This window comes from Vigna umbellata, chromosome 5, assembly GCF_029865625.1.
Source record: "Vigna umbellata cultivar VRB3 chromosome 5, Vumbellata_1.0, whole genome shotgun sequence".
NCBI classification, from domain to species: domain Eukaryota; kingdom Viridiplantae; phylum Streptophyta; class Magnoliopsida; order Fabales; family Fabaceae; genus Vigna; species Vigna umbellata.
The window spans coordinates 52441980-52512672 of record NC_142169.1 but is presented as its reverse complement, the minus strand read 5'-3'; the positions used below and the strand labels follow the sequence as shown (position 1 = coordinate 52512672).

Sequence of the window (70693 nt, the reverse complement as noted above, 5' to 3'; positions counted from 1 at the left end):
TGAATTTTGTGATGTCGAAGCTACAGTTGCATTTGTTAACTTTTTCATTGTTCTGAGAATGTTTCTGGAGAATGATTTTGTTACCATTTATGTATCAGAGGATTCGTGATGATGCTGATATTTTGAGGTTTATGTCTATTGTTGTGAAGGGTGTTCACAACTAAATAATTTATACAATTACGGAAGATTAATGTAATAAGAATCGACGGATTAAACTTGGTGTTTTCTAGAAAAATTCTCATTTTATTGTGACTGATACATTGTTTAGGTTTATTTTTTTATTTATTTTTTTTTTAAATTTTCTTTTTGAAAGTGTTATTGCCATGAATTATTATTTTCATTCCTTTTGTATATAAAATAAAATAGCATCCTTTCCGTTATATTCACGTAAATGCAGTTTACGAATCTGAATTTTTTCTTTTCTCTACTCTACATTTTTTATTTTTCTTTTTTCTACTCTACATTTTTTATAATGTTTTAGCCTTTTCTCTCTCTTCTTTCTCACATCAAATTCAACACAAAACCCAAACGAGAGAGAAACATGAAACCCAAAAACAACGTGCTAATGCGCTTACTAAGATAGACTCCGAGGCTAGCGGCCACTCCCAGTCAACACAAAACCCAAACGAGAGAAACATGAAACCCAAGAACAACGTGCTAATGCTCTTACTAAGATAGACTCCGAGGCTAGCGGCCATTCCCAGTCCTCACTGCTCCCGCTCTCCCGGCCCATTACTAATGGAAAATATATTTTTTATACTTCTTAAAATTCATCAGCTATAAAAAAAAATGATACAGTAACAATTTTGTAAATAAAAAGACTTTTCTACATCGATATTTATACCGGTTACACGAGAATAGATATAAAAAATCCTTTATTTGATGCCTAAAAAGTGATGTAGTAGCAAAATTATTTATACCGGTTACACCGAGAATAGATATAAAAAATCCTTTATTTGATGTATAAAAAGTGATGTAGTAGCAAAATTATTTATACCGGTTATTTTACACCTATTTATCTGAATAGAGGTATAAATTATTTATCTACACACCGGTTAAATATTACAAGAGGTATGGAATTTTGCATCTTCTTTATATCCTTCGTTTTAAGAAATAACTTAGTTTGCCATAATCTTCAGATCTGTAACTTCACAACCCTTGATTGTTTAATCTGAAAATGATTTTTTAGACCAAATTAATGCTAATCAAATGGCCTTAGGTCTTGGTTATGTACCAAGAGTAATAGCGCTTCCTTCTATGTTCTAAGCTCAATTATTTCATTAGCAACATGCAATTCTTTGTTCTACTCTTGTTTTCTCCCTTACTTCAACTTCCTCATCTTCTTATCTAATCTTGTGCTTGTCAAAGCTGAAATTGCTCAACGATTATTCTTTGGGGAAACATGAAAAACATTAGATTATTTTTTACAATTTAAACACTATATGATGCCAAACAATTGTAAGAACATTTTCTATCAGCATTGTATCTTCGTCTTTATTCACTTCCTATAGAAACAAAATTAAACAAAGACGTTACATAACCATAAGAAGAACAGTTAGCCTCGTATATTCTTCTTTTTGCTGTAGATTTGAATTAGTCTTCAATGCAAAGATTTAGTACAGAAGTGAAACTAACACATAAAACTGTATCTATATATGTGTTTAGACAAGAGAGAAAAAGAGAAATATATTAGATAGACAGTTACAAGAAGGGTGGTGAAGGAGAGAAAGAGTTGAAGAGGAGAGTAAGAAAAGAGAAAACGGTGTAAGAAGAGAGGAAGAGGAAGAAGTAGAAGTTTTGGTGGAAAATGATGAAGTAGGCGATGAAAGAGACGGAGGAAAGGATGAGTTTATGATCCTAATTTGGTGCAAGGAGAGATAAAGAACCATGCCACGCGAATGCAGCATGCACGACACTTGTTCCTCTGTTAGCTTATCACTGTCCATTGATCTCCACCTGTTACATTCTAGTTATAGCTATTGCCCGACAAAATTCTTCTTTCCCTTTTCTTCCTTCCTTCTTATCCTTTCTGTTTTCTTCTTAAGAATCTATTTTTTTCCTAGAATAAATTCACATGTCCCGTAGGACAAAATGTTTCTACTATTTTTTACGTGCGTTATGAATATAATAAATGTTTGGTTTTTATGTTTTTATACCAGAAATAGTTTTTTATTTGTTTGATTGTGTTATTATTAGATAAACATTTTTCCTTCTTATCCTTTCTGTTTTCTTCTTAAGAATCTATTTTTTTCTATCAGAAATAGTTTTTTATTGTGTTTGATCGTGTCTTTGTGATAATCAATGAAGTTCAACTTTGTGAAAAATACTGATACTTTGTATCTTGCTAAGCTATCTCACTTTATCTACATACTGGAGGGCCTCTTTAACTCAATTGCTTATGCTCTCAACTCTTTTATACGGATTATTCCTATGTAATTTATATATGAATAATGGCTTATGTTCTCAACTCTTTTATACGGATTATTCCTATGTAACTTATATATGAGTAATTCCTATGTAACTTATACACAGATTATATAAATAATCTGTATATAATTTATAAACAGATAATTTGTGTATAATTTATATACGGATTATTCCTTATTTTTATATAACTTATATATCGATTATTCATATATAATATTGTTTATATCTTATTTATATATGGATTTTTGGACGTATATAACTCGTATATAAAATCATTTTTATATAGATTTTAGAGGTTATATAGGGATTTCAATCATTGTGATTTTTCTTATAATGATTCTTGCAAAATATTAAAAGTGTTACGACAGTCTAAAACCAAAATCAGGAATCCCGTTTTTTTCTCACCTCTCTTCTTTCAATGAGCCACAATATTTTTTTTCATAAAAGCTTTACAAGTCTACGGCTAATAAGACGTAAAACACTAATCGTAATACAAACTACAAGGGCAACAATACTTTTCTAAGGCTAGAGATTATCCAGCGATAATAACAATAACTTTTAATTGTAATACTTAAACAAATTATTGGGTTAAACATTTTGGAAAATGTCTTGCATCATAGCTTTTACCCAAGTCCACAACGCCAGAATCTTGTGGAGCCTTTGCTTTCTTGCATAAAAACTGGAAACAATTTTACTTTTCAGAGGTACTAGACAAGGACTAGTGTGAAAAGGTATCCAAAATAGATAAAAGGATAAAAGTAGAGTTTTAAAAAAAAAAGTTAAAAAAGATAAAGGATAAAAATAAAAATGGTATTTTTGGAATTAAAAAAATTTGAAGAGGTGTAGAGAGAAGTGTATGGAGGTGGAGGGAGTAACTCTCTTTAGAATATATTACTGGAAAAGATATTTTGGAATGAAACATTAAGAATAGGTTTATTTGAAATCACTCCGAAATTATTAATCTGAAATACGAGATATATATATTGTGGCATGTGAAATACGAGATATATATATTGTGGCATGTGAAAGTGTGCTGGAAGTTTTATATCGACAATAAATAAGGCCTATTTAGAGTTTATAAGTGTAAATATCATCTTACAAACCAATTTTGTAGGGTTGAATTAAACTTAAAAACTACTTCTTAACCTAATATCAAGGACCAAAGAAAATCTTAGACAAAATTAAAACATTTCTATTGTTACATAGCCATAAGAGATTATAACACATACTGTAGTATATTTCTTTTTAATAAATATATTTTTATTTAAAAAAAATTAAATTTTTACAGTGAACATATTACATGTTGACAATTAAATGATAAATTATATTAATTATCTCAGCCTTGTAGTAACTACAATTGATAAATGCTATCAATTCATCAAATGTGAATAGATGGAATAATATCTTTAATATAGTTTCAACTTAGCATGAGACGGACTTCAAGAAATTATATTAGAGGTGGATTCGACTTATTGGATCCAACTCAATTATTGGTGGACTCGATTTGACTAGCAAGAGGTAGATCTAAAATGATATCGTTGGAGGTCAGTTTGACATGACCCGGCTAAAGGTGGGTCCAACATGACTTGGCCTTAAGTGGTCTCGACTTGACTTAGCAATAGATAAACCTGACTCAACTCACCTCAGCCTGAGTTGAGCTTGATGAGTCGATGATCAAGGCTATACCCGAATCAAATTAATGAGCAATTAAATGCAGTATAAGGTAGGAGAATGACCCCTAGGTCGTCTCTCAAGGACCAAATGTGGTTCAAGAATTAGATCAAACACATGGTTGGGGGGAGGGGGGGTTGAATGTGGTTTTGTGAAATGAAGTGGACTGATTGACACACAAAATGAACACAAAATTAAAGACAAGTTGGTGTTAGCTGGATTGCGCTTGTTTCCAATCACAGATTTAAAACATATATCTAATCTTATGACCTTTAATCCAACACAAACTAGACAACTAAGCGAAGTCTAAAACGGTCTTCATAAAATGAAAATTAAGCAAACACACTCACACAGATTCATCAATTCTGCACAAACACACTAATCAACTAAGCGAAGATTATCATGCTCAAATTAGACCACTAAGCGAGGACCAATTGTACAAAACAAATTTCATATGTGTAGGATACACAAAATTGAATCCCAATTTGGCTTCAATAATCTTAAGGAAACCTGTGCAAACTCACTAATCACCAACCCAAATAATTTACCTATTCATGAAAACGAGTTTTAAACTATTAAAATAGAATTGAAACATAAAACGAACCCAATGTAGAAATGAAAATCCAATGCACCAAAAACGCAACCCAAGCAACAAAAACGAATTCCAATAAAAAAACGCAACCTAATCAACAAAAATGCAAACCCAAATGTAAAACGCAAACAAACCAAATCTAAACGCAATGGAAATGAACTCAAAACGAATTTAGAAAAACCGAAAACGAAAGTGCAATGCATGGAATTTAAAATGCAGAATTGAAATTGCAGCTCAAGAGAGAAAACAAAATTGTAGAATTGAATTGTTAAGAGAAGAAAACGAAATTGCATTACTAGAATCGAAAGTGCATCAAAATGTAAATGAAAAAAAAACCTAAAACCCCAAATTAGAGGAGCTCTCCCTTCTGTCCAAAGCTTAGAAAACGTAAAATTAGAGAGTGAGAGAGTGTTTTGGGGTCTGCCCCCTTTTGTTCACAAAACTAGGTCAAGGCACTAATGGACCTCTCCAAAAATGACCCAAAACGACCCAAAAAGTCAAATCTGTCCAAAAACTCCTAAAAAATGAATTTACAATATGAAAAAGCTGATGTGGCAAGTGAAGAATGACGTGGTAACTCTCATGATGTCTCAAAATAATATTCTAAATAATTCCCTGCAATTAATAATTGAAATAATTAGCCTTAGATAATTCAAATTAATTAAAATAATAATTATAGGTCAAATTAAGCCCAAATATCAAAACTGAGGAAATATTGGATAATTAAACTCAATTCCTTAATCAAATGTAGTACAAAAAGCTAAATGAATAGTATAAAAATATTTATTCATCAATTGACTTAAGCTAAAAGTCAGATCGAGTTAGCCTAGACCAAAGATCAAGTCGAGCTTGCCTAAGCCAAAAGATTGTGTCAAGCCTGCTAGAGATGAAAAATAAAGTCGTGTCATCTTAGATAGAAGGTCATGTTGGATTGACCTAAGTCAAAGATTGTGTCGCGTTGGCCTAGGATAAAGTTCAAGACAGGTCAGCCTAAGCTAAACTTAAGTTAACCCTGGGTTGAAGATTAGGACAATTCATTCCAGGTTAAAGGTTAAGCCAAATTGACTTGGATTGAAGGTCGAGACATGTTGTCCTTAGTTAAAGGTTAGACCTACTCATGTAGAGTCAAGGGTTGGGTCTTGTTATGTAAGGTTAAAGGTTAAGTGAAGTCAGACTGGACCAAAATCGAGATGAGTCGGTCTAAGCCAAAGGTTGTGCTAAATTGGCCTGGACCAAAAGTCGAATCGAACATGGCTGAGTTGGCTTAGGTTGAAGGTTAGTCATGTCACCTTAGGTTGAAGGTCGTGTTAAAGGTTGTCTCTTGTTGACACAGGCTAAAGGTTGTGTTATACCAACTCGGGTCAAAGGTCAAGCTGAATTAACTTTGGTCAAAGGTTATGTCAAATAAACTTAGGTCAAAGTTCGAGCTGAGCTGACTTAACTCAAAGGTTAGGATTAGTCAATTTGAAGCAAAAGTCAAATTGAGTTAGTTTCAGAGGTTTAATCAAATTGGTTCAGGTTGATTGTTAGATTAAGTCATGTTGAACCTATAATTGAGACTAATATGTTTAGATTCAATGTCATCAAATTGAAAGTTAAATTGAACTTGTCTAAACTGAAAAGTAATGCGGATCCAGTTCGACGAGCTCTATCCACTGTTTATTTTAATCCGATACTAACTTATGGAAAAATTGACAAGTCTTATAATGAATCATACCATTAACACATATTCACAAATGTTATAATGAATCATACCATTAACACATATTCACAAATGTATGTTTATGTCAACACTTTATCAAAGACAAATATACTAAACAACATCCATCGTTTTTATTATATTTATTTTGTGTACGTAAGAGATTGCTTCGTTACTCCCTTAATAAATCCTAATTAATATTTTCCTTCTCGAAACCATAATCGAAATGAGCCACGAAATTATACATAACAAATAAGAATAGGAAATCTATTAATTGACAGTGACTCAAACAAAATATATATTATGTGCCAAAGAGACAAATATATAGATGAAAACCACCGATCAAATTATAAGAATTTAGTCGAGAAAAATGAACCCATAGAATACAACAATTTGAAACAATAATATATTTACGTTTTTATCCATCTTTACAAGCTAAGATAAGTATGTCCTTTTTTATACACAATCACACAAGAAATCTAAGTCAAACTTTCTTGCTGCTATCACAGATTATTATATATGGTGTGTGCATTAGTTTTTGTATAGTTTATAACTCCAATTATTTATATTGTATCCTAAGTCTTCTTCAATACACAGATCAACCAATATATAATATCACTCATTATTTCCATTAGTTTCACAAAACTCATTGCCTATTCAAGGGAGAAAGAAGATGAAGATGGGAGGTGAAATTGAAAGGTTCATGAAAGTATGGATTTCAACCATCATATCTCTAAGTTATTGCTATTACATAGTTTCTAGAATACCAAAAGGTTTCTTGAGGCTTCTCTCCCTCCTTCCAATTCTCTGTCTCTTCTTCATGCTTCCATTATACCTCTCTTCACCTACCTTAGTTGGAACAATTTCCTTCTTCCTTTGGCTTGCCACATTCAAGCTTCTTCTTTTCTCCTTCAACCAAGGCCCTCTTGCAATATCACCCCAAAACATTTTCCTCTTCATCTCCATAGCTTCCTTACCCATCATCCCAAAACAACACCCTCCAACCAAGCAAAACCACACCACCAACAAACCCAAATGGCTTTTTCCTCTGAAACTGCTTCTTTTTGCAATGATAATTCGTGCTTATGACTACAAACAAAATCTTCACCCTAATCTCTTATTGCCCATTTATTGCTGCCACGTTTACCTTTCCCTAGAACTTCTCTTAATCTTCATTGGAGCCATGATTCGAACTGTTCTTGGCTTTGAGATAGAATCACAGTTCAACGAACCCTACCTTTCCACTTCACTTCAAGACTTCTGGGGTCACAGATGGAACCTCATGGTGTCTCATCTTCTACGTCCTACTGTATACAATCCTACACGCAGTATGCTTTCAAGTTTTGTGAACATCTCTTGTGCCACTTCGGCTGCCATGTTAGTCACTTTTCTTGTATCAGGACTCATGCATGAGTTAATTTATTATTATCTTACTCGTGTGACTCCAACGTGGGAAGTGACATGTTTTTTTGTCCTTCATGGTGTGTGCATGGTGGTGGAGGTGGTTGCGAAAAAGGTGGCTAGCCACCGTGAGTGGCAGTTGCATGGTGCGGTGTCAGGGCCCCTTGTGATTTCATTTTTAGCCATCACTGCAAATTGGTTGTTCTTTCCTCAATTGCTGAGAAATGGTATGGATACAAAGACTACTGAAGAGTATGCTCTTTTGATTAAGTTTTTTAAGTCGAATTTATCATTACAAGTTTTATGATTCAATAAAGAGTTAGACATTTATCTTTTCTAAGCTCAACATAATGATTCAGTTTCTTCATAAGTAATTGATTAAACTATGTTTTTGTCTTTATTGTTATTTTGTAGACTTGGTAATTTTGAAAGACAATGAGTCAGATAGTAGTACACATAATGTATCTTATGTTGTTTATTTGAATTTGTGATTGTATAATAACATATTCATGTAGTTTAAGGTCCTTTCATTCATGTTAAAAATAAAAATAAAAATAACATTTTAGACAGATTTGTTAAATAATATCACTTTTTCTACATGCAGAATAATTAATTAAAAGAAGCATAAAAATATGACATTTTATTTAAAAAGTTCTATAAGACTAAATATAAAAATAAGAAATTTATATTCTTCATATTATTTGAAGGAAAATACTTTTTATATAAGATGTATACCATTTATGTATAAAATATGTATTTAGCCTTTAAAGTTAAGAATTCAATTCAATTTTAATAATCCTTAAATTTAATAGAATTGTATGATTTTATTGGTTTCTCAAATTAACAAATCAGAGGGTGTAGTTAAAATGAAGAACAAAATAAAACAAAATGGTTATTAAAGGGTATAATTAGATGTATTTTCCTTAGTAACTATAAATGTTCTTATCCGTATCTTAAACATATTTGAATAACTAATTTGATTTTTTTTTATGCAACAAAGACTTTTAACGCTCAACTCAATAAGAGAGATTATGATCTATAAATAAGAGTGAGAGTAATTATGAACTATAAATAAGAGTAAGAGTAATTATGAAGTGAATATCCCTTGTGGAATACTAGTTGTATTTATAGATCAACATTGTCGTGAACCTATGTTCCTCTTTGAATAATACTTATCTAGAAAATATAATAACAATAAATAAATAGTAACATAATGGTAAATAATAACTAACATACCAAACTACCGAGATTTAGTTATAATATGTAAATATAGCCCAAATAAGTGTAGGTCTGGCTACTCAATAATTAAGAGACTTAAAAGGCTTTATCAGACCACACTATTTAATATGCTTATTGGATCGAGTAGGAAAATAAGCCTAGCTAGTCTCAAAAGTTTGGTTTCGTATATGCGGTCACATTAGATCTTTGTATAATTCAAAGATGGTTTGACCATTTGGTTGAGGTTGTAATGTAGTATGCACCATTTGGTCGTGTCTTACAAGTGGATTAGCCACAAGGTCGTTTTGTAATGTAATTAGGTCAGTCGGTCGTGCTTTGCAAGTGGATTTCCCTTGAGACCAAGCACTTTTAAGTGACAAATCCAATCGAGCTTAAAGTAATATGCCCTTGAGGATGAGCTCTTTAATGGCTAATCCAGCCAAGCTGAAAGTGATATCGAGGCCGAGCTTTTCAATGGCTAATCCAGTCAAGCTTAAAGTGATATGGCCTTGGGGCCAAGCTTAAAGTGATATGGTCTTGGGGTTGAGCTCTTCAATGACTAATCTAACCAAGCTTAAAGTGATATGACCTTGGGGTCGAGCTCTTCAAGGACTAATCCAGTCGAGCTTAAAGTGATATGGCCTCGAGGCCAAGTTCTCCGATGACTAATGTAGTCGAGCTTAAAGTAATATGGCCTCGGGGCCAAGGTCTTCAATGGTTAATCCAGCTGAGCTTAAAGTGATATGACCTCGGGGCCAAGGCCATTTCAGTTTAAGCTCGATTGTATTAGCCATTGAAGAGTTCGACCCCGATGCCATATCACTTTAAGCTCGACTGCATTAGCCATTGAAGAACTCAACTCAAAGTCAATGTCACTTTAAGCTTGGTTGGATTAGTCACTTAAAAGAGCTCAACCTCAAGGCCAATTCACCTGTAAAGCATGGCGAAATGGCCCAGCTACATTACAAACCCCAACCTTGAGGCCAATCCACTTGCAAAACACGACCAAATGGCTTATATTGTATTATGGCCTTGGCCAAATGGCCGATCCATCTCTGAATTACACAGATCCGATGTGACCACATATACCAAACCAAAATTCCAAGATTGGGCGCTGATGTTCCTACCTTGTCCAATAGACATATTAAATAACGTGGTCCAATAAGGTCCTAAGTCTCTTAATTATGGAACAACCAAAACCTACACTTATTTGGGTCATATTTATATATTGTAATTAAATTTCGGGTTACGTAAGTTATTATTTACTATATTGTTACCTTTTATTATGTTATACTCTCTAGGTAAGTATTATTCTAATAGGAACATAAGTATATAGCTCATGTTGATTGTATAAATACAAATGGTATTCTCCAAATAATACTTACTTCATAATCACTCTCATCCTTACTTATAGATCTTAACTCTCTTAGTGACTTTAGCGTCAAAAAGTTTTTATAGATGAATTTTCTTGCTCTCAAGAACAAGAAGACTTTTTCCATATAAAAAGAACAATCAAACTATCGTTAAGATCTCACAATATCACAACCTATTCAAAAGTCCACACTCAAAATTATAAGAACATTTAGTTTTTTATATGGAATAATAAGAATAATATTTAAAGTTTATATATATATTTTCGTTCAAGTTAATATTATTTTTAAAAATTAACTTCAGATGAAATTTAAAATATTAATTATCAACTCATAATGGATTTACAAATAAAATTACTATGCAAACGTTTTACTTTTTCAAACAATTCAATTGTGTCTCTTCCCAACAATAACATTTTTTTTCACAAAATTCTTTCCTTTTAAAAACTTTTCCATATAATAACACTTCTGAATTATCTAAAACAACTACAATATAATACTTTCTATTGAAATTATTATTCATTAAAAAAATTAATTTAATATCAAATACAGTTTTAGAAAACAATTATAAACTCAAACTGAAATATTAAAAAAAACCATTTTAGTAGCCAATGATATTTCTAATTTTGCCGAACATTTTAAGACAGTATTTTAGTTTTTTTTTTTTTTTACACAAACTTTCAAGAAATTAGAGAATCAAAAGTTAGTGGTTGATTTCCTAAATTTTAAATAATTTTCCTAAACTGCATCGACATATATTGGAAGATAAGTAAGAGAAAAGAGACATTGTTGAATTTCATATACCATAAGTGATTAATTATACTTAAAAATATGGTCAATAAATTTTTTATGTACCGACTTAACTTGTGAACTAGAAAGTAATGTTTGGCATAGTTGAGTCTTTCAATTAATCTTTTATTATAGTTTATTATTATATATTAAAATACTCTATTTTCAATATATCAAGTTTCATTTTTATAAATGCATGGCGTTGCTTTAAGTAAAGTACAAAGATGTAATCATCAACTACAAGATGTAAGTTCCATTTTTATAAGAGATGCTTAATTAGTTACCCACTTTTTTTTCTTCCTTTTTGCAATGATTTTTCAAGGTTTGATCCCAACACTTTGTATATTTCAAGGTTTTTATAAAGTGATTACTCCAATAATAGTGAGTTATAATTAATTTTTCTTTTACTAGAAGACATTTTATTTGTAATTTAGGCTTCTGTATCTTCAACTTTTCTAAGCTCAAAGTCTCCTTCATTTGAGAAGTGCTTCCAACTTTTTCCAGTTTTTCTTTTCAAATAAAGGACTCTAAGGTTATACCATTAGATTGTTTTTATTTTCAATTGCTGATAAAAAAATGTTTTTTCTCTTCGGAAATTACAGTGATAAATAGTATCCTTTTATTGGTAATTTTTACGTCGAGGAAGATTACTAGTTTTTTTTTTTTATTCTGTTAGTCTTGTCATCTCTAGTTTTAAAGCTAAATTTTCCTCCCATCGAAACTAATTGTTAGACTTTTTTTTAATCTGATATCAAATAAACAACGCCAACTCAGAAGACAAGGGAAAAACATATTTTAATAAGTTATTGTGTCACATTTAAGAAATCATATTTTAATAATGTGAATGATTGAACCAAATTTCGATATACTATATGTCTATTGTCTATAACTTTTATAACATCCATAAATTATTTACATAAAATTAATATTATTTGAGTCTTTCAAATCTTCAATATCACATGCTCTTCAAAAGAAAATGTGTATGAGAGACCTATCATTGTAGATCTATAACATTGTTTATCATTTTCATTGACATTTCACATTTTTATCATTTTCATTGACATTAGAGGAAAAAAAATTGATGTTATTATCATACTCAATAGTCTCCTATCATTTAAAATTTAAAATTTAAGATAAAATACAATTTAAATATTTTTTTCTTTTATATTCACATAAATACTTTTAAAAATTAAAATCATAATGAAGTTTCATCACACTTAAAAGATACAATACTTATAATAAATAATAACATTAAATTTGATTTTCTTGGGAGAATATGGGAAGAGAAAAGAAGAAGCACGTGCTACATTTTGCTTTCTGCAGACAATTATAAGAAAGTCAATAAATTTGTCTCTGGCGACAATGACAGATTGAAAAGAACACATGATTTAGTAAAAACATGAATGATAGAACCACTCGTTTACTTTCGAATATAAAATATTCTTGAGCATCACGTTTTATATTTTATTTTACACCAACATGATAAATTATTTTCTTCCACATGTTTTTGATTAAGAAAATGTTTGAATGAATAATGATCCTCCCATCAATAATATTAGTCAACATTTTCTTAGAATTCCAGAAACTCACTAGAAAAGGGAAACAACAGCGGTTATTTTTGTCTTTCCGCAACGGTTCTGCAATTGAGGTATATACAGACGGTAAAAAGTGGTAAGCTTTTTTGCCTCGGTTGTGAATTGAGACAAAAAAATGTATGTTTTTGCCTCGATTCACATCCAATCGAGACAGTAGAGAGTGTTTTTTTTTTGTTTTTTTTCGTCAAACTTTTGGCCTCGGTTGTTGGTCAACCGAGGCAATAGGTGGTTTTTTTTTTTTCAATGATACTTTGTTACTTCCGGCCAGTCCTGTGAGGCTACAACCTGAATAGCAGTAATCAGAGGACCAAATATAAGGCATCCAAAAGTACTGTGTTCTTTCTTCCAACTAAAAGTATATGTAAGATTAAGTGAAAAATGTAAAAAAGAAAGGTGGGCGAGGATCTTTTGATCTCTGAAGGGCCCTCCTAGATTTCACTTGATCCTCCATTGGATCCTTCATTGAACTTGCCAAATAGTTCGAAAGAAAATAAGGAAAGAAGCTTCACTTACGTAAGTCTGAAAGTGGAGATGGAGGAGCAAGAGGTGAGAGATTCCAACAAGGGATAAACTAAAAGGTTTATGGCAAAGCAAGTTCCACTTTTTTACTGAGAACCATAATTATATGCACTTGTCTTGAAGGAAGACAAGAGTTAAAGAAAGTACAAGAGTGGGAAAGGCATGAAGAGGCCTTGTAACAACTGAAAGCTGAAAAGAAGGGAAAATAAAAAAAAAGAAAGGTATGGCATGGCATCAAATCTCGGCAGTGTTTCATCTTCCCCTAAGCGTTGTACATTCTCTGAAACTGAAAGTGAAAGGTCATATTCCTCCATTCCTCCAAGAAGACTCAATTCCTCAAAGAAGCAGGAAAGTAAAGACATGAACCGATTAACCAAAACAGAAGAACCAAGCAAGATCAAAAATTTTGGAAAGGCTTTCATCTTCTCTTCTTTTTCATCTTAGCACGCAAAGGCTTTCGTCACGCAAAGTGAAAACAGCATAAATTTTGGAAGCCTTTCTTTCTTCATGAAGAAAAACCCTATACGCGACACCGTTTCAGGCAGTGATAGGAGTGTGTGGACCATCCAGAGACTCGAGCTTGGATTTCAAAAGTTTGGAGCAGCGAAGCTGAGCAAGAGTCCCCGGCCTCAGGTACTTGTTCTCGGAGCTCCGTGACTGCCTCCTTGGCTTAACCCTCCGAGTCTTCTCCTTCCCATTCTCTCGTTCCCACACTCAACCCAGCTTGAAAAAAAAAAGAAAATAAAATTGAAAAATAAAAATCAAAAAGAAGAAGAAGAGAGGAAGAGAAAGGTAGGTACATGGTGGTGAGGTGGAAGGTGAAAATAGAAGGCGGAACAGAGAGGGAAAGAAAGGAATGGGGCCGCCAAGGTTTTCGCCGCTAGGGTCCTTGGCTTCCGCTTCTCCCGCCTGGTATTCTTCTTCCTGTTCTCCACCAGCCTCTACACTGTTGAACAGGACGATGGCAGTGAGCACTGTGATCCGCGTGGTGGTCGGGCGGCACGAGATCCCAATCCGGTCGTGGCGGCACCCGATCCCGTGGAGGTGATAAAGGCGCAACCAAACCAACTAGCCTCCTCTCTCCACTTCGCTTAGTTTGCAACCCCCAATTCTTTTCTCTCACTTGTTATCGCTCAAAGACCCAAAGGTTACAGTGGATGCAGAAACACAAAAAACAAAGCTTATATGCCTCGGTTGTTCTAATAACTGAGGCCTAAACACGTTTGGACCTCGGTTGCAATGTTACCCGAGGTCGTTTCTCTTCGCCAGAACGCTCAACTTGACTGACTTGACGTGTTGTAGGCGCGTTTTGCAGGTGAGTCAGGCCTTTCTGCTTTGGTTTTGCCATAAACTGAGGCAATATGACCTTTTCATACAAATTTCAGACCGTTTCAGACGAAAAGGTGGTAAGTTAGGTGATGTTTAGGCACCAGTTTCCTGTGCAACCGAAGTTGTATCATTTATATTCACCGGTTATGTATTAATCGAGGCCTATAAGGCTTCCATAATTGCGGATCTGCCACCGCGTTTAGATAGGCACCGGTTTTGTCTAGACAAATGTCTATTGTGCGAGTTTAAAGGCACATTTTGTACTAGTGACTCATGACATAGATTGAATGAAGGAGATGGAGAATGAAATTGAAAAGTTCATGAAAGTATGGATTTTAGCCATGTTAGGGTTATGTTATTGCTATTACATAACTTCAAGAATACCAAAGGGCTTCTTCAAACTTCTGTCTTTGATTCCCATTATTTACCTCTTCATCACTCTTCCCTTCAAAATCTCTTCACCTAACTTAGTTGGCTACACTTCCTTATTCCTTGTTTGGCTTGGCACTTTCAAACTCCTTCTTTTCTCCTTCAACCAAGGCCCTTTTGCTCAATCACCCCAAAACATTCTCCATTTCATCTCCATAGCTTCCCTCCCCATCAACCCCACACAACATCCAAACAACACCCAAAAGTTACCCAAATGGCTTTTGGCCCGAAAAGTGCTTACTTTAGGCATCACTGTACATGTTTCTTCCTACATTCAATATATGAACCCTCATTTTATATCAGTTCTCTATTATTGTTACTTGTACCTAGGCTTAGAGATCGTGTTAGCTTTTATAACTTTCACTGTTCAAACCGTTTTTGGCTTTCAAATAGAACCACTATTCAACAAACCCTATCTTTGCATGTCCCTTCAAGATTTTTGGGGCCATAGATGGAGCCTTATGATTACTCGTATTCTACGTCCAACCATATACAATCTTGTATGTCATATATTTACTTATGTTTTCAACCCAACGTATGCCACGTCAGTTGCCATGTTGGCTACATTCCTTGTTTCTAGGCTTATGCATGAGTTAATGTACTATTACCTCACACGTGTGTCTCCCACGTGGGAAGTGACGTGTTTTTTCATGCTTCATGGTGTGTGCACGACGGTGGAGGTGGCTCTGAAGAAGGTGGCTCTTCGTCGTGGGTGGCGGTTACACCATGCCATGTCGAGGCCTCTTGTGATGGTGTTCTTGGTTAGCACATGTTGGTGGTTGTTTCTTCCTCAACTATTAAGGAATGGTGTGAATAATCAACTATTAAGGAATGGTGTGAATAAGAAGGCCACACAAGAGTATGAAATTTTGGTGGATTTTGTTGTGCACTCTCGATTACCATACATATATGTATGTCTTTAGGGTCAACATAATGCTAAAAACTTATAAAGTTTTTAAAAAATTTCATTGATATTTTTTCTTTGGGTCTTCCATTTTCCATGGTTAGAGATTTTGTCAATGGATAATTTCTATGAAAAAGTTTTTGTAAGACACTTTATTTGGATTAAATGATAAGAGAATAAGAAAATGAAATTAAAGAAAATAAAAGAAATGAATGGATAGAAATTTATTTGAATTAGATAAAGGGTTAAATATGTTTTTAGTCCCTAAACTATTGGCCGTTTCTGGTTTTCGTCCCTCTTCCAAAGTAAGGTACAATTTGGTCCTCATTCTTTAGAAAAACGTTCGTTTTAGTCCTCAAAATTTTGTTTTTAGTCCTCGTTTTAGTCCTCAAAACGTTCGTTTTTTTGACTAAAACGAACGTTTTTTAAAGATTGAGGACTAAATTGTACCTTACTTTGGAAGAGGGACGAAAACCAGAAACGGTCAATAGTTTAGGGACTAAAAACATATTTAACCCTTAGATAAAAAAAGGAAAACGATACTTTAATAAAAACATTTGACAATATTTTGACACGGGACACGTGTTAAAATGTGAGTGGTGCACGTGAAAAATGGGTTTTTAATATAAGAATGATGTGGCAATGAGAATTGGGGAAGGTTTCAAATTTTGGGTTCGTTTTCTCATTTTCAGAGTTGCAATCTGAGGAACATTTGAGAGAGAACCTTTGAGCGCAAAAACTAGAGAGAGAGACTCATCTTCCCTCCACCCAACCACCACTGCCGCCGAAGTACGTGTCGTCGTTCGTACCTGAAACCTAGACGGTCACGTCTTCCCTGCACCGAGCAACCCATTGTTGCTGGAGTGCCACCGGAGTGCCATCGTAGTGTCGCCGTGCTTAGGCAAAACCTAGACGATGTCGTCTTCCCTCCACCCAGCCATCTAGTGCCGCTGGAGTGCCGCCGTTCGTACGCGAAACCTAGACGGTCTCGTCTTCCCTCCATCCAGCCACCCATTGCTGTCGGAGTGGCGCCGTAGTGCCGTCGTGCATACGCGAAAACTACGCTTCCTCCCACCCACCCATTGTTGCCGGAGTGCCGCCAAAGTGCCGCCGGAGGAGGAAAAGGAGGCGTTTTCGCGATTGTTCCTCCTACCCACACATCTTGCTTCGTTGTGTTCCTACCGAGAACCATTGTGTTCATTAAAGGTTGGTTTATTTGTATTGAGAGAAATGAATCTATAATAGATGTATGATCTTGATTATGTAGGATATGCTCCTTATTACTATAAATATGATATGACCAATGGTGTACATAAGTGATGTGTTGGATGACGGTGGAAGGTTATGAATCTCTAGGTTGGTGCTGGTGTTGGTCGGACTGTCGCCGTTGAAGGCAACGTTTGTAGGCACCAAACTTTAGGCGTTTTGGAAACAACGTACTTGGATACTGTCATCGAAGGTGTTTTGTGAAGGTTGTCTCCTTTGTTTTGGGTAATTCATTTTTTTGTGTTTGGTTGGCTTAGTTTGTTTAAATTTGTTTGGGCATTTATGAGTTTGTTGTGTTATTTGGTGGTATGGTTTAGTGTGGCATAAAGTTTTCTAGAACATATAGTGGTTGATGTGGTTTTTGTGAGGAAAGTATGATTTTTTTTGGTTTGTAAGAGTGAACTAGATGATTGACCAAATAAATACCTTGTAAGTCTGAGTTTGGAAAGAATAGAAGACTTGTACGCAAATTTGTGCTATATGTTTTCTCTAAACTCTTGGATGATGTTTTGGAATTGGTGGAATTCTGGTTCCTTACTGATAAATGATAAGTTTGAGATTCAAATCTCTTCTAAATGCCATAAGACCGTGAGTAAATGATAAATAAGCATGGGGTCGTACACCATTTGATATTGCATAACTTTAGAAGTGTTTGGTGATATGGGCCATGGTATTATTGGTCTAGTTAATACAACTTGCCTTATGGTGTTTGACCATACTTTTGGTGGAAATTTTCACAAGCTACTGTCCAGCTCCTTATTTCAATTTAATGTGTAAAACCAAAATAAAGGCACAATTCAGATTTAAAATTTTCGTGAGTCTAGAAATTTTGTGCACAATTACGAAAATTTGAAAAATTAACCATAATTAGCTCAATGCTTTAAAATTTATGAATTTATAGTCATTAGAGAGATCTTTGAGTCTACTGTCCAACCCAAAAAGAATTAACTCATTTGGAGTTATGTGGAGAGAGTTATAAGCAAATCAATCAGCAAAGGTCATAGCTGAAAATACAGAAAAACGTGATTAAAATGCTGATCTTAAAATTTTTACTGCAGCTAACTCTGTGATCTAAAAGTTATGAGTATGGTGTCCAAAGAAAGATCTTTGAGTCTAGATTCCAACAAAACAAGAATCATCTCATTTGAAATTCTGTGAAGAGAGTAATGAGTAAAATAGTGAGTAAAGGTCATAGCTGAAAATACTGAAAAACGTAATTAAAATGTTGATCTTAAAATTTGTACTGCAGTTGACTCTATTGTCTAAAAGTTACGAGTCTGGTGTTCAAAGAAAGATCTTTGAGTCTATATTTCAAAAAAACAAGAATCATCTCATTTGGAATTCTGTGGAAAGAGTAATGAGTAAAATATTGAGTAAAGGGCATAGTTGAAAATACCCAAAATAATTAGATTTATTGTTTTCAGGCGAGAGAAGATCAAACGCAAGAGAGCACAAGCAGCAAAAGAATCTGGTAGCAAACCGTAAGATGCTATTAAGCAGAACCAACAACATCCATATATGATTGAACTCGCCAAGGGTCTCCCAAGTAATTAGCCGGTGTGTTTTCATTAACGTTTTTAATGTGCTATTTAAAACCATCATTGATACCAATCAATTTTAAGTCCATGTAATTGAATTGTTCACCACAAAATACAATTGTGCTTTGTTTGGTCTTATCGGACATTGTTTATGTTGAACATCATTTTCATCCACCTTACCTTCCTTTGGTTTCAACATTCCCAATTGGATCCATCGGACGTCCTTCATTTGAAACAAATTGAGCTCAATGCATTTCTAAAAGGCTTGTATGCAACGCCAACAAACCGAATAAACACTTCGTCCATATTGGTCATTCCACCAAACTCCATTGAAGACAACAAAATAGAGGACATACTAAGGAAGCTTGTCAATCCCTCATGCCAACGTTAACTTTCTAAACTTTGTAACTCATCCATTGTTCCAAGTTAAGAAGCAAAGAAAGACTAATGTCTAAATACAAACTTCCCATATCAATGAAAATTTTCTTTATTTAGTATCGTTGTTAAGTCCTTCAATATTTTAATGTAATATTAAATTATAATGTCACATTAATGAAACACAATTATTATTTCTGATGACAAAATCATTTAAAGTATTGCAGTTAATCCTTAAATTGTGGAAGGAAAAGTATAACAAAATCCAATGATAGCAAAGGCAAAATAAGTGGTTAATTCAGGCAAAGGCTTTTCACATGCAAGTCAACTAGGAAGATGACACTCATTTTGGAGTGTCTAATTTATTTCTCATCATTTTTTTAACTTAAAAGTGTTGTGGAACCAATTATTATTCCATTCATATACAATTCCATGGTCAAGGAACCATATCTAGTAAAATTTATGGTGCATAAACAACAATTGTAGCAAAGGCAAAATAAGTGGGTACTTCAGGCAAAGGTTTTGCATAGGCAGGTCAACTATGAATATTATAGTTATTTTGGAGTGCCTAATTTATTTCTCATCATTTTTGGAACGTAAAGTGATGTTGAATCAATTATTGTGTCATTCATATACAATTTCAAGGCGAAAGAACCATATCTAGTAAAATTCATGGTGCAGAAACAACATTGGTAGCAAAGGCAAAATAAATGGGTACTTCAGGCAAAGGTTTTGCACAGGCAGGTCAACTATGAATATTACAATCATTTTGGAGTGCCTAATTTATTTCTCATTATTTTTTGAACTTAAAAGTGTTGTGGAACCAATTATTAGGCCATTCATATACAATTTCATGGCCAAGGAACCATATCTAGTAACATTCATGGTGCAGAAACAACAATGGTAGCAAAGGCAAAATAAGTGGACACTTCACGCAAAAGTTTTGCACAGGCAGGTCAACTATGAATATTGCAGTCATTTTGGAGTGCCTAATTTATTTCTCATCATTTTTTGAACTTAAAGTGATGTGGAATCAATTATTATGCCATTCATATACAATTCTATGGTGAAGGAACCATATCTAGTAAAATTCATGGTGTCGAAACAACAATGGTAGCAAAGGCAAAATAAGTGGACACTTAGGCAAAGGTTTTGCACAGACAGGTCAACTATGAATATTACAGTCATTTTAGAGTGGCTAATTTATTTCTCATCATTTTTTGAACTTAAAGTGATGTGGAATCAATTATTATGTCATTCATATACAATTCCATGACGAAGGAACCATATCTAGTAAAATTCATAGTGTACAAACAACAATGGGAGCAAAGAAAAATTAAGTGGGTACTTCTGACAAAAGTTTTGCACAGGCAGGTCAACTATGAATATGACACTCATTTTGGAGTGACTATTATATTTGTCATCTTTTTTTTAACTTAAAAATGATGTGGAACCAACTATTATGCCATTCATATACAATTTCATGGCCAAGGAACCATAATTAGTAAAACTCATGGTGCAGAAACAACAATGGTAGCAAGGGCAAAATAAGTGGGTACTTCAAGCAAATTTTTTGCACAGGTAGGTCAACTATGAATATGACACTAGTGCAGTAAGGGAAAACGACAACGGTTATTTTCGTCCATAGGCAGTGGTTCCTGAACCGAGACATATTCAAGCGAGGCATAACATGATAGGATTTTGCCTCGGTTCAAAGTTAACCGAAGTAGTAGGATTTTTTATTTATTTTTTCGTAAGACTTTATGCCTCGGTTCCCTTTGAACCGAGGAGTAGGATCCTTTTTTCTTAAAAAAAAAAAAAATTGTTTCACAAGAACTTCAAATATATACATGACAATTTAAAATCCAAACCGAAAAATTCACCAAAACAAAAAGACATTATGCAATTCAAAAAGGTACCTCAAACATACAAAATGTGTTTATTGTAATCATTACAGCAAAAGTCTAAAACAACAAAAACATATGCCTTCCAACTTAACATCCCCAAAATTTTAACCAACACTCTTCTATAAGTATACATTAGTCCTAAACTCCAATATGGTGTATTAATACTAGTCTTGATTCAACCCCTTTTCAGTGCACATTGTAAATTTTAATTAAGAAAAAGAGAATAAAGATCAACCCTAGTATTGTCCTATGATATCCTTTAATACCCCACCATTATAACCCAGTAGAAATATCTCACAATAAGCATATCCACACTTAAAAGATAAACAAATTAAAATAAATGAATACCCAATTTTTCTTAACACCCCATGGCAGCAACAAAGGCTCCAACCCTAGGAAAAATAACCGACTTGCATTCAAAATATCTTGCGGGGTTTGTACCTAGTAAAAAAAAATACTTAAGACTCAAAACTTCTCACTAACAAACAATTAAAAAAAATCTCATTATGTTATGATGCAAAAAGGTCACATCTTTGATTTCAAACCCGAGGAATCTGATTGCATTCCTGACACTCCGAACATTGCCAGGAATCAAGCAAAGTCACAACTAAAAAATTAAGAGAATCAGAGAGATTGTTGTGGAACTGAACAAAAACCCAGAAAAGAAAAAACAAAAAGGAGAAGATATTTGCAAAAAGGTGTCTTCCGAAAGCAGAGAGAACAAACCAGAATCCCCAGAAGAGGAGGCACGAACGGAGAAGTTTCTGTGTTTAGTATTGCCGGAACAGGATAATCTCGGAGATGACAGTGGCGTTTTGTGAAGAGAGAAAATGAACAGTAGAAAGAGAGCGCGGGACGAAGCAGAAGAAAATGGAGGGCGAGACAAAGAAGAAGAGAGTGCGCGATGAAGAGGAGAATGAGGGTAAAAACTTTTGAATCTGGCGAGGTATCTTTTGTAATTTTCTTCACCTTATACGCCTCAGTTCTATTCCAACCGAGGCATAAACACCTTTCCACACCGGTGCTGCAACAACCGATGTCGTAGGCAAAACAGGTCAGGTGACAGAGCAGGTCAGGTGACAGGGAAAAAGGTGAGATTTTGATAGATTATTAGGCTTCGATTCTACCTTTAACCGAGGTAATAAGATATATACTTCGGTTCTGCGCAGAACCGAGGCAATAGATGCCAAAAGACAATTTTGCAGAGGGGTAGGTGAGGTTTTTGCAAAGTATTAGGCATCGGTTGGATTTTGAACCGAAGTAATATCGGCTATATGCTTCGGTTCCCCTTAAACCGAGACATATAAGTTCGTCAAAACTACGAAATTGCCATTGCTTTCTGATAGGCTTCGGTTTCTCCTAAACCAAAGCCTATTGGGCGAGGTTAAATGCCGTTTTTTTACTAGTGTGACACTCATTTTGGAGTGACTAATTTATTTCACATCATTTTTTCAACTAAAAAGTGATGTTGAACCAACTATTATGTCATTCATATACAATTCCATGGCCAAGGAACCATATTTAGTAAAACTCATGGTGTAGAAACAACAATGGTAGCAAAGGCAAAATAAGTGGATACTTCAAGCAAAGGTTTTGCATAGGTAGGTCAACTATGAATATGACACTTATTTTGGAGTGACTAATTTATTTCACATCATTTTTTCAACTAAAAAGTGAGGTGGAACCAATTATTATTTCAGGCAAAGGTTTTTTCTTCAAACTTAATGGACATCCAACTCATGTTGACGCAGTCATTGACACTTAACCCAATTTATTTTCATCATTTTTTCTACATAGAACCTTGTACATACAAGATTTCATAAATAATCACATCCAAATTTAGTGGGGACTGCAGTGCAAACATTTAAAACATTGATCATTATGATCTTCAAATTTCATTAACAATAAATGTAATCACTACTTTTCTTTGAACATTTTTAACAACAAATATGTACATTCAGTCATCATCAATACATATTGAAAAAGTTGTAAACAAATCATCAATAACATTGCAAAAATCCTGATGGAGGACCATCTAAGCTTCACATAGGACCTTTAACAAGAGCCATGTCCAAGAGAATCCAAGAGGAAGAGGGAGCACTCACTACCTTACTCTTATGGAGTATTACTTACTAAGTTCTCTTTCTCTTTGCTAAATACTTTTACATTGCTTTTGTAGAATATTAATAAAAGGGAGGAACCATGTCTATGCAACTTAAAAGGGCTGCCACGTAAGTAAAGCAAAGAAGCACAAATGGATGGTTGGTGCCCATGGCTTTTGCATTTCGTTCAACACCAAAGACAACAACTCCATCTTCTTCAATTGCTTTGCTGAGTTGGCACTTATAGCTTGCTGCCCAAGCTTCCTCTATCTGTTTTACAGCATGTGCACATTTAAATAACTTCACAATATGTTTTAGAAGCTCTCCTTCTTCTATAAATAGAGAGCTTCATCACTTGTAAAGGTAACTTGAATTGAAGTAAAGAAATGCTGCCAATTTCCAGCTATTACTCTCAAGTTCACCTCTGTGCTTTGTTATCTAGCACCTCCTCTAGCTTCTTTCCCCTTTGGAAAGCCTACTGAGTTAGAGATCTACCAAAACATCCATTCAAACACCGCCAGACAATTTCACAAACACCTTGAGTGCGCTCCGAACCTCCACTGTTTCCTTTCATCCGCTGCCAATTCTCTGAGTTGTGGAGCTTCTTCTGCACATTCTGGAGTAGCGCCTATCATTTGGCATCAAGAGCCAGCACGTCCACGCTGTGCTTCAACGAGCTAAGTTGCTCTTTTCTTCATTTTTGTTTCTGTCATGTGCTGTCAACTCTGTCACTGTTTTATCAATTTTTTTAAATTCTGTTTGGCTTAATTCGTACTTGAGATTGCTATTTGTGTTCATTCAGTTGTTCCTTAGTGTTTCGTCATCATTTTAATCGGTGCACTTTGTTTGTTTGAGTTCAAATCCAGCTTTATTCATCTTTTCCAGTTTTGTCTCAGTCATGTGCCTTATGTGCAGTGTTGTTTCTGTTTCAAATGTTTGATTCTGTTCTAGCTTTCAATTTTCATTTTCAAACTGTGTATTAGATGCACGTTTAGCAATGAATCAATCCACAAAGGCAAAGAGACAATGTCTAGCCTAGATTATATGAGCTAAAGCATCCAACATTTGCGTCAATTTTCACAAAATTCTGCACAATCTTTTCAAATCTGGTATCTGTACTTTAATCTGTTTCAGACCAGATTTCTTGCTTCTAAAGCTTTGTGCAAGTTTCCTTGGTGTTGTTAAGCATTGCTACAAGTGTACAAACTCATATTAAACTCAGAAAAGCAAAATGTGTGGTTGAGTTCATAAAATCTGGTTTCAAATTCTGCATCAGAATTCATTTCTACATTGATTTGGTGCATACTGTTTCTGCCAGCTTTGTTGTATCTAAAACTTGAGACAAGTTTCTTTTATGATTTTAAGCATGTTTCAAGTGATAGTAACTCCAATCAATCACATATTTGCAAAATGAGTTGTTGAGTTGTTTCAAAATTCACTAAACAATGTTGTCACAGTTTTTTATCAGATTTTGCATCGTGCTTGCTGTCTTTGTGTGGTTTTAGGTTACTTTAAATCTTCTAGCTGATACTCTATAGTTAGATCTAGTTGTTTAGGACCTTTCTTGCATGATTGTTGATCCATCCAGCTTTGACTCTATTGCATTTTAAATTTTGGTGCAGTTTTGTCACTTTTTCTGCATAATTTGGCAACTCATACACTGTTTTTGAGATTTTGTGACTGCCTGTGCATTTTCAATGGTTCAGCAAGTGTATTTGGTCAATTAAAACTAGTGCCTACTGTTCATTTGGTCAGTTTTCACCAAAAGTGCAAAATCAGTTTTTAGACCATTGAAATTGCTTAAGTTTGGAAGTGGACTACTGATTTGCTGCTGCAGTGTGATTCTTTGCTGTCTAAGTGTTTGTACACATCAAAATTGATGAGATAAACTTGTTTGACATATCATTGGAGCCTTTGATACACTGCCATTTGTTTTGCACACTGCTGTTCCAATTTTCCAGCCACATTTTTGGTGCAGTATGCATTTCTTTGTTGTTTTCTATACTTTAAAAGTTTCCATTTGAAATTTGGATTGGCAAAAGCTAGGGGATTCTATTCCAACCATTTTTGAATCATTATACAAGTGAATTCAAAGCATCAAAAAGCAAATAACCCCTGCAATCCAGTGTTCATGCATCCAAAACCAGAAAACACCAAAATGTACTGTTCTTAGTGGCATTTTGTCAAACAGTTTGGCATTTTCATCACACACTTTCACTGCACTTGAATTTGCTCTTTGTTTTGAGTTTTTCTTGCTTTTCTAATCTGTTCTAGACCCTATCTTAAGTTCCTTTTGTGTGCTAGCCTTTCTTCCAGCCCCAAAGTGTTTAGAAATCACTTTTATTTGCTTCCCTATATTGCTGTCACGTTATTTCTGCATTAAACTTTGCTGCAACATTTTTTTTTTATCACTCACGGGTTTTGTGACTTTTGTCTGCTGCAACATCATATTTTGGTGGAGTTTTAACATCCACCTAGGCCTTATCAAAGGGGTAGCATCTTAAGGAGTGGAGGTCTTGCTAACATTGCTTCAAGTGGACTTCAGGAGCAATTTCCATTGGCTGTCCAGCACTTCTTTGCAGCAGAAAAACACCACTTTAAAGTTACATTTCAGCTCCTTTATTTAGCTGTTGCTGCCACACTTGGCTTTGTTTACATTGTCTTACACTTCATTGTATAAGTGACATTCTATCACGGAACCTTTGTAGTTAATTCTTCTTTGCTTTTGAAACTTGAGTTACTTGGGAAAATGCTTATCAAGCAATTCCAAGTACTCCATTAAACATTGTAATAGTCTAGTTGCGCATCTTAGTGTGGAAGTGTGTCAAGTGGCTCCCAGTGTCATTTGCACTTTCACTTAGGGCCGTTTTTCTTTTTCCATTCATTTCATACTTCCTTTCTTTTGTTTGTTGAATATTTGTTTCTACGTCTCCGTGATAGCTAGGTGTGCTACCATATAGACAAACCTTCGTTTGGTTTATTAGGGGCATAACATCGTTGCATTCCAAAAAGGCTTTGAACGACTTCTATCTAGAAACTTTGGTAAGAAACGTTAGGAGACACTCTGGCTAAGGAAGGACAAGGTTTCTAAGCTTGTCCATTGTGACTCACCTCTCCTTCCTGGGAGCTATTCGATTTCTTCACCTTTAGAATCTCTGTAGAAGTCATTCACCAAAAACAAGCAAATCCTCTTTTCCAAAAGTTTTGATTCATACTTGTGCAAGGCTGTCAAATATTTGTGAAAACACTTTCTCTACTTCACAAGCATGAGTCACTCTAGTGTTCAAGGTAACACCAATCATGATCAGGACAACATAGAGTTGAGAGAAGAGCTCAATACAACCAAGGCTGAGTTACATGAACTAAGGCAAATGGTCACCAATCTTACTCTCATTCAAAGAGGGCATTCACAAGGGAATCACTCTCATAGGCAAAACCATGATCATGATGATCATTCCCAACATAGTGATCACCATAGTTATCACCCTTATGATCACTATCAACGCCCTCCTAGGCGTAATCATAACCATAGAGACCATCATGTGGAACCTAAACTCGACCTTCCACCCTTCTTTGGACGAGACAATGTAGAAGAATACTTTGAGTGGGAGATGAAGGTTGAACAGATTTTTGAGTGCTACCACATAGATGATAGGAGGCGAGTGACCTTAGCTACCTTGACTTTTCAAGGTGCAGCCCTTTATTGGTGGACCTCAATCATAAGAGATCAAAAGATGAGTGGCGACTATACCATTCAATACTGGAATGAGTTAAAAGCAGCCTTACACAGAAGGCATGTACCAGCATATTATGCTAGAGAAGTCATGGACAAGCTCCATAGACTTCAACAAAGAAACATGAGTGTTGAGGAATATCGGCAGAAATTAGAATTACTCATGTTAAGAGCTGGGATTAAAGAGGAAGAGAGATTCACCATAGCTAGATTCCAGAGTGGATTGAACTATGAGATTAGAGATAAGGTAGAACTCTTACCTTACTTAGATCTCAATGACTTTGTCCAGCTATGTGTGAGAGTGGAAGAACAAAATAGAAGAAAAGCTTCCACAAAGAGACCTTATGCTACCTCCTCTTCATATAGGAAAGATTTTAAGAGGGAGGGTAGTTTTCCAAGATATGAAGAATCAAAAGAGAGAAAGCGTGAACGAGAGAAAGATAAGATCAAAAGCAAGGATAGAGAGCTAAGAAAAGAAAAAGAGAACTCTCAAGGAAAGGAACAACGGTCTCCAAGAGAGCAAACTAGAGATTCCAAGGGTAGGGAGACTAGATGTTTTAAATGTGGGGCTAGAGGACACTATTCAACTGAGTGTCACTTCAAAAAGTCAACCTATATCCTTGAGCATGAAAATCATAGTGAGGTATCAACCTCCAGTGCGTCTGAGTTGTCCTCATCTGAAGAGGAACATGAAGCTCCACCTTGTGATGGAGATCTTCTTATGGTTAGGAGACTCCTTGAAGCAAAGCATGTGGAGTTAGAACAATCTCAACGCGAAAACCTATTCCACACACGCTGCAAAGTTTTTGATAAAACTTGTTCTATGATTGTGGATAGTGGTTCTTGTTGTAATTGTTGTAGCTTTAGAATGGTGGAAAAGCTAGGCTTAACTCCTACTCCTCATCCTAACCCTTACAAAATTCAATGGATAAAAGAGGATGAAGGAATAGTTGTTAAGGAACAAGTAAGTGTACCAATTTCCATAGGCAAGTATGAAGATCAAATCATTTGTGATATTGTTCCAATGGAAGCAGGTCACATCTTACTTGGGCGACCTTGGCAATATGACAAACAAGCTTTGCATGATGGGGTCACCAACAAGATCACCATCCAACACAAAGGCAAAAAGATTATCTTGAGCCCTCTTACACCATCACAAGTACGAGAGGATCAAATAATACTTAAAAAAAAATTGGATGGTGAGAAAAAGCTCAAAAATAAAACAGTTTCAAAAGAGAAGAATTTGAGTTTGTTAGAAAGTGCCTCAACCAATGTAGTTGTCCCAACAAAACAATCTAAAAATCTTTTTCTTGGACAACCTCACTTTCTACTCTATTGCAAAGAGGCACTTGTTTCCATAAATCATCCACTTGATTCTCTTCCCAAAGGGTTACAAAAGCTTTTGAAAGAATTTGATGATTTATTTCCTAAAGAGGTTCCAAGTGGTTTACCACCTCTTAGAGGAATTGAACATCAGATTGATTTGATCCCTGGAGCTAGTCTTCCCAATAGACCAACTTATAGGACTAACCCTACAGAAACCAAAGAGATAGAGAGGCAAGTCCATGATTTATTGGAAAAAGGGTGGATACAAAAAAGTCTTAGCCCTTGTGCCGTGCCAGTGTTGTTAGTCCCAAAGAAAGATGGTTCTTGGCGAATGTGTACAGATTGTAGGGCTATCAACAACATTACAGTCAAGTATTGGCACCCTATTCCTCGGTTGGACGATATGTTATATGAGTTACATGGAGCAAACATGTTCACCAAGATTGATCTTAAAAGTGGATATCATCAAATAAGAATCAAAGACGGAGATGAATGGAAAACCGCTTTTAAGACCAAATTTGGCCTCTATGAATGGTTAGTCATGCCTTTTGGCTTAACCAATGCTCCTAGTACATTCATGCGACTAATGAATCATGTCCTTCAGGAATACATCGGCAGCTTTGTTGTAGTCTACTTTGATGACATTCTAATCTATAGCAAAGGTCTTAAAGAACATCTTCACCATGTGAGGAAAGTTTTGATTTTACTTAGACAACATCACTTATTTGCCAACTTTGACAAATGTACCTTTTGTCAAGAAAGTGTCATTTTTCTGGGATTCAAAGTTGGGAAAGAAGGTGTACATGTTGATCCTAGCAAAATCAATGCTATCCAAGAGTGGCCTGTCTTGAAAACAGTGGGAGAAGTAAGAAGTTTTCTAGGTCTAGCAGGTTTCTATAGACGATTTGTAGAAAATTTCTCTACTATTGCTGCTCCCCTCAATGAACTTTTAAAGAAAGATGTGTCATTCAAATGGGATGAAAAGCAAAGTCTAGCCTTTGAGACCTTGAAGCATAAGTTAACACATGCACCCATTCTACATTTACCTAATTTTTCTAAAGCTTTTCAAGTCGAATGTGATGCATCTGGGGTAGGAATAGGAGCTGTCCTTATACAAGAAGGTCACCCCATAGCTTATTTTAGTGAAAAACTCAGGGGACCTACATTGAATTATCCTACCTATGACAAAGAACTATATGCCCTTATTCGAGCATTGCAAACTTGGGAGCATTACTTGGTGTCTAGAGAATTTATTATCAATACTGACCATGAATCTCTCAAGTATATTAAAGGGCAAGGAAAGCTGAACAAAAGACATGCCAAGTGGATAGAATATCTCGAGCAGTTTCAATATGTCATCAAACATAAAAAGGGAAGTACTAATGTTGTTGCGGATGCTCTATCTAGACGTCATGCATTGTTAGTTACTTTAGGATCACAAATACTAGGTTTTGATGACATTAAGCAACTTTATGAAACTGATCCTACATTTGCATCCACATATGCATCTTGTCTTAAGAAGCCATTCGACGGATTCTATATTTCTGAGGGGTATCTTTTTAATAAAGGAAAATTATGCATACCCCAAGGATCCATTCGAAAGCTTCTTATCAAGGAAAGTCATGGAGGAGGACTCATGGGCCATCATGGAGTTGATAAAACTCTTCATACTTTAAAAAGCAAATTTTATTGGCCACACATGAGAATAGATGTCCAAAAGCATTGTTCTAGTTGCATAACTTGTTTACAAGCTAAATCTAAAGTCATGCCCCATGGACTCTATCTTCCTCTTCCAATAGCTAGCACCCCTTGGGAGGACATTAGTATGGATTTTGTCCTAGGTCTACCGAGAACTCAAAAGGGGTTTGATTCAATCTTTGTGGTAGTTGATAGATTTAGTAAAATGGCTCATTTCATACCTTGCCACAAAGTAGATGATGCTAGCTATATAGCAAGACTTTTCTTCAAAGAAGTAGTCAAATTACATGGCTTACCTAAAACTATAGTTTCTGATAGAGATGTTAAGTTCCTTAGCTACTTTTGGAAAACACTTTGGGCCAAGCTAGGAACTAAACTACTATTTTCTACTACATGTCACCCACAAACTGATGGGCAAACAGAAGTAGTAAATAGATCTCTATCAATTCTATTAAGGGTAATGTTAAAGGGCAATATTAAAAATTGGGATGATCATCTACCTCATATAGAGTTTGCTTATAATAGAGTAGTTCACAAGACTACTAAACTTTCTCCTTTTGAGGTTGTTTATGGTTTTAACCCTATCACACCGCTTGATTTACTTCCTCTTCCAGATTCATCTTCTTTTCTTCATAAAGAAGGTATTTCTAAAGCGGAGTTTATCAAAAAGTTACATGAAAAGGTTAAAACCCATATTGAAAAACAAACTCAAAAATATTCTGACTACAACAACAAAGGGAGAAAACAAGTAATCTTTAAAGAGGGAGACTTAGTTTGGCTTCACTTGAGAAAGGAAAGATTTCCTTCTCAACGTAAATCCAAATTAAGCCCAAGAGGTGATGGTCCTTTCAAAGTGGTCAAGAAAATAAATGATAATGCATATCAATTAGACCTTCCTGAAAGTTATGGCGTCAGTCCTACTTTTAACATTTGTGATTTAATTCCTTTCACAGGAGATGCCCAACAGGATTCCCAAGATCTGAGGACAGATCTTTTTCAAGAGGGAGGGACTGATGGAGGACCATCTAAGCTTCACATAGGACCTTTAACAAGAGCCATGTCCAAGAGAATCCAAGAGGAAGAGGGAGCACTCACTACATTACTCTTATGGAGTATTACTTACTAAGTTCTCTTTCTCTTTGCTAAATACTTTTACATTGCTTTTGTAGAATATTAATAAAAGGGAGGAACCATGTCTATGCAACTTAAAAGGGCTGCCACGTAAGTAAAGCAAAGAAGCACAAATGGATGGTTGGTGCCCATGGCTTTTGCATTTCGTTCAACACCAAAGACAACAACTCCATCTTCTTCAATTGCTTTGCTGAGTTGGCACTTATAGCTTGCTGCCCAAGCTTCCTCTATCTGTTTTACAACATGTGCACATTTAAATAACTTCACAATATGTTTTAGAAGCTCTCCTTCTTCTATAAATAGAGAGCTTCATCACTTGTAAAGGTAACTTGAATTGAAGTAAAGAAATGCTGCCAATTTCCAGCTATTACTCTCAAGTTCACCTCTGTGCTTTGTTATCTAGCACCTCCTCTAGCTTCTTTCCCCTTTGGAAAGCCTACTGAGTTAGAGATCTACCAAAACATCCATTCAAACACCGCCAGACAATTTCACAAACACCTTGAGTGCGCTCCGAACCTCCACTGTTTCCTTTCATCCGCTGCCAATTCTCTGAGTTGTGGAGCTTCTTCTGCACATTCTGGAGTAGCGCCTATCAAATCCCTATTCAACAACATCTACACAATGCCTAAATCTTGCAACACTTGAGCCCTCCGCACATTGTCCACATCCAAAATCCAATCACAAACATGCTTCTTCCTAACCCGTTGTAGTTCCTCCTGCAAAGACAAAAATGCACCATTTCTATCAAAGCTCCAGAACATGAAAATTTTTACAACTTACAGTTGTGTAACTGGGTATTGTGTTGCCTTCGTATTTCTCGATGTCATCCCACAACTCCATAATTTTCAAAACAATTACTCCACAATCAAATCTACAACAAACAAAGTCCAACAACAAAATAATATTATTTAACATATCAGTTGGTCCCCCAATTCTTTAGAGACAAGGACATTTTTATCCTCAACTTCATCATGTGAAGATTTATCAGTTTCAACCAAGTCATCATTGATCAAGCTTTCAAGCAATTTTATCTTTCTGTCAGAATGCAGCCATAAAGGAAGCAAAGATGATCTGTGTAAAGCAAGAAACCTAATTTCAAAGAGCCTAATCTCAAGTCAATTTGATCTCAACCCTGACCTTTGTTCAGTGTTTTACTCATAACTCTCTTTAAAGAACTTCGAATGAATTGATTCTTGTTTTATTGGATTCCAGACTCAAAGATCTCTCTTTGGACACCAGACTCGTAACTTTTAGACAACAGAGTCAACGGCAGTACAAATTTTAAGATTGACATTTTAATTACGTTTTTAAGTAATTTCAGCTATGACCTTTACTCACTATTTTACTCATTACTCTTTCCAAAGAATTCCAAATGAGATTATTCTTGTTTTTTTCAAATATACACTCAAAGATATTTCTTTGGACACCATACTCGTAAATTTTAGACAATAGGGTCAACTGCAGTACAAATTTTAAGATCGACATTTTAATTACGTTTTTCAGTATTTTCAGCTATGACCTTTACTCACTATTTCACTCATTACTCTCTTCACGGAATTCCAAATGCGATGATTCTTGTTTCGTTGGAATCTAGACTCAAAGATATTTCTTTGGACACCAGACTCGTAACTTTTAGATCACAGAGTTAGCTGCAGTAAAAATTTTAAGATCAGCATTTTAATCACGTTTTTCTGTATTTTCAACTATGACCTTTGCTGATTGATTTGCTTATAACTCTCTCCACATAACTCCAAATGAGTTCATTCTTTTTGGGTTGGACAGTAGACTCAAAGATCTCTCTAATGACTATAAATTCATAAATTTTAAAGCATTAAGCTAATTATGATTAATTTTTCAAAATTTCGTAAGTGTGCACAAAATTTCTAGACTCAAGGAAATTTTAAATCTGAATTGTGCCTTTATTTTGGTTTTACACACTAAATTGAAATAAGGAGCTGGACAGTAGCTTGAGAAAATTTCCACTAAAAGTATGGTCAAACACCATAAGGCAAGTTGTATTAAGTAGACCAATAATACCATGGCCCATATCACCAAACATTTATAAAGTTATGCAATATCATTAATGGTGTAGGATCCCATGCTTATCATTTACTCACAGTCTTATGGCATTTAGAAGAGATTTTAATCTCAAACTTATCATTCATGAATAAGGAACCAGAATTTCACCAATTTCAAAACTTCATCCAAGAGTTTAGAGAAAACATATAGTACAGATTTGCATACAAGCCTTCTATTCTTTCCAAACTCAGACTTACAAGGTATTTATTTGGTCAATCACATAGTTCACTCTTACAAACCAAGAAAATTCATACTTTCCTCACAAAAACCACATCAACCACTATATGTTCTAGACAACTTCATGCCACACTAAACCATACCACCAAATAACACAACAAACCCATAAAATGCCCAAACAAATTTAAACAAACTAAGCCAATCAAACACAAAAACTTGAATTACCCAAAACAAAGGAGGCAACCTTCACAAAGCACCTCTGATGACGGTATCCAAGTACGTTGTTTCCAAAATACCTAAAGTTTGGTGCCTACAAACGTTGCCTTCAACGACGACAGTCCGACCAACACCAACACCAACCTAGAGATTCATAACCTTCCACCGCCATCCAACACAATACTTATGCACACCATTGTTCATATCATATTTATAGTAATAAGGAGCATATCCTACATAATCAAGATCATACATCTATTATAGATTCATTTCTCTCAATACAAATAAACCAACCTTTAATGAATACAATGTCTCTCGATGGGAACACAACGAAGCAAGATGTGTGGGTGGGAGGAACAATCGCGAAAATGCCTCTTTTTCCTCCTCCGACGACACTCGGCACTCCAGCGACACTCTGGCGATAATGGGTGGGTGGGAGGAAGCGTAGGTTTCGCGTACGAACGGCGGCACTAGGTGGCTGGGTGGAGGGAAGACAACATCGTCTAGGTTTTGCCTACGCTCGGCAGCACTCCGACGACAATTGCTGGCTGGGTGGAGGGAAGACGAGACCGTCTAGGTTTCGTGTACGAACGACGGCACTACGGCAGCACGTACTCCGGCATCAGTGGTTGCTGGGTAGAGGGAAGACGAGTCTCTCTCTAGTTTTCGGGCTCAGAGATTCTCTTTCAAATGTTCTTAAGATTACAACTATGAAAATGAGAAAATGTACCCAAAATTTGAAACTTGTCCCAATTCTCATTGCCACGTCATTCTCATATGAAAAACTCATTTTTCACGTGCACCACTCATATTTTGACACGTGTCACATGTCAAAATGTTGTCATATATTGTTGTTAAAGTATCATTTTCCATAAAAAAAATAGAGTGAAAATTATATAAAAGAAACAAAAATGATTTTTTTATATTTTAATATATTTTGCAATAATTTAATATTATATTATAGTTAAAAACGTAAATATTAAGAACATAGTTTGAAAACATAATCATTGTTGCCTAATGCATAATCTACCATATTGTAAACGCAAATATTATCAATTGCTAATTTCAATCAATTTTATACCACATACCCATCATGTTTTATGATAATTAGCTTCATAAAAAAAATGAAAATCAACACTAATTATAAAAAAATAGCTACAACATGAATCAATGATGACATGCTGACTTTGCTCCGCGATAATTCTTTAAATATTCAATAAATTAACATCACACAATCAGAATTCTTCTGTTTTTGATTTTCATGTGTCTTATTCAGTAAGTAGACAAGTGTGATGAAAAAGTGCATTAAGTTGTAGGCTAAGCTTTAATTTCAGTATTATTGCAATGTAAGCAACTAAGGTTTTCCATTTCTTGTTGGCAATGCGGATAGCCAACGAATAATTTTCTTTAATCTTTTTCATTGATTTTGCACCAATTTCGAATACTGTTCTGGATTCTTCTTCCACAATTCGTCTTACCCACTTTTAATCTCTTAATTTCATTTTGCACCATTTTGGAAATTAATGCTCTCTCTGGACTTCACGATTTACATTGCAGGTTTGCCTAATGTTGCAATCACTGCAGGTCAATACTCATGGGATGCATTTTGTAGTTCGTTTTTTAGATAGATTTTGTGCAAATTTTGTAACCTGATGCTCTATCCATTTTAAAATTAGGGTTGTATGCTCACTTTATCTTTCAATTTCAAAACGCATGTGGTTATCTTTGCCTCTTTATGTTCTATTTTCCATTATTCCATTATATGTATTTTCCGTTATATGTATGTCTCTTATGGTTTAGGGTTCTTTGGGACTAAAACACTTGAGCTCACCATGTCCAATTTGCAGAAACTACTTCAGTCTATAGCCGAGATCTCGCTGAGAAAGAGAATTGGAACATCATAGACCGGGTTATCAGGTTGTGGTTTGTCTCAGAGTTTACTAAACAGAGATCTCCATTTTCAATGGAGTTAGTGTTACAGGACATTCAGATAATATAATCCACCACACTCTTGGTTCATTTATATAATTAATTCTATAACAACTTACCATATTTAAAATCCTGAATGCAGGGTATGAGAATCCATCCCTCGATTAGAAAGATTACTTATTTACAAATTCCAATCTCAAATTTCTGAGAACAAGGTTTCCTCTATTCAATCCTTCAGTGTTGCATCAAATGCTGGGTCTTATAGAACCATTCTTACAAGATTAATTTCCAATTCGGAATAAAGGTTGTTTTAGTTGATGGTGAATTAATTCCCAAAACAAACCCCAAATACATCTCTTTGTCTACTCCTGGGTTTGACACCGAGTATTTAGTAGGTATGTTCAAGTCTGATAGTTCCAATCTTCTAACAAAACTTCAACTTCAAATTTTAATGTAGTTATTGATATATCCAGATGTCATGGGAGTGCTTACCCAAGTTGGAACTGAGAGGAAGTTGGAAAAAATTGGAAAAATGACCAAGTTGAATCTCATCTCACCCGAGTTGGAACTGAGAGGGAGCTGGAAAAAAAATGAAAAAATGACCAAGTTGAATCTCATCTCAGTAGAAGCTTATGGGTAAATTGAATGTTCAGTTCCTAAAATTTATTAATTTTATATCTTATTCAATTTGTTTAAACCATATTTATTCAATTTGTGTAAACCATGTTTCTTAGGGTTCGAATAGAATGCACTCTATTTGATAACTATGTTGTTGATCAACTAAATGCATTTCTTGGAGCTGCTTAAAATTAGCATATGGCTATTAGTATACAATTTTGCAAAGTCAAGGTCTGTCAAGCTACATAGTTTCAAGGTACATAGTTTGTCCATTATTTATTTTCGTCATTCATAATTTCTTTATTTCGGAATTTATCATCACTTTACATTTATTATTATTAAATTAAATATCTTTTTATATGTTTTATATAGATAAGGTCCATCTTTAGAATTACCAAGATAATTTATAACATCAACTCTGAAGAGGCCTTAGAACAAATTCTAAGTCAATTATCTGAATCATCTAAACACAGCATTGAATACAGCATTGGGATTGAGTTTCTTGAACTGAGACCTCGAAACACCATAGAAGGGTTATAAGATTGTAGGACGGTATGATATTAATTATCCTATCATTTTTGATAAAATAATTCTTGTATTCGTAGTGTTTTTTTTAAGGAATCTACTTTTGTTGTGTTGGCTAAATCAAAACAAACACATTCTAGACGACCTCGACTATCTTTGCCCTGCCTTTTTAAATGTAATGTTATATGCTATTTTGATTACATTAGACTGCTCTTTCTGATTATGTCTCTATTCAGGTATGAAATAAAAGTTTGAGTCATGGATGAAACAGATTCAACGATTTTTCTCTACTATTCGATAGAGATGCATCTATGCTACTGAAGATAGAGTTATTCAGAACTGCATTGTATATACTTATGATATAGTTATTTAAAATTGCATTGTATATACGGATGACAGTTATTTAAAACTGCATTGTATTTGTCATTCAAACTTAAAATACAATGTCTATTTTATTCTTTTTTAATATTTCTAATTGTCGTACTCGAAAATAATCTTGTGCATTCGAAAATAAGCTTGTGGTAAAAATACTAGTAATAATGATAAAACGGTGTACAACAGAATTTTGTTTTTTTCTGCAGTTGTGATTAGGTGTCATTGTTAAGTAATATGACAGAACCATGTTATAACCTGTTTATCACTGCAGGTTTACCATGAAATTTACTAGTAAAAATAGGAAACAGTTAGTTTTATATTAGCAGTTTGTAATATACCTTTCTGATATAAGATGATTTCTTGAGTGTGAATCTACTGATATGAGATTATTGCATTAAATGGTTGAGTTTTGCCGTTAATGCTTGTTCTACCCAATTAGAACATGATTACTTTCACTGAGGGAGACATGCAGTTTCTACAACTTGCTACTCTTGACGCATCCCTTTCACTTTAAAACAGTATAAAAGAATATGTGAACTAAAGACGTGTGTCTCATACTAAAAATGACAATACGATCAGCAATGTGTTATGGAAGAGAATGTATTTTAAGATGCGCAATAAACAGGCTCAAATCATTATTAATATATATCAAGAAAGTGTTGCAACCAAGTTCTGCTGCAGATCATGGGTAAAACCTTTTCTTTAAAAAGAAAAAATAAAGCGCATTGCTTTCTAACTCAAATCATTTCAGCCCCATGAGACAAGCTCAGAATGCCATATTTGAAACAAGTCATTCCCTTGTTACAATGTACCTCACCCCTATATCTAAAAGTGTCCATAAAGCTATAATGAAGCCAAAAGAGAGGTGCATATGCTACACCTTAACCTTATCTTAACGATGTAAAAGAAAAAAAAACACAATATACCCTTTATGAGATGTAGGAATCATGCTTTGTTGTGTACAGTTTTCTTGGACTTGGGGTATGCAAGTGCTGATCCCTGCTTGGTTAACCCTTCAACGATAAAAGAAAGAACCCCCAAAGTAAGGCAGTTCTGTAGAAGTGATAGGGGTGTATCTGAAGAATCGTGAGGACAAGTTTTAATAACAAAAAAATATATGGTGTAGCAATAATACATACACACACACTGAGAGACTATTACAATAAAATAGTTATTTTATTTGTCACAAAATATATTAAGAAGAGTAATAGTACGCAAAGTATTAGATTATAAAAAATCACTGTACATAGTATGTCTTTTAATAACCTCATGAGTTACATCTAACATGATTTCTAATATGTTAACAATTTAAAAACACTGATAGAAACTAAACTCTGTTAATAAACCTTAAAACATTCCCCAGTCACCAATTGAAGACATAATCGTCGCACTGTTTGACTTGAAGATCATGTTTATCCAGAGAGTTCTTGTTTGAGGAAATGATTGGTGTGTTTGGATTAGTGTTTGAGATACAAACATACTTTTCAATGTAAAAATAAAAGTGAAGCAAGTATTTTGTTTTATTGAGATATATGCAATCAAAGTAGGCAGAGATTAGTCTGAACTTTTATCCTTAATTTCAATTGGTGCATGGACCAATCAAGTTAATAAAATTTTCAAGTAAATGTTGACAATTCATCAAATTATTAGAAAAAAGGATACCAGGAAAACTTGTAGCAAGACCAGCACAACATCCAGCTAGCCCCGCATTAATGGCTGCAGATGTGAAAGCAATCACATTATCAGTGAAGAACTGGCAAGGATTTTGAAGTAAGCTTATACTGTATTTGACAGAATTAAAAGTTTGTTTCACCAAATTAGACCTCTTGGGTGAAGGAACATATCTGTTGATATTTTTTGAAATACTCTTTCGTGTGGCATTTGAATACTATCATATCATAATTCCTTTCATCATGTTCTTTTATGTCATTTTAACAAACACTTTTCCTCCAACTATCTAATTTATCAGTTTTGAACTAACCTCTAACTTACTCATTTAGAATTTTTTCCGAAATAGAATAAATATTTTATACCATCATCCTTTCCTCGAAGTCTTCCCAAGATGCAGACAGCCAAACTATCAACTCCAGATAAAATTGCAAATGTCTATCGAAGAGAAGAAAAAGAAAACAGCCGTTCAAATAACTATTAAGTTCATAGAGTAACAAGCCAGACAGAAAAATTAACAACATTGATGTGTGGAATACCTTAGCATTAGACCCTGCTTCAATAAAGGATCCTTTAAAGCCTTTCTTCTTGATCAATCCAGCACCTGAAACAGACCCTTAGAAAACATCCTTGATCATGGATATAAACATTCACCAACTAAATAACTCTAACCAAGATAGCATAGATATATGAAATAACCTATCATTGAATTAAGCAGAAAATTGAGTTAGAAAGTTTATTTCTCTAAATATTATATACATTCACAAGTTTAAATGACTTGAAGGTCCAAATTAGAGAGAGAACCGTAGCCGAAAAGGGAGCCAGCGAAAGCACCACAAGCGGAGTTAGCGGCGGAGAGAAGAAGGCATACGGTGGGAGACGGAGCAGAGTTCACATCACTTTCTGAATTAACTGTTGCATTCGATGCCATCACTTTTTGACTTTTCATGATGAGATGATCCTGCTCTTCGCTTCAATTTATTCAATCAACTAATCAATGCTGTTAATCGTTATTGTAAGTTAAGTGAGACCCATCTTACCCAGAAAATTAAAAATATTTAGGAACACAAGGATTAATGTTCTTCTATAATTATTGACGTAATGTAATTCTCATTGTTATTAACGATAATCAAATTATTTTAATACGAAACAAAGTTCTGAAATCGATTGCTTCAATAAATATCCAATTTCTGTGCAAGAGTGGCTTTGTCCAGTGTAGTAGCTTTGCTATTGTGAGAAGGGTAACTATAATTTTGACATCCATCAAATTTTTAAATTATCTTTTACTTTTTTTTTTTATATAAATACAAAAGTTAACCTTTATTTTTATTCCTATTTTACACTTTTACCATTTTATGTGTTAAAGAATCTTTTTCCTTGTCGGAACTATAAATCCATAACTTACTTTATTTTGTTTCAGGGGACGAGAGAACCGATTCTCGAGAATCGATTCTCGGCGCCGGTGACCTTTGAGAATAGATTCTTCAGCGAAGACGACCGGTTATGGATTGCAGAGAATCGATTCCCGTGGCCACTGAACTGACTGGAGAATAGATTCTCCTTGTTATGTAATCGATTCTAGGGTACGTTTCAGGGAAGGAGAATAAATACTAGGGCTTATGTGTTGTGTTCGTGTCACTGTTTTTGTTTGTGTTTCTGAATGTGTTGTATTGTAGGTGGAGCATTGGAGATCTCGTAGTGGTGGTGGTGGTGCTGTCCTTGGTGGTTTGCGCTGCTGGTGGTAGTGCTTGGTTGGTGAGGTGGTTGTGTGAATTTAGTGCATTGGTGGGGTGGCTGGCCGTGGTGGTGTGCTGTTGTCGTTGGTGGTCTACTCCGGTCAGCTCGTGTCGGTGCTTTGCGGATCGTGGTGGTTCACCTTCACTCTGTTTAGGTTTAGATCTTCAAGAGGTAAGTAATAAAGTTTAGCATAGTTTGTGTGTGCTGTGGGATTTAATTTATGTATTATGGAATTTAATTTAGGTTTGTGTGTGATAGGTTTAATTTAAGCTTTTGGTTTATTTTAGGGTTTATTGAGTGTGAGTAATTATTTAGTTAAAAGTTATAATTTCATATGCTTAAAAGTATAGGTTGATTATGTTTAAATATAGAAAAAGGTATTTATAACTTCTAATTTGAAAAGATTTTTATTTTACCAAAGTTAAATTAATAGAATTTTAATGAACTTTATTAGGAATTTAAAAGAATTCGAGGTTTAGCATAAAAAATCGTATTAAGTATAAAATATTGAGCTTTTAATCTTCTAAAAGTTATAAATTGATTAGTTAAATAGAATTATGTAGAATAATATTCACCATTTATGGTTTATGTAAGATGGGCATATCTGATAAAGTTTTTTCACATACGGGATAAGAAAGAGATATTTCATATTTGGATGATGGATGTAACACTCAGGATGGCACTGAATGCTTATAAAAACTCAATTTTTATCAATTCTTAATTCTAGTGTCCTTGTTTATAAAACATAAAACTCAACTTTATTCATTCCGTTAATTCAAAAAAATTGTTCAACAGTTGATAAACATAAATAGAAACTCTCGTCTGGCATACAGCAAATATCAAGCTCTTCCAACAAAGTTTTCACTACAACTCCTCATAGTTCTGAATCTTGAACTGCATATACACTAAAATAATGCCTTTTCTTCTGTCTAGATGTACAGTACTGTAATATTTGAAGTACTTGTGACACTTAATTTTACATGGCATATAATGAATTTTATTTCACTTTTTTATCATTCCTATAGTAACTTCATTTAAATTATTGTTATTGTATCATTAAATGTAAATTGACTTATATTTTCATTTGCTTAAAGTGTTGTAGTAATGACTTCATCTTTATCAACTAAAAGACAGAGAAGTGGAAACCAAAGGAGAGAAAAAGCTTTGGCCATTGAACCTGCACTTCCTACTAGAAGGCTACCCTCAATCGAAGAAGTTTTAAATCAAACACGGTTTTTTGGCGAGCATGATCATATGATTCAGTATGGGAAGGCATTTTACAAGAGGAAAATCCTAACACCAAAGATAATGAATTTTCCTTTCTTTGCACAATCAGGTTTGTACTTTCACCATCATCTTCAATTTCAAGGTTTGGAGGAATTTGTATGTATGGAATGTCCATACTTTGAAGATCTCATAAGGGTATTTTATTCCAATCTAAGAGTAGAAAATGGTCACCTCTATACTGAGGTTAATAAGACAAAAATTGAAATGAAACCTGCTGATTGGTTGACTATAGCTCATCTGAAGTATCAAGGTCAAAAACTCTCATTTCCTACCATACCTGATGACCTACCATACAACCGTGATATGGCATTCAGTGACATGATCAGACCAGAGTTGCAGGGTCAAAATGCAAAGACTGTAGGTGCCATGAATGTTAATGACAGACTTCTGCATTATGCATTGGTGCATATCTTGAGTCCTCGGGCTACCAACTTTGCAAAAATAATGCATGAAGACACTTTTATGTTATGGGCCATGAAAAATAACATTTTGATTAATTGGCCTCATCACATAATGCAACATATGATGAAATGTAAGGACAATAAGATGCCTCTTCCATATGGTATTTTGATTACTCAGATCATGGGTTATTATGGCGTCGATTTAACTATCGATTCATCTACCGTACTAGGTTGGACACACTACTTTGGTACAAAATCCTTGAAAAAATTAAATATTGTTAATGTTAATGGTGTATGGCACCATGGTGGGGCTAATGAGGATGATGAACAACAACCTGAAGAAGAAGATATTGAGCATGAAGAAGCATCAGTACCTGACCACCGTGTTGAAGACAGTAGACCACAACCTCCGATCCAGCATGATGCTCAAATGCTTTCACAAATTTGGGGAGGTATTCAACATCTGCAAGAAGGATTAGCTAATTTGAATTTAACTGTCACCACAGGTTTTGATAGGGTCACTGAAAGAATTAACCGTTTGGAAGAAAGATTTGACACCTTTCAGGACTCTTTCAAATAGATGATATTATTATTTTTATTTCGATTATTGTAATTTAAGTATGTTTTTCGATCTCATGTTCGTATACATTCGGTTACATCAATTTTGTATATTTTTTCTTAACATTTTCTATATTTATAATATCGTTATGTATACTTTTACAAATATTACAATTTTGATAGCAATTGATTTTATGGAAATCCATAATTAGCATTCCATTTAACATTAAATATATTAATTAAAACATTTGATTCAATTAATCATGCATATTTTTATTCAAGTATTGTTTTAACTAATAACTCTACATTTTAATTAACTAAATTATCATTTTCCTTATTAACAATTTAATCTAATTTATTTTGATCAATTGAAATATATCTTTAACAAATTATTCACATTTTAATTTAAATGAACTTCAAACAATCACTATTTTGTTTTATTTAATCAAATTACTCATAATTTATTTTAACTTGATTTGTAGTAGTCATGTTTTTATTTAAAATCAAGTCATCAATTACAAAAAAAAAAAATTATTTTACATAATAACCAACATTTGATTTTAACATAAATTATACTAATTAGTTTCATTTTATACAATAAAATTGTGATATTTTAATTTAATTTATTAAAATATTTTTTTTTTATTTATCAGACCTATCTAATCATTTACAAACTTTTTTTTTAATTTTTTCACTTTCAGTTTTCTTTTCTTAAAACAAACAAGACCAATTTCTCCTTTATTAAAACTCTAATCCATTATTTTTACGCTTCCTCAAATCCTCTTCTTATATAAAAAAAAAAGCCTACCTAACCTACGTCAATGAAGGGATACAATAGAGTTTTATTTTCTAAAAAGATTTAGGTATTTAAAAAAATTAATGTTATTTTACTTTTCTGGGGGACAGTTTATTATTATTATTTTAATTTCTAAAAGTTTTTAGTGTAATTCTTATTTATCGTTTTTTAATATTTTTGTAGTAATATAACATTCATTCTTCAGTTCTTAGTATAAAAAGATTATTTATAAAATTAGGATTATAAGTTAAGATTTTTGAAATGTTAGATACAATAACTTATATTTCGAATTAAAATGAATGTTTTCAACATAAGACAATCGGATGACCATTGCTATACTATTCACACTTTTATCCAAAAAAGAATTATGATACGATTTTCTTCTTTTCTTTTTCATATATAAACAAACCTATACAATTTGTCTTTCCTTATAAATTTCTAACATTCATCAACATAGCTCACTTTTTTTCATTTAGTTACCAAACATATATCTGCCCCGTTTGGTTGAGTTGAAAAAGTTCACCTAAATAAGTAAAATCAATTCAAATTTTCTCTCAGTCACTTCTCTACAAGTGTACTTAAAAATGAATCAATAAAAAAAATCAAAATGAAATAAAATGTGTGAAACGAAATGTTGCCCAGCTGTTGTAGGCGTACTAACAAGTACTAAAACTATTAAATTAGTATCGATTGTCAGTATTTAATTAACGTTTCGGTCATCTGGTAGGTGACCAGAGTGAATAGTACATGAGAAGTGCCAAAACATGACATAAGAAATTTTTGAATCTTAGACAACAAACTTCCCTTTTCATCAACTTATTTTTCACCGAAATACATATTTGATACCATTATCCACGGATATCTAAAATGAATAACAGAATGGGTGATAAATACAACATTCGTAATATGACTAATGTCAGGTAGCAACAGAAATGCCATTATCAGACAAGAAATACATACAGTCCAGTTCACTCTGAAAAAAATACTGAACAACTCATGATAACCAAAATCAAATTCTATGCGGCAGCCAATTTGTGATCCATGTTCTCTAACTTACAAGGAGCTACATCTGTTTAGAGACTCATTCGCCCTCACTCAGTATAGGTACAATGAGTGGTTTCATCTGTGCCAGATATACAATCGCCCACCTAAAAGAACAGAGAAAAGACCAAGGTTGAGCCTATGACAAAGAACACATGATTTGGTATTTATAAGCTATAATTACAACTGAACCAAACACAAACAGAAAATAGCTCACTGAAAGATCAATCAAGATAGGATTCAATAATATGAGAAGATAGAAAACTTGGGAATGAGCTGTGAACAAAAAGTCATACCCCAACTCCCCAAAAAATATAAACAAAACAAACGCTTTTCAAACATACAGCTACTCGTGTTCATCATATTTTATCAGAAAATGAGGAACAGAAATATAAATAAATAAGTACACAAAATATTTATAGTTTCCTCTTGTAAAATCACACATTTAAGATGTGCAAATATAAGAATGACAATGAGTATATACCAACGAAAAAGAGAAACTTGACAGCCTATTACCAGTTGGAGACATTTTAAGTTACAATAATCACATCTGTGTGGCATGGCAGGCTCCTTTTTCACTAATAAAACTAATGGCCGTTTAAAATAGAATAAAGGCATCCATGCTTATATACGATCAGGTACAATCAATTAAAATTATCCTACTATCACAGAATTCGGTAACTCTGCTTCAATTACTATTCTTCATAGGAAGGATGCTATTCCACTCTGGTATTTAGACATTAAAGACCAAAATTCACATGCAGTACGCCGGTATCATGGTCTAATCAATAAATGGCAGCCTGATTGGAGTCATCTACGTCGGGTAAAAGACATCGTTTTTTTTCCTATTCTAATCAATGAATTCCTTGCCAGGGGAAATAAAGATATTGGTGCACAAAAATTCTACACACTCTAGTTCAATGTTTAACTTAATGTAAAATAAAAACATGCCCATCAAACAATACTTACATCATCCAGCAGCAAATTGTTGCAGTAATTACCAAAGTTAGGTGAAATCTGCAACAGAATAAGAAGAGATTAGACACAGGTAGATAAGAACAATTCACACATTACACAGAACAGCAACGGAAAATAGTGCCACAATGAATATTCATTAGATTTGTCAGTGTGGGAATGCATGTGAGTCTGTATAAATTCTTCAGAGCAAGCTCAAGTCGCCAAATAAATCTGAATATGTAGCATTTATAAAACACAAAAGGTTGCAATAAATAGTTGATAACCATATCAAGTTGTCAAGTACTAAGTGTGTCTCTTTTCACGTTCTCACTTTTCTAAAGCAACTGATCGTGAAAGGGTTAAAAGATTGTATTCATGTTCAATGAAGCTTTGAACAGAAAAATAAACAAGAATAAGAACGATAACAGTTTATAAGGTGTTGAACAAGTATTCATTACCAAGACAGCAAACACACAGTCATACTCTTGACTTCTTTACATGCAAAGAAATTCCCTAGAATCAATTAACATCCAGGAATACTTTTTTTTTTTTTTAAAATACTGGCCAACTCATCCTTCCCAAGTGAATCAGTAACGCCTTACTATAAAGTCAACAACAACAACCACAACAACAACAAAACCGTATGTCATGTTTGAGTATAAAGACATTTGTTTAATTTTGAGGAAGACAACCTTAATCTAAGTTCATTTCCCGAAATCTTGGCAAGTATTTAAAGCAGCAGCAGGATTCACAACAACAGAAAGCGGTAAAACACATTTCCCCAACCAATCCATAAATTCATCAGATCAAAATCCCACTGATTGCACTACAACAACTAAACGAAAACTAACGATGAGATGATCCACTCACACAACGTAACCAAATCACGAAATCCAATTCAGAGACACGTCGTACTATAAAGCCCAATTGAGTGAAGAACCTCCCAATTCCTCGAACGCAAACCACTCTCGAGATTGCTAGGATACCGCAATCGATACATTGAGAACTTAAAACAGAATGGAGAGAGAAAGGGAAAAGGAGCGTACAGATTGGTAGAAGGTCCTCTGTTGCAGCAAATTCTGGTGCAGAGGCTCGCGATGATTCCGATCACTGCGAAGATCAGCGTCGTCACCAGGAAACCCATGTCGAGTCGTTCCCTTTCCAGATCCCGAGCAGAGAAAACAAATTCCTACCGCGAATTGAAAAAGAGAGTGAAATAAAATGTGAATTAATTGATGGATTGATTGATTTTGGAGCGAAGGCGAATTGAACCCTACTATTTGGGGGCGTTTGGATGCCGAGAAAATGGTGGAAAATGAAAGAAAGTGAAAATAGGAAAAGAGAAAACACAATTGAATAATGATAGTTTGTTATGTTACCTCTGAACTCTATCAAGCAATAGATCTCACCGTGCTGTGATTCGATCACCTTCGCATATAGTGTGTGATGCGTCGTCGATTTTCTGCTTCAGAATGAATTGGGCTTCAGCCCACCTAGGCCCCAAACTCGGCCTACTATACTAAGAGCATTGGACTATGCTCGTTTTTTTCTTTTTTTTTTTTTTGCTGAAAAACTTGCTTTCGTATGTCTTTACAAAAATAGTTAGAAGTAATTTAATTAACCATATAATTCCTATGTAATTTTTCCATTTAATCAGTATTAAATAATTTCATAATAAAATATCGAAAGGGTGTTTCCTTTTCACCTCCATTAATATCTTGTATTACCTTCCATTCTTTTGGGAATAAGTTTTTCAAAATCCAAAAGATTCTCAGAAGATAATCCAATTTTAAGATATAAAGTTCAACTACCTAAAAAGTTTAGCCCAAGCTCAACGAAACAATTGACTATTAATTTAATCATTGATGAAAAAGTATATACCATAAAAACAATATTTAGGTATTTAAACATTGGGGTATTATAATATTAACATTATGTGAATTCAAATTTTAGAAAAACTAAAATACATTAAATTTGAATTGTTTTGTATTTTAAATTATTTAATTTCAATCAGATAATTTTAATTTCTTATATTTAATTATTATGAAATGTAAATTTAATACTAGATAAAACTAGTAATGTCAATAGAAAAGTTATAACGACATCAGCACAAAAAATAATCACTATAAGCTTCAACAGGAAAAAATTCATATTCATTACCAAACATTAATTAAGAAATAACATTATTCTACTTTAAGAGATATATAATGCTCTTAACAATATCAATTAGAAAATTAACTTTTATTAACATGGATTATACATTGATAAAAATGGTTTCAATGATATTGATAAAAAGGCTCAGTGATATTGATAAAATATATAATCCAATAGTTATAAAGAAAATTCTTACTAAAATTAGTATATAAACATCATTAACATATGTTCTTATCAATATTAGTCATAAAATAATCTTGACTAACATCAATTAAAAATAATATACATCAATCAAAAGGATTCTGTTTGATATTAACCATATCATTTCGTAAAGAAATTGAAGCTTACATAAACAAAAAGAAAATGATATAAAACCAACACCATCCTATCCGTGGACGAAGTCTAAACTCAAAGCATCAATGATCTAAGTCTAAGACAAAAGGAAAATTTGAAAAAAAAAACATTGATACAAAAGAGAAAAGAATAAGAAAATATAAATTCCTGTTGAAATTTTCTATTCGAATAACATGTTTTATTATAAGATATTTCAAATTCTTTTCAGAAATAATTACCATTTAAAAAATTTCCATTCAAACATACTAAGAATCCTCTTAAAAAATTTCACCTTAGCATTGAATCCATATTAGTCATAAAGTTGATATTAATCACTGCATAAAACTCTTGTTGGTTATGGTGTACACTAAATACACGAGAATATCATAGTAAAGTTTATATATTCATTCCTTTGACAAAAATGCTGTTTGAGTGAGCTACAAACAAGCTGTTTGTTACCAAGAGTCTGACTAACGAATCATGAAAATAGCCAACATTTTGAAGAAAAGAAGTTCGTAAAAGCAAGCTCCATATTTGAAAGACACCATCACCAGAATGACATCTCAATTAATCTTCAAGATAAGCAAAGATATTAACTACAACCAAAAAAAAAAGTGTGAAAGAACTATGTAACTAAAAGAAGAGCTTTCGTGGGGATGCTCTAGATCCAACTGTTGGATAGTTTGAGGATTTGAGAGGAGAGGAAGCTGCCTTGCTTTCTTGGCCCTCAGGCACTCTGTCAAGCAACTTTGCTGCCCTTGGATCTGTTAGTAGTGTCTTTTGGAAGGACTGCGAGAAGCCAGTTGCAATGATAGTCACATGAATCTCCCCATTGTAGCGATCATCAACAACGGCACCGAATATGATATTGGCAGAAGGGTCAGCTAAACTTGTCACCACCTACAACAATTATGAAGTTTTGAGAAAACCAAACAAATGCCTAAAACATATTCATATGATCAAAAACTATGTTCCTTCTGCCAATGAAGTACCTGAGACACTCTGTTTACTTCCTGCAGAGTTATGTCTTTTCCTCCAGTAATATTATACACCACTCCAGTAGCTGACTGAATAGAAGAGCCGATTAAGGGAGCCAAAGTAGCCTGCTCTGCAGCTTCTTCGGCACGGTTTTTACTGGAGGAAACACCCACACCAAGCATTGCAGTTCCAGAGTCTTTCATCACAGCTTTTACATCAGCAAAATCCACATTTACAAGCCCAGGTATCTGTAAAAAGACAGTAGGAATATCATCCTCGTAAACCGACATCAAAATGCACTTTGCAATATATAATTGTTTAATTATGACAGTGGGGCAAACACTCCAATGAGTTGGGAGAAAGGATATGGAAAATGATTGAAGCCTGTAATGTACCCTCTTACTCTTCTCAATCTACCATCCTAGAATGAACAACTAATGCTTTCCATGGTACCGCTTCCAGATAGAAAGTCTTCTAAAATTGTTAATCAACTCACTGTTATGATGTCTGATATTCCCTGCACTCCTTGCCTCAGAACATCATCTGCCAGACGGAAAGCATCCTGAAGAGGGGTCTGCTCATCAGCCATGTCAAGGAGGCGGTCATTTGGAATCACTATAAGAGTATCCACATTTTTCTGCAGCTTTTCAATGGCTTCCAGTGCCTGAAAGGATAAAACCGGAATTTTAACTTCTATAAGTATCGTCGGATCAAGACAATACAATATAACATCAATCAATTTTCAAAGTAAATTATCACAGTTCAACCATAACTAAGATGATTATCAGTTATAACACATGACCTAATCATATTCTCAAATAAGGAAAGAAATGACACCTGCCTGCAATGATCTTTTGCGTCCTTCAAAACTGAAGGGATAAGTAACTACACCTACAGTCAAGTAACCTGCCTCTTTTGCTATTCGGGCCACTACTGGTGCAGCACCAGACCCAGTTCCCCCACCCATGCCAGCAGTTACGAACACTAAATCAGATCCTTGAAGAGCACTAGCAATAGCATCTTTAGATTCCTCAGCAGCTTGTTCCCCCAAAAGTGGATTTCCCCCAGTACCTGCATCTCTATCAAGCATCTCGAATCAAAGGAAACATTGAAATATGGAAGCCAAACCACAAAGGCATACAAATCAAATCACATCATAGCAGAACACATACAAGTGTCTGACCTAATCCCCTAGTCAGAAGCTCTCCAATTTTGATAGGGTTCTCGGCCGCAGAATGCAACAGTGCCTGAGCATCGGTATTTATAGCATAAAATTCTACACCCTGATTAAAAAAAAAACAAGAATTGTACAAGAATACAGCATTAGCAAAAACATAAACAGTACTTTAATGAAAAAATCTACACTATCTTGGCCATCATACCGTCAAGATTCGGTTAAAATTACTCTACATTTTAAATGCAGTGACCCTCGTATTCTAAATTTGATGATCTGACTCGGTACTTTTGACCTCACCGATAGAAGTGCCAAAAAAAGATAGGCTCTTAAAACAGTTTCGACTAAATCTTTAGAAACCCAAAATACATCTTACCAAAGTAAAAACCAAGAAACATATTCCATTAAAAAACAACATAGTTATCGACAATTTCAGTGTTCAAAAACACTAACAAAATATATAAAAATGACGAATTAACAGATACACCAAATGGGTTTCTTAACAAACCCACCAAAGATACCATACAATCTCACATTGTTCATAGTTTCATAAATTAAACAAAAATGACCCATTAAAAGACATCAAGTGAGATTTTAAACAAAAGTATTAGTAAATACAAAAAGGGGAAACGAAAAACGCACGTGCAATCCGCAACCAATCATGCGGTTAACGGCATTGTTCCCGCCGCCCCCGACGCCGACAACCTTAATCTTCGCGCTCTCGAGTGTCGAGAAGGAGCAGCACCTCACGGACGCGAAACGGCGTCGCGGGGGTGCGGTGACGCACGTTCTTGTTCTGAGAGCGAAAGAGGAAGAAGAAGAATAAGAGAATGCATTGTGGCGAATAGAACTTGGGTTAGTAAGGGCAAGCACGGCCATTGTAACACTTGTGAGGGTTGTTGTTTTAGGTTTGATGATGAAGAATTGGGGTTTAGGGTTTTAGAAGAAGACGAGAATTAAGTTCAGTTTTCATCGTTCAAGTTCAGTTTTGTGGATTGGAAACGAAGGAAGGAAGAAAAGCGCAACAGAAGGTTATGCAGTGGTGACAATACTAGTGTGTGATGTGTGTGAACTCTCACATTTAGCTTTTTCTTATTTCTCTTTTTTAAAGAAATTGCTGCACCTGACAAGGAAAATAAATAATACTGGTATTTCAGCATACTATAATTATTATAAATGTTAGAAAAAAAATCCTTAAATATTTTTTATAAATGTCATATTCCAACAATTTTAATTACTATTTTTTTTACGAAATTAGAACGTCACATTTCTTTTTTGTATTTGAAACCTGAATTGCAGCTGAGACAACGATGGTAACCTTTTTGTCCTTCACATTGTAACAGATTCTATATTCTATATATAGTATCTACGCGAGCTTCAGTTAATGTTACCATTTTTCCCGATTGATGTTTCATTTGCAATTATTTGGATTTTCTTAACGAAAGCAAATATGACTCTTGCGTCAATTTTCTCACAAAATATTCATTACAGTGATTTGGTTTCGTTAATATTAGTTTATGCAGATCCTTTTCATATGAATTGTTCTTCAATGTTTTGTTTTGTAATTTTTTTCAAGAGATATCATGATTTTTCATCTATTGACCCTCTGCTTTGTCAGAGTGTTCAATTACTGAATAAATAATCTAAAAGACAATGTAAGACGTGTTACTGGTTTTTTCATGAGCTTTTCTTAGGCATTTCCCATGACTTTAATATCAAATTTAAATACAGGTTAATTTCTACTCTAGCCTATGGTAATTTATATTCTGCAGCAAGTCATATATGAAGCATGCCACCTTATTGCATGCACTTTCACATGCAAAAACAAATACCTACACTGCAACTCTAGTGCTACAAAAACATAAATGCTTCAGGGTTTGGAACAAATGGTAACACCCTTTCGCCAAACAATTCAACCACTGATGACACCAAATTTCCTGCATCAATGTCATCCTTCCAAGCCTGAGCAAGAGTGGCAGACACCTTCCTTTGTTCATCTATAACCTCCCTCCCTGCCGCCTTGTCGGTTGAAATTTGACTAGCCATCGACATCACAGGAGCCCCCATCATGGTGGAAAATCCCCCTGTTGAGCCTTTCATGTCAACTGACATAGAGTTCATTGGTATTACACCTCCATGGCCATCTGTTGAAAGTTTCTTCATTGGAGGTTGCTGCTGCATCAGATTGTCGGCACTGGCTTTTCGTTTGCCTTCATTAGTGTAAAGATGGAGTATGATCATTATAAGAGCACAAAAGTAAAGATTGTTTTCTGATTATAGGAAAACATGGATGCCAAAATGAGCATTCTGATGGAAACAAATTCAGTCCATTTACTTTAAATCAGGCTTTAGGATTGTAAACATTTAATGTTGCATGAATGGTCAAAATTTCATTTACTTTAAATCAATATCTAATATCCATGTGTGGTTAAGGATTTGATTAGTTTACTTCCATATAATCTTCCATTTCGGTACTAAGTTTAAAAATCGTTCAGTTCACTAGGAAAACAGAAGTGCTTATGAAGGGAAAAGTAACAGTAGTTAAAATCAATCATCTTGGAATTTATATAGAATTATTTTTTTAACGATGAAACAAGAAGATTGACCCTTTCTCTCTCCCTTTTTATCCCAAGCAAGGAATAATACATTAAAATATTATTAGCACAAAATATTAAAAATCCATTGGTACATATTGTTCAAAGCAGTTTATATTGAAATAGTATTTACTATAAATGGTTATTGAATAATTATTCTTTGTAGGGCAATGCGTTTCAAAAACTAGCTTGTGTATTATTATTATTAAAAAGAAAATGTTTTCAAAAATACACTGACCTTCTTATGTCTGTGTTGCCTGTTAGGACTAAAAGTTAACTTTGAGAAGGAGAGAGAGATCATACAGCTATCAACATAAGGCATGCATACAAACAAATTTATTCATTACTCCATTCAAGATCAAGCATGTATTTCTCTTCAAACACATCAATATAATTGCGGTGGTAGAAAAATAAAGTCATACCTGACATTGGAATAATGGCTTTTCCACTGCCTCTTGAAGTAAGCCGAGTTGGAGGAGAGAACAAATTGCTGAAATTTTTTACCTTTTCATGCACACATTTGCCTACTGCACCCTGAAAGATTTGACTTCAGTGATCAGCTAAAGAGATGTTCAGTGAAAACAAACCAATTTATGCATAATTAAACCATCAGAACTCACCAACAAAGCTCCATAAACCTGCCAAGCTTCATGCCTCTTCATTTCATTGTTTTGTTTCTCAGGTTGCATTTCTGGCTCAAGAAGATGCAAATATGGCTCGAGATTTGGAAGTATAAGCAAGTGAATCTACTCAAAGTGAAGAAATGTAAGCATTAGTTTGCACCAATACAACCAGAGGTTCTAAATCATAAAGCATAAAAGTCACCAGTGCACCCCATACAAATTAAGATTGTAATAAAAATGCACATATTTAGTAACATCATATTAAAAAAAAAAGTGATAGTTCTCCATTATAGTCCACAACAACTAAACAGATGATAAAAATTATCATGTTTGTATAAGAAAATAATCATATCTGATATAAAAAGGAAAAGTATAGTGTCTTCATTCGATTATTATCCATAAGAGATCATCAAACAAATAAGATGAAAACAATTTAACAACCATAACACATTTAAATCAAGGTCAGAACATACAATTCTTGATCCAAGAGCTTCTATCCCTTTAATTGCACCATAGTGCTGAGGCAGAGCTTTTGTAGGGTCCAAGAAAGAATGAAGAAATGTCTTTGTCACACGTGGCTGCAGATTGTGATAAATATGCCCAAATCTGAAATTTCCAGAGACAAGAAATTTAGAACTCAAAAAAATAAATATAAGCAAGCTCAGTAGTCTGTAGTTGCTAAATACAAAATCTTCCTTATCAAACCAAAGTATGTGCCATCTTGAGGAAATTTAGATATGCATATTAAGAAGCCCTTTGCATCATTATTGTTTTACAAAACACATTGCTCAACTTGTGCAGTTAAACTGTAAAGTATCAATGTCAGCTATATACCTATATATAGTATTCTGTATGAAACATGTATGTTTAAATCTATCTCAACCTTACAAAACCGGTTTATAAGATCAGATTTACACCTACTTATATACCACAATTTGACCATATCTCTACTAGATATGGAATCTCCAACAATATTCTATTTCAAACACATGCAAGTTTAACAGCCTCAACAATTTATGGGCCACAAATCAGACACAATTAAAAGAAATAAGGAAAATCTTTCTTAATTAAAAATAATGAAGAAATAACTCTAAATAAATCTCCTACTCAAATCTGTATATAAAAAATAGAAAAATTGAAAACAATGCACATGCTGCAAAAGTTAACTTCATAATTAAATTATCTCTTCCATGGTATTTAAATTCTTATCCAATCGAAAGAAAGTCCACACCTTTGGCATATTGAAGCAACAAGATTAGCACTGAAGTTCCTAAGCTCCCAATGATCGTCAGATAGTCTGCTTCCTATCCTTTTTGCAACAAGGCAAGTAATGATAGGTGGCATCAATTGATGTAACTGCAGATTTTAAATATCAGAGATCAAACTCATCAGTTGTCATATATAACAACAATCATCTGAAGTCAACGATGTATATATACATACATACATACATAAATATATATATATATATATATATATGTGCAAAATCATTTACATTGGTGTCAAACTTACATAAAGTTCTATGTGTATCTGAGAATTTTGCACAAGGCTCCGCACAAGGCGCATCAAGGCAAATAAAACAGCTAAATTATGTAAATTACGTGCCACCTGATATGACAAGAGAAAAAGGATAAAAGTGAGGGTTTATGCTCTATTTCGCACACTGAATTAAGAACCTTAACCAAAAACATCACTGACAAACTTGTCAATACCTCATCGGCAACAAAACATGTGAAATATGGAACTAAGGGATGGAGTCCTGAGTCTGTCGCCAAGCTAACCAATGCTCTTCTGAACGGAATGGATCCAGACTTATTTAATGTAAGGTAAGTTATTTTCTCGTAGTAGAGCTGTAAGAAATAAAGATCCTTAAGTGAAGTACAAAAACATGGAATTGCATAAACAATTGATACACCACATAATGTGTTTACCTGAAGCTCCCTTGTTATTAAATGTTTAACAGGTAATTTAACATCAACAGAAAGCCCATCTTCCTTATATTCAGATTTTCGTATCTCAGAGGGAGGAGCTGCAATTAACGCAGGGCAAATAAATATGTCAATGTCAGGAAAATCAAACTTCATCATGAACTTCATACAGTTTGGTAAAATACAAAATTCAGTGTACCATTAAGGAGGTTATAGCAGGTTGGCTAGATAGGAAATTGATCATATTATCATACAGAGAATGAGCATGGTTGGAACTCAGAGCATTAAGGAGGTTTAATTCAGTTTTATTGTGCTTAAATCTGGAAAAAATACCTTCAACTGGAGCGTTTTCAGGAATTGCAGGTTGCACACCTTCAATAGCCAACCAGTGACTGGTAATTGATGTATCAAGGGGTGCTTTCGGTAAAGGAGCTTCAATAAGCTGCTCAAATCAAGAAAAATATGAGAACATCGTATCAAAAAGCAATTAAACAATTTTTATTATCAGAATGGCAATCTTGGTGTACCTAGAAATCTTACATCTTTGATATCCACATCTTTGTCATCGATGTAGAACAAATCCTTATGTCCAGCAGCTCTTTTGAACCTCGGAGGATCATTAGAGGTGAACCCATATATCGGCTGATACATGACAACAAGCACAAAAAATAATAAACCAAAAATCAAGTTCAAAGATAAAAATTTCAAAAAGCTAGGGGTGGTTTAAACATGGTGATAAGCATTTCATAGTGAAACACGAATTATATGGAGAAGTGTTTGCCATTATAAAAATTTGAAAGCAATATCTTGATTTGAATGAGGCATTCTACTGTGCACAACCACTACTCTCATAAGAGTATGCACAAGAGCACCACCATTACCAATTTGCCATCCTCTTAACGACAAATAAGTAACCTTTTCATAGATACACTTACAAAACCTTTATATACACTAGTCTGAGGAAAAACTGTTTACAGGGTAGGAAAAACACATGCTACCTCAATAAACCGTCAACAAATCCATAAAAGTTTGAAAACAGAATAATAAATTCTAAAAGCCAAAGTAAACACATAAAAAGAAAAACAAGTCACCTCCAAATTTCTCAATGCAAGTGCAGTATCCACATCCTCTGTACTAAGAAAAGTTCTCATCGAATGGCGCATGCATTTTATCGACTCCTGTCCAATTCAAAACAAACAACCCATGCTTCAATTAGCCACATTCAAAGTAGTAGCAGTAATGGTAACAACAAAAAAAAGGAACAACAATATCAAAATCCAAACAACCGCTACACCCCTTTTATAAAAACTCAAGAACCAAATAAGGGAACTTCATTAATTTCCCTCAAAGATAAAACTTTTAACGTGATTTAGAAAGTGGGCTTCACCGTTAGCACCTGAGACGAACCGGGTCATCGCGGCGCGACGAAACCAACAAAGGGGTCTCAAATTACCCGCGAAAATTCAAAAATTGCGCAAGAGGGTACGAGAACATTGCAAATGATACCTGCATGATTTCACGAATGCGATATTCGAGATCGGGGGCGAGAGCGAGGGCAACATCGGGGGACAAATTGGTGATGCCGATGCTCTGTGCGATGACTTCGATTGTCTCCTTTGGCACAAAACTCATCTTGATTTCAATTGAACATCAATTGGTCTTTCACTGATTCACAAAGGTGGCTTAGGTCAAGGGGAATGCTGATGGTGGTAATGCCAAAACCAGAACAATTTGCAGAAAGGGAAGAATAGTTTGAATTAAAATAGAAAAATTAAAAATACTTTTATTGCCCTAAGAAAGAGTTGGAAGGTCAAAGAGACGAACTTGTTAGTGTTAGGTTCTTTTGTGAAAGATCAACAGCTGAGGTAAGAAAAACAACAACTATACACTGAGGTTGTTTTTCCCAAATCTTTAGAATAGTGTCTACATTATCATTATGTTACTTTGAATAATTTCATTACAAAATAAAATTAATATTTTACTTTATTGCCGGAATAATTTTGACTTAAATATATTTTTAATTTATGAAATACAGTGGTAGTTTATTTTTGATTTAATACTCAATTTTGTCTCCAGTTTGGTTTGGAAATCTCAATATAGTCTTTCGTTAGAAAAGTAATTGTAATGGATCCTTACTTGTAAATTTGTGAGTCAAGTTAGTCCCTTCCGTTAAATATAAGCAAACGGAGTTAATGAGATGATGATGTGGCAGTAGTTAATGGTTAAGTGTCAAAACGCAATTGTGTGCATGCTTACGTGGTGTTGAATTAGAGAAGTTTGGGTTTTATTAGAAATTGGATTTATTTTAATTGGGGATAAATTGGCAGCAGTTAGGGTTTTTAATTAATTTTGTGCAATTGAAGCAGAGGTTCAGACAATATCACACAAAATGTAAATTGAAACCATAATTTCAGATGCTTTAATTCAGATTTCACGTTGATTTCAAAACATCATATTATGTAACTCCTCGTAGTAGCCACCGCCACCATCTTTTTTTTTCCCGTAAACCACCGGCGGAGGCCGCGCCACCTCCCTCTCCAAATACCTCACCACCTGCCTCATGCTGGGCCTCTTCTCTGGTGCCTCCGCGGAACAGTACAACCCCACTTTAATCACTACCAAAACTTCCACCTCATCAAACACCCCACCCAACCTGAGGTCCACCACCGCCAGCGGCGCCCCCATGTGCCACCGCTCCCAGACCCAGTCCACCAGCACCAGCTCCTCCGGCAATGCCTTCACCTCAATGGGCCTCCTCCCGCACACCACCTCCAACAACAACGCTGTGAAAGCGTAAACATCAGAACTGGTGGTGGGTTTCCCCGTTCGTGTGAGTTCAGGTGCAAGGTACCCCATCGTTCCCACCACACGTGTGGTGCTAGGCTTGGCACCATGCTCGTAAAGCTTGGCCAACCCAAAATCCCCCAACCTCCCATTTCAAAACATCATATTACAATTCCACCACAACCCTAACTTTGTCTCTGTTCAATTGCACAAAATTAATTAAAAACCCTAACTGCTGCCAATTTATCCCCAATTAAAATAAACCCAATTTCTAATAAAACCCAAACTTCTCTAATTCAACACCACGTAAGCACGCACACTATTGAGTTTTGACACCTAACCACTAACTACTGCCACATCATCATCCTATTAACTCCGTTTGCTTATATTTAACGGAAGGGATTAACTTGACTCACAAATGTACAAGTAAGGATCCATTACAATTACTTTTCTAACGAGGGACTAAATTGAGATTTCCGAACCAAACTGGGGACAAAATTGGGTATTAAACCTTTATTTTTTGTATTTGTAACAAATGACTTTACTTTGATAAAAGTATTTGTTTTGGATTAGATTTTATAAAATACCTTTTTATAGTTCTTATAATACCTTTTTAATTTTGAATTAGTTTATTTAAAAATATATTTTTGTTGACTAAAACCAAATAATTTGCATATCATTAATATTTTTATAAATAAAATAAAGGGTTAAATATGTTTTTCGTCCATTAAGTATCACACAATTTTGGGTTTAGATCCTACTCGAAACTTTGATTGCTTTTAGTCCTCATAGTTTTGAAACTATTACTATTAGTCCTAAAAATTGAACTACGTTAACTTTTGTTTGATGTGGCAAACGGCGAGACCACATCTTATGCCAGCTTGCCTCTTTACTCTCTGCCACATTGCTTGTGCTTGAGAACTTCGTTCGTCTTCTCCGGCAAAGCAACCACAATTTTGCTTCTCGTGCACCATCACCCCAATCGCGCAACAGCCCAAGCCGCAGATCAAGCAAGCATATTCATTCTTCACCTGCAAAGAATCCAAACAACAGAGCCCTTTCTTCAAACAAGGGAGCCCTTGGGAGGGGTTTGCCTCACCTTACACGCGCGCACCCTAGCCTTCATCGGACCAGCCGCCGTGTCGGACCTACCGCTCAGTCCAAGGCGTTGCCAGCGACACTAATCGCCACCGGGGCCATTGTCAGCCGCGACGTCGATTTCTCTCTCCTTGCCTTTTCTCCGCGCGCGAGAGGGAAGCTCTCTCGTTCCTCCGCCAATCGCCGCCTGTGAGAGCCTAGCCTCCGCGAGCCACAAACGAGGATGGTCACCGCCGACGCCGTCCTCGACAACCGGTCAGAGTCGTGAGGACTGGTCTACCCTTCCTCTGATTCGGTGCAGCCCAAAAGCAGGGGTTATCATCCCCATTTCGGCGAAGCAGACGGCCGTCAACGTCCACTGTTCCGCGCCGTCAACATCTGCTCCATGGCATTCCAAAAAACGCGAGCATCCATGGCATTCCCAAAATCACCTAAAACTCAGACAAATTCAGAAAATGCGAACAACCCCAATAGCAAATCACACCATGCCGGAAGACGCACACCGAGTTCACTCCGACCAATCGAGAACCACGACCAAGCGAAATCCTAAATCACGAGTGCTGCGACGAACCATAAATCGCCTAAGCCTCTCCGCCGTCGCGCCTTCATCTCTCAAGCTCCCCTACAGCGACGCCATCCTCCATCAACGCCACCTTCAACGCGCAAAATCCTTGCAAGTCGCGACATCCTCCCATCGAGATGCGCCATCACCTGCAACAGACCTGCAAATCCAAAAACACAGCAGAAACTCCATTCGCCACGTGCAAGAGAGCAACCCTTCCCTTCTCGCGTTCTTGGCTCATGACGGCGTAAGATAGAAGAGCAAAATCGTGGTGCAGGTGCAAGGGCAAGTTTCCCCAATATGGCAAACCCTAATTTGGGGTGGAAGGGGGCTGACACGTGTCAGATTCTTATTGGCCAGATAAAAAGAAAAACAACGTGGCAGAGAGTGAAGAGGGAAGTTGGCATAAGACGTGGCCTCGCCGTTTGCCACATCAAACAAAAGTTAACGTCGTTCAATTTTAAGGACTAATAGTAATATTTTCAAAACTATGAGGACTAAAAGCAATCAAAGTTTCGAGTAGGGACTAAATGTAACATCCCAATTATTATAGCATTAAACTATAATAGAGTTCTTACATCATTGATACAATAGAACAGTTGATAGGAGGAGGAATAACAGTTTTCCTCATTATTATACAAACCCACACTCAAATTTCAAACCAAATACAATTCACACTTAAAACATAGACAATTTATAAGGCTCATTCTTAAAACTAAGCTTCCGTCGATCCTCCATCTAATGCTTGCTCCACCGGCATATCACCAACTTCTGCTCCCATCCACCGGATGATCATCGCCAGACAAAACACATAACACAAAAGAACAACCACACAACAGACAAAGCAAGGGTGAGCTAATGCAATACAAAACATCATGGTAAATTAAATTAATAACCAAACTTCCATCTTATAAGTTAAATTACTCAATAATATAATAAACATACCATTATCATCGTAAACTCACTCATCTGGATCATCGTATGAATATTGAACTCTTAGCTAGTTCTACACTTGCAGTGGTACTTTACTCAGCTACATCCTATCCTACTCTGTTCCCCAAACTGGATCTTCGGATATGGATGCACTTATTTGCTAGCCCAATTATTCTATCCTACTCTGTCCCCCAAACTGGATCTTCGGATATGAATACAACCACTGAAGCTACATCCTTCCTACTCTGTCCCCCATTGTGGATCTTCGGTAAGGATTTCCCACTCTCCACTACATAGCTTTCTCTCTAAGTGAGATCGAGACTATTGAGAGCATAAGAATGAACCACTAAATCTGAGTTCCTATATTCATACGTACAGTACTTGACACAAAATCAACCAGGAGTTCCTCACACTTTCCATTCATAAGTACACATGTCAACATGTTATCATCTTTAGTCATATCTCAAGAAAATAACTCTCACATACTCAGACATTTCACATCCTCACAGAAAACATTACTTATTAACACATAACTCTTTATGGTCTATTAATTCGAACCCTTAAGTAGTTCAAATAGTTTAGATACCCTCACTGATGACTCCGGAAGGGTCAAAAACCCCCATATCGACCTAAAGAACGTCCAAAACGGACATCCAGAACTCCCAAAACGTCAAAAACATCAAAAACACTAAATTTGTCACGCATAACTTGCTCCAGCGAGTTGACTCATTCACTCTAGCGAATTTACTATTCCAAAATCACGAAAATTCACTTTCCGGGCTATACCGACTGTTCCTTCCCTCATACCGGCTTTATAGACGTCCAAAAACTCATCTCCTATCAACAACCCATATTCATCCAAATCTTATAATCATCTAAACTAAACATTTAACAAAGAGGTAGCGGATAAATAGTCCGGTCCAAAATTTCATATCAAAAGCCTAGTCTCCTTTTTAAATCCATAAACAAATTCAAATTCTTCGATCTATACGTATACAAAAAAAAATTCCACCGATTCAAAATACTTAATGCGAACAAGATCTCTTCAAAATTATCAAAAACAGAAACACATCCCGATTCCAAACCGTAGATCAATTCAAAAGACACAACAGAAACAGAATTTCCTTCTAAAATCATAAAGAGAGTCAAAATCCTAATCATATACCAAATTTAAAATCATACAGAAACAAAAAGACTCAAGGTTAGCTCCCCTTACGGTTTTCTCCTAAGCTTGCTTTCAAACGGTTCCCCGACGTTCCTCTGCCTTAGAATTCCTTCTCGCGGCTCCAAACTGAGCTCTAAAACTTCTCTGGTCCAATGCTTTTAGGTAACAGTTCTCAGATTCAACTTAGGAATTCTCTCAGCCCCAAAACCCTCTTAAATAACCAGAAAAACGTGTTTAAATAGTAAAACGCGTTTACTGAGTCAAAACGCGTTCAAAACGCGTCCAAAACGCGTACAGCGAGTGAGTCTGATTTTGACAACTTTGTCAGTCCGGTTGAACCCCTTCCCGATGTCGGAATTATGCGTATAAGTACTCGAATCGAAGCTATTCGAGTCTACTTTCTTATGGAAAAAGAGTCAACTTAATATCTAATTTGTAAAATTAATTATAATTAAAATACCAAACCATGTCAAAGTTGACAGCATTGTATTTTGCATATAAACTTTAACTTTTGTTACAACTTGATACATTTTTGGTTTCTTACTCTACTAATGACCCGAGATTCACATTTTCCTTTAATTTTTCAGGGTCTTACACTAAACCCAAAATTGTGTGATATTTAAGAAACGAAAAACATATTTAACCCTAAAATAAATAAGGACTTAAAGCAAGACAGGAAAAAAGAAACATATATTTAAGTCTATAACTTTATATTTCATTTTTACTTTTATTTTAAATTTAATTAAGTTTCAACTTATTAATAAATTTAAAAATTTTCAATTAAATTCTATTAAATTTTCACTAATAAACACATATGCGCTACTTTTATGATATAAAAGTAATAAAATTATAATTATAAAAAATATATAAATAATTTTACAATTTAATTGTAAATAGTTTTTAATTATTTATAGATAATCTTTATTTATTTGATTTTAAAAAATATTAAATTTAAAAAAATTATTTAAAGAGTAAAATGAAAAAAAAAATATGGACACAAATATATTGAGCACTTAAAAAATTATATATATCAATAGAGTTTCTATCATCTAATTTTTCAATTAATAAGATGACTTGATTTTTAATTAGGTGATATAAGCCTTATCTTATTATCTTATCTTAGTTAAAATCACATATAATTTTATAATTTCATAATAATATAAAATTAACAAATATATATTTTATAATTATATGATATAATTTTTATTACACTAATATTAAAATATATGGTTATTTTATATTTCATTATAAGAAAATATAACTATACAGAACACAACATCATATTATAGAGCTTAAATGCTTTTATATTTAATTTTATATACTTTTTATTCAATTGAGTTGAATTCTTTTAAAAAAATTAATTTGATCTTTTATTGATAAATTGGATTAAATTAAAAGATATCACATGTTAAAATATGAAATATGTCACGTGTTAAAATATGAAATATGTTACATCTCCAGGGGATAAAAATATCAATACTTAATAAATATTTATTGATAATAGGTATTTTAATATCTATTTTTAAATGAGTCGAGTATAGGTATTATATTATTCGTATTATATTATTTGTGTAAGATCTGAGAAAATAAGGGTTTAAAAGATAAAATAATTTTGAGACTTTAAGTTTTTATTTGGAAATTAATGTTCTTTAATGTATATTTTTGTTAGAAGATAATTGTTATGTTATTTCTTTATTTTTATATTTTTTAAGGGCAAAAGAGTTTTTTACCTATATTCAATTAATGTAGAAATTAATTAAGCGGATGTAGAAAGGAAAAACATGCAAATTAAATAATTTGGATATTTAATAAAATGATATTATGTAAATATTTTAGAAGATTTAGTTGTTGTTATTTTAAATTAGTTAAATGAAAATAGGAGATATAATCTTGATGCGTTTAAAGATTAAAAAAGATATTATTATTATTACAGAAAATCATTATTAGATATTGTTTGATAATTTAAAATATTACGTTGATTTTTAAAATATTTGGTGGTTGATATTTTAAAAAGTAGTTAAGAGATAATAAGAAAGGAAATCTTAGTGGGTTTAGAGATAAACTGAGAGATTTTATTAAAACTAAAAGATAGAGATAAATAAAAGAAGATAAAGAGGAGGAGAGTAAACAGGGGTCTACATTTTGTTACCCTAAAATCAAAAAATGAAAATTTGAAAGATAAGGGAGAGATAAAAGACGTTTCTAGGAGAAAAGAGGAAGAACTATAGAAAACCTCAATGATAGGGAGGATTTGTGGTGTTTTTGAAGTTAGATAAAACTCTATAATTGGCCAAGGTATGGGGAAGCTTACCATTGTTTGTTGTGTGCTATGCACTCTCGATTTACTTGCATGAAAATACTTGTTTGATATGTGTTATATTATTATTGTTATGATTATTTGTTGCTATTGTTGGGTAAGAGTTTGTGTGTGCATGAGAATAGGTTTTTGGTAATATTTGTGATGGGTTTTCCCTATGAATGTATTATGTATGTTTTGTTGAGTTATCCCAACAAAGGGTTTCATGCTAAGAGAGAATAAAATTATGATGCATTGGGGTTTCCATGCAAATATATGTTGTAAGTATTGGGTTATTGGGCTTTCTTCCTATGTGGATAATAGGCCAAATAATGTGGACCATTATGTCTCACTTTGCTTAAGTGGAGATTGATCAAATTAGTAGGGCACATTAGAGTCATTTGAAGAGAGGGAAAAAACAAATGAGAGAGAAAGGAAGAGAAAAAGTCATTCCCACATAACATAAAACCTACACTGGTGTTTTTATTGTTGTGAAGTCATCCACCGTTGGATCATATTGATTTTTGGAAAACGGGTTCCAAACGTATGGTTCTTCATTCTGATCGTTCGAATTGTCAATTAGAGGTCTAGTTTGGGAGAAAACAGCCTCGCATTAACAACTTTGTTTTGGAGAATTTTCATCTTCTTTATTCTCATTTGTAAGCATTATTCTTAGTTAGTTTGGCTGATTGAAAACCCCATTTGGTGTTTTTATCGGAGACTCTTTTGCACCCTATTATTGATCATGGTAGATTTTTCTTTGGTCTGGATGACTCATGGTTTTTAACCTTACATTGAAGGGTTTTTCACCTAAAAAAATTGTTTGTGTCTCTTTGTGTTTTGGATTCTGTTTTTTCTCTATTTGTTTGGTGCTCCTCGTAGATTCTCACAACAAGGAGGATTGAATTTGCGTTGTGTTATTATTCTTTGTTAAGTTGTTATTATTTTTGGCCCTTTTTGTAAGACCCGTATAAATAAAATGATTTCTTACTTTAAGTATTTTATTTTGTGGTATTAGATAATAAATTGTGATGTGAAACAATGTTGAGAAATATTTAAGGAAGGGAAGAAAATTAAATTAATATTGATTTTATATTAATTTTCGAAAAAGGTTGAAAGAGTATTTAAGTATATTTGTTTGCGCTATTGTATCAGTGGATGGAGCCTGGTCTAGTGGTTGTTGTGAGTGTGCATGAAATGGGTGTGTGCTTGGTCTCAAGTTCAAGCCCTCCTAAGGTCAAAAAGGCTCTTAGCTCTTTTTAAGTTCCACCTTGGCATGTAGGTCCCACATTGAATTTTTGGGGTTGTATTTACACGCTGCAGAGGTAGTATTCCTACCTTCTTGGTTCTTTTGTTTTGCTTTACTTTATTTTATTAGATGTGAATTTGGATGGTTGGAGAGAGAAAAGCTAGGGAAATGGTGGTGCCTTTATGTTGGTTACGTGAAAGGTTCCAGGGTAGTGTATTTTCTACTTTGCATAGGTGTTGGGCACCCTTTCTCTTAGCTTTGGAAAGAATTATAAGTGACCTTTGAATTCCTTGGGAGGTTACCCATTTAATAAAAGTTGTAGGCTATCTAAATTAATATTATGGAGGCACTTTAACATTACCACTTATCACCGTTAATGTGAGGTTATTGGGATAACGAGGAGTTAGGAATGAGAATATGAAGTTAGTGGTATAAGGTGTCCTTGAGAGTAACCTTCAGTGGTTAATGAAGGGTTAGTGAGGTTTAGAGTTAGTTTCTACTTAAGTGAGTAAGTTTAAGTTAGTAGGGTTGAAAAACAAACACTTGGAGAGTGAAAAAGAGAGAAAGAACCGTGAGTTGGAGAGGCACTTTTGGAGAGCAACCAAGTTGGTGAGAGAGAAGAAAAGAGTCACCCTAGTTTAGAGCTTGGGACGTAACTTGAAGAGGAACCTAGAGAAGAGAAGGGCTTGAAGTCTAGTGAAGGGAGGAAATATAAGGACTTTGGAAGCTTGCTTGGAGCTAGAGGTAAGGGGTTTAACTTGGGATATAACATGGTGTATGATGGGTAGAAGCTTAACATGTTGTTGCATGCATTCTCTTTTGTGTTGAGATAAAGTTAACATGTTGAGGTATGCATTCTCTTTTTGTGTTGAGTTTCATGTGTGGGGTGTGGAGGATGATTATTTACATGTAATTTCGGAATTGGATTGTGAAGGGGACTTCAGTTGTATATATATATTGGTATTTTCGTTTTTGAAGTTGTAATAGGTATACCATGGGTTATACATCTGTATTGTTGTGTATGTGTGGTTTTATAATGGGTCTACATGCTTTGGAGTACCTTGAAATGTTGTATGTTTATGAGAAAATATTATGGGTACACTTAAACTACGTTGTAATGTATGATATCTTGAGTCCCTTTTTACCTTGCATAATTGAAAAATATTGCGGGACACTTATCTACACTCTTTGACCAAGAGCGTGGTTAGGATGGGAGTGAGGGTTCTCTTCCATTGTTGGAAGAGGAAGGCATGGGTTATGAAAAGGAGATGAATGATCGTGAGGGTTTAGAGAAAACTACGTGATGAGTGACGGAGTTGGCGCTTTATGTGGAAGAAGAGCATGAGAGAGGAAAAAAAAAGTGAAAGGTGGAGATGGGCACACGGAAAGTGACGTAACAGAGGAGAAGAATTGGAAGTTTGGTTTGGGTTGAAAGGTCAAAGCAAAGAGAGGATGATGTGTGTTTGAGTTAAAAAAAAAGAAGAGAGAAGTGGTAAGATGATGACAAATTTATGAACACCGAAAAACGGCGCCAAAAACTTGTTTAACCCTTGGCAAGTGTGACCGAATCGTATCAAGTAATAAACTCGGTAAGACCAAGTATCGTTCTCCCAAAGGACTCACGACCTAGTTAGTTATATGATTTGTTGATTATTTAAGACTTGTGAACGATTGATTGTAGGTTTTGAATGCAAAAGACAATAATTAAACATGTATGCATGAATTTGATCAATGGAAAAGAGGAAATCAAACACTTTAATGAATTAGATGGATGAGTATGTTGTTGGGGTAATCAATTTCATCTTATCCACTCTCATATACTTTAGGAATTCATCATTCTTTTCATCAATATTAATGCCACTCTGTAAATCACCTTGCAAGAAGGCATATCCTTAATTACGAGTTCATACAATTCCTAGCATCCCTAATAATTAATTCTGAAGTGCAGAAGCTTAACGGCAACCAACCCTCATATTCCTATGTCTAGGCAATATGCTATTGGGAGAAATTCCCCGGATCTAGATTTCCCCGTATGTTCCCATATCGACAAAATCAATAATCATGGCATTGAATGAGTTAAACAATGCAAGCTTTAAGCAAGGAGGAAAAATCCTAACTAATGATGAAAGAAAGCATGTATCTTAAAATAAGATGTTAAAACATAAATTCCATATATGAGAGTTTCAGAAGACTACATTGATTCCCCAACAACAATACAAGGTTTAGTTCACCATATTCATGGTGAATCTAGATGAACAATAATGAAAGAATGAAAGATAGAACCCTAGAAAGATGAGAAGGTAGCCTAAGCATCCAAGATCTTCCTCCAAGGGGTGGAAAGGTGTGTGTTTGCTTCGTCTCCGCCAAAGATACAAACCCTAGGAAGACCTAAAGCTTATATACTATTTGTAATATTACAGAAAAGTGGGCCTAAGCCCAAAAGACCACCGCTCAGTGGTAAACTGCCGCTCAGCGATACTAACGCAAAGTTAATTTTCCCCTCAGCTGCATTTTCACCCCTCAGTGGAGCCAACGGGTGTTCCTGAGTGCCGCTCAGCGGTAAACTGTCGCTGAGCGGTAGTTGCGGCTTCTCCTTTTGCACTTTTTGAGTGCTTTTCTGATTCCATCTCTATCCTTCTTCGCTTCTTTCACCAAATTCACCTTAAAACCTGCATAAAACACTAAAATCAAGCATAAACCTGTCCAGCTCTCTTATTTCCAAAAATATGAACAAAAGCATGATTCCAAGCTAGTTTCTAAGTGTTAAAGGTTGCTTTTAGTATCAATTTTAAGCATGAAAATAACAGTTTTTCAACTGTTATCATAAGAGAGGGCTCGATTTCCGTGAAAAGCAAAGAGAAGGAAGGAAGGTGGTGAGGAGTTCACGGTTTTGGATGAAAACAGTGAGGGGAATGAAAGTTTGGGGTCTTAGGGGGAAGAAGAACGTGAAAAGAGAAGAATGAAAGTGGAAGGTGAAGATGGGCACATTACAAATCACCCAACAGAGGCAAGGAGAAGTAATGAGAGTCTTGGGGTGGGAGTTGAGAAAGAAAGGAATGGAGTAGAGTCTTGGAGTTGACTTCGAATGTTATGGAAATGAAGAAAAAGAGATAAGTAAAGAGTGGGGGGACTAACATTTGTAGGAGCCGAGAAGATCTAAGTTGTTTTGGATGAAATAGAAATGAAAAGTGGTGGTTTTGGTGCATGCAAATTACGTAAAGAGTGGAGAAGAAAAAAATCAGAAAATAGAGGAAGGAGGTAGTTGACGTAAACAGTGAGGGGAAGTAAGGTGTGTTTGAAAAGTCAAAAAGGGAAAAAGAGGGATTGTAGATGAGTGTGTGTTGCTACTTAAATTGCAGAGGGGGTGAATAGAAAAACAAAATGAAAGAATCCATGGGAATGAGGTGTGGGACCGTGACAATTAAAGAAGGAGGGAGAAGAGTGTAGGTGTGAGTTGTATTTTACGTAGAGTGAGAAGAAAAGGGAAGTCAATGTTGTTAGGAATAAACAAAATAAAAGAGTGAGTAAAGAGAGGTGAGGCCGTGAGCATGGAAGAGAGAGAATAGTGAAATTAAAATTGTAGTGTTTAGGTGTGTGAAAAAGGGTTACGTAAAAAGCAAAGTAGAAGGAAGAGAGAAAGAGAGAGTTTGGTGAGAAATGGGTGTTCATGTGGGATGTAACACCCAAATATTTTAAAGGGTATTACTGATAGTAGAGACTAAATTAATTTGATATCTCATATAAACAATCAAACTTTATTTCAATTACTCCAAAGTACAATACCAAACTTACAACTTTAAACAATATAGTCTTCACCATTGAAATTTCAACTTATAAATTTTACACAACATAATCTTCCCAATACAAATTTATTCTTTTTACAAAAATCCCTGAAAGTTTTTCCCCGCATCTCTCTCATCTCTAAGCTTTTTCAACCGCATCTGCAACATTATCTAATCACATATAACATGAGTTATATGATCATAGTACAAACAAATAAGGGTAAGCCAACCATATTATAAAATCATTAAACTTGTAACAAAAATATTAAAATCATGTATTTCTGCAATTGATAAAATATCATTATTCCGATGTCATTAATTCATCATTATCAAAATCATCTTTCTCCTTTCCATAAATCTTACAAGTGTACCATGCTTACTCATGAAGCCTTATGGTCAGACCGCTCTCTGCCTGCTTCCTTAAGCCTCACTTATATACTATGTCTTACTTTCTGAAGCCTTATGGTCAGACCCCTCTCTGCCTGCTTCTATAAAACTTACGAATCATATGTTTATGTCAAAGCCTTATGGTCAGACCACTTTCTGCCTGCTTTCATAAACCTCAGGTGTTACTTTACTCATACCAAACTCTCATGGTATAACTCGAACATACTACTCCCGGTAGTAAACATCATTTCATAAGTAATGATTTCTCATATCCACTCCAACATTTCATAAAAACCAACAATTCATACCCTCTTATCCACCTAACTCAATCATGTTCATTCTTTAATCATGAATTCATAATAACCCGTTTTGGTATCGATAAATTAAACATATTGCAAGATATCATGCTTCATATTATAAACTCATTTTGCCCATAAAGAGTATAACTCAACATATTTTCACCAAACAAAGATCATGGATCAACCAAAATACATTAACATATCTTAGGAACTACATATTAAAGTCTGGGCTCAATGTAATGATAAATAAAATATATAAGAAATTTTTACCATGATAATATTATGCATCTACAATCAACTTGTTTTATTTTATTGTCATCCTAGTAGAGATTTTTCTTTACCCCAATTGGTCACCGGAGAGGACCCAGATTTCTGAACGCATCAAACTCACCTTCGACGCCAGCACATATGACTAGTCACAACTGACTGGACCAGGCCAGGGCTGCTCTATGATCAGGGATGTGCCAACTCAGGTTTTTAAGGTTCCTCTATCCTACCAACAAAGGGAGGCCTTCAATAATTAACAATTTATTTATTTAATTTATCTACCTTGTTTTCTTATGCTCTAAATCTTAAAATGCCTAATTTTACTTCCTCTCACAACAACCTCAAACACTGTATATATATTTAATACCCATATACAAGCTATTACAGAACCCTTATTCCAAACCTTCCAACAAGATTAATTTCAGCCAACAAACTCATTCAATAAAATCATCACAATAAACATCCATAATAGAATTCATACAAGATAATTATAAACAATTAACAATAATAAAACATTACTATAAATGGTCATAGAAGAATACAATATTTGACAATCATAAAAATAATCTTAATATAAAAATTCATGGGGAAACAAGAAGTTGAATCTGGCAGAGCCGGTTAGACAACTTCTAATCCATCCATCAATACAATATAATTAAAATACATGTCTGGGGAAATAAGAAGTTGAATCTGGCAGAGCCGGT

General features: G+C 34.6%; 6 protein-coding genes, 1 long non-coding RNA gene and 4 pseudogenes across 13 annotated transcripts in view; 5 read left to right on the top strand and 6 right to left on the bottom strand.

Moving 5' to 3' along the window:
- The window catches only part of LOC124846329 (putative long-chain-alcohol O-fatty-acyltransferase 1), a 1220-nt gene extending 1102 nt beyond the window's left edge, over nt 1-118 (top strand). The window contains exon 1 of the mRNA XM_047323564.2: nt 1-118. This exon is cut by the window's left edge and continues 1102 nt beyond it. Coding sequence (XP_047179520.2) covers nt 1-56 — 56 coding nt within the window. The 3' untranslated portion in view covers nt 57-118.
- Nucleotides 119-7037: 6919 nt separating this feature from the next.
- Nucleotides 7038-8120, top strand: LOC124846327 (putative long-chain-alcohol O-fatty-acyltransferase 5 pseudogene; annotated as a pseudogene).
- A 6774-nt stretch (nt 8121-14894) lies between these two features.
- On the top strand, nt 14895-15962 carry LOC124839890 (putative long-chain-alcohol O-fatty-acyltransferase 5 pseudogene; annotated as a pseudogene).
- An 18881-nt stretch (nt 15963-34843) lies between these two features.
- On the top strand, nt 34844-37038 carry LOC124822185 (uncharacterized; annotated as a pseudogene). The gene is made up of 6 exons (XR_015786723.1): nt 34844-35075; nt 35339-35505; nt 35563-35815; nt 35894-36056; nt 36155-36294; nt 36800-37038. The product of XR_015786723.1 is annotated as an uncharacterized LOC124822185 (transcript).
- A 520-nt stretch (nt 37039-37558) lies between these two features.
- Nucleotides 37559-39816, bottom strand: LOC124822192 (mitochondrial import inner membrane translocase subunit TIM22-3-like). Its single transcript, XM_047294165.2, has 5 exons — nt 39411-39816; nt 39146-39210; nt 38972-39044; nt 38601-38654; nt 37559-38014 (listed from the first exon to the last, which is right to left on the bottom strand). Exons 1-5 carry the CDS (start codon nt 39553-39555, stop codon nt 37884-37886), a joined length of 468 nt encoding a protein of 155 aa, XP_047150121.1. The 5' UTR covers nt 39556-39816; the 3' UTR covers nt 37559-37883.
- A 202-nt stretch (nt 39817-40018) lies between these two features.
- On the top strand, nt 40019-42755 carry LOC124822191 (uncharacterized). Of its 4 annotated transcripts, none has more exons than XM_088115071.1 (4): nt 40019-40189; nt 40283-40514; nt 41438-42162; nt 42262-42755. In XM_088115071.1, the coding sequence occupies exons 3-4, from the start codon at nt 41448-41450 to the stop codon at nt 42609-42611; spliced, it is 1065 nt and encodes a 354-aa protein (XP_087971197.1). In that variant the 5' UTR covers nt 40019-40189; nt 40283-40514; nt 41438-41447; the 3' UTR covers nt 42612-42755. The 4 variants fall into 4 exon arrangements, with proteins under 4 accessions (XP_087971197.1, XP_047150120.2, XP_087971198.1 ...); XM_088115072.1 differs by having other exon boundaries at nt 40021-40189; nt 41438-41679; nt 41863-42755; XM_047294164.2 differs by having other exon boundaries at nt 40020-40189; nt 41446-42755.
- A 1417-nt stretch (nt 42756-44172) lies between these two features.
- On the bottom strand, nt 44173-46880 carry LOC124822186 (ATPase, V0 complex, subunit E). 3 transcript variants are annotated; one of them, XM_047294159.2, is made up of 4 exons: nt 46763-46880; nt 46430-46572; nt 45396-45443; nt 44173-44533 (listed from the first exon to the last, which is right to left on the bottom strand). In XM_047294159.2, the coding sequence occupies exons 2-4, from the start codon at nt 46525-46527 to the stop codon at nt 44467-44469; spliced, it is 213 nt and encodes a 70-aa protein (XP_047150115.1). In that variant the 5' UTR covers nt 46528-46572; nt 46763-46880; the 3' UTR covers nt 44173-44466. The 3 variants fall into 3 exon arrangements, with proteins under 3 accessions (XP_047150115.1, XP_087971037.1, XP_047150114.1); XM_088114911.1 differs by lacking the exon at nt 46763-46880 and adding an exon at nt 46661-46749; XM_047294158.2 differs by lacking the exon at nt 46763-46880 and having other exon boundaries at nt 46430-46742.
- Nucleotides 46881-48337: 1457 nt separating this feature from the next.
- Nucleotides 48338-51098, bottom strand: LOC124822190 (cell division protein FtsZ homolog 1, chloroplastic-like). The gene is made up of 6 exons (XM_047294163.2): nt 50665-51098; nt 50032-50131; nt 49690-49919; nt 49345-49512; nt 48863-49096; nt 48338-48770 (listed from the first exon to the last, which is right to left on the bottom strand). Exons 1-6 carry the CDS (start codon nt 50899-50901, stop codon nt 48504-48506), a joined length of 1236 nt encoding a protein of 411 aa, XP_047150119.1. The 5' UTR covers nt 50902-51098; the 3' UTR covers nt 48338-48503.
- A 593-nt stretch (nt 51099-51691) lies between these two features.
- LOC124822189 (transcription initiation factor TFIID subunit 6-like) lies at nt 51692-57009 on the bottom strand. The gene is made up of 13 exons (XM_088116613.1): nt 56992-57009; nt 56674-56832; nt 56259-56345; nt 55708-55809; nt 55501-55609; nt 55171-55268; nt 54952-55089; nt 54752-54847; nt 54471-54595; nt 53713-53845; nt 53237-53362; nt 53039-53150; nt 51692-52232 (listed from the first exon to the last, which is right to left on the bottom strand). Exons 2-13 carry the CDS (start codon nt 56797-56799, stop codon nt 51874-51876), a joined length of 1611 nt encoding a protein of 536 aa, XP_087972739.1. The 5' UTR covers nt 56800-56832; nt 56992-57009; the 3' UTR covers nt 51692-51873.
- Nucleotides 57010-57609: 600 nt separating this feature from the next.
- LOC124822188 (L-type lectin-domain containing receptor kinase S.4 pseudogene) lies at nt 57610-58023 on the bottom strand (annotated as a pseudogene).
- A 2101-nt stretch (nt 58024-60124) lies between these two features.
- On the bottom strand, nt 60125-61904 carry LOC148198585 (uncharacterized). The gene is made up of 2 exons (XR_015786954.1): nt 61761-61904; nt 60125-60382 (listed from the first exon to the last, which is right to left on the bottom strand). It is a non-coding gene; the product is annotated as an uncharacterized LOC148198585 (long non-coding RNA).
- Between the last annotated feature and the right edge of the window lie 8789 nt (nt 61905-70693).

Bases quoted from the DNA above. Each gene is read 5' to 3' on its own strand.
- LOC124822192 (XM_047294165.2), bottom strand. From the start codon at position 39,555: ATGAAAAGTCAAAAAGTGATGGCATCGAATGCAACAGTTAATTCAGAA. The intron at 39,211-39,410 runs GTTCTCTCTCTA...GGTCTGTTTCAG, and splicing joins TGGCTCCCTTTTCGGCTACG to GTGCTGGATTGATCAAGAAG. The intron at 38,015-38,600 runs GTATCCTTTTTT...ACGATTCTTCAG, and splicing joins TCTTGCTACAAGTTTTCCTG to ATACACCCCTATCACTTCTA.
- LOC124822191 (XM_047294164.2), top strand. From the start codon at position 41,448: ATGACTTCATCTTTATCAACTAAAAGACAGAGAAGTGGAAACCAAAGG.
- LOC124822186 (XM_047294159.2), bottom strand. From the start codon at position 46,527: ATGGGTTTCCTGGTGACGACGCTGATCTTCGCAGTGATCGGAATCATC. The intron at 45,444-46,429 runs GTACGCTCCTTT...ATTCTGTTGCAG, and splicing joins AGAGGACCTTCTACCAATCT to ATTTCACCTAACTTTGGTAA. The intron at 44,534-45,395 runs GTAAGTATTGTT...CTGTTCTTTTAG, and splicing joins ACAATTTGCTGCTGGATGAT to GTGGGCGATTGTATATCTGG.
- LOC124822190 (XM_047294163.2), bottom strand. From the start codon at position 50,901: ATGGCCGTGCTTGCCCTTACTAACCCAAGTTCTATTCGCCACAATGCA. The intron at 49,920-50,031 runs GTCAGACACTTG...ATAGAGATGCAG, and splicing joins GCTTCTGACTAGGGGATTAG to GTACTGGGGGAAATCCACTT. The intron at 49,513-49,689 runs GCAGGTGTCATT...TTATCCTTTCAG, and splicing joins GACGCAAAAGATCATTGCAG to GCACTGGAAGCCATTGAAAA.
- LOC124822189 (XM_088116613.1), bottom strand. From the start codon at position 56,799: ATGAGTTTTGTGCCAAAGGAGACAATCGAAGTCATCGCACAGAGCATC. The intron at 55,269-55,500 runs GTATTTTTTCCA...CGTTAATTGCAG, and splicing joins TGAAAACGCTCCAGTTGAAG to CTCCTCCCTCTGAGATACGA. The intron at 54,848-54,951 runs GTATTGACAAGT...TTGTCATATCAG, and splicing joins CATGTTTTGTTGCCGATGAG to GTGGCACGTAATTTACATAA.